The sequence below is a fragment of the Lissotriton helveticus genome, chromosome 12, assembly GCF_964261635.1.
Source record: "Lissotriton helveticus chromosome 12, aLisHel1.1, whole genome shotgun sequence".
Lineage (NCBI taxonomy): Eukaryota > Metazoa > Chordata > Amphibia > Caudata > Salamandridae > Lissotriton > Lissotriton helveticus.
Window position 1 is genome coordinate 788,130,849 of NC_136073.1, and position 72,089 is coordinate 788,202,937.

A 72,089-nucleotide genomic window follows, 5' to 3' on the forward strand; every position below is an offset into this window, starting at 1 on the left:
GTGAGAGTGAGGGTGAGTGAGGGGTTGAGGGTGAGTGAGGGTGAGGTGTTGAGGGTGAGTGAGGGTGAGGGTGAGTGAGGGTGAGGGGTTGAGGGTGAGTGAGGGTGAGGGGTTGAGGGTGAGTGAGGGTGAGGGTGAGTGAGGGTGAGGGTGGGTGAGGGTGAGGGGTTGAGGGTGAGTGAGGGTGAGGGGTTGAGGGTGAGGGGTTGAGGGTGAGTGTGGGTGAGGGGTTGAGGGTGAGTGAGGGTGAGTGAGGGTGAGGGTGAGGTGTTGAGGGGGAGGGGTCGAGGGTGAGGGTGAGTGAGGGTGAGGGGTTGAGGGTGAGTGAGGGTGAGGGGTTGAGGGTGAGTGAGGGTGAGGGGTTGAGGGTGAGTGAGGGTGAGGGGTTGAGGGTGAGTGAGGGTGAGGGGTTGAGGGTGAGTGAGGGTGAGTGGCGTCGGTGCGGTGAGAGGCGGATGTGTGGCGACACAACAACAAAGAAGCAGCGAAAACAAAGCAACATATGGCTGGGGAGTTGCAAAGACCGTAAATTAATTATAAAGGGAGGTGAGATAATGAGAGCACGTGCTCAGTCCCCTTGAAGGGGAGGGGGCAATGGCGGGCGCGAGGCAGAGACTGCAGAGTGATGCGAGGCTCCGGCGGGGTGGAGTGTGCCTTACTGGCACTATTGTCTGTTTAACACATGCCCATTGCACATCAAGTTACGCCCTTAAATTAATTTCACATTTTACCTTTCCTAACATTGATTTTTTTTTTAAACCAGAAGGAAAATGTATAATTGTAAAGTTGGCTGTCATCCTTTGCAACACTTATTGGCTTCTCAATGAGTTTGAAATGGAACTGCAGGCTTTTTTTAACCAAATTTTTCAGTGGAATATACATGTTTTAACTGAAATAACCTCTCTCAGAAACATAAATAAGCGCAACAGGATACCATCGTACCTAAAGAAAGACTCAAACTGCTAGATACAAGCGGCTGGACCCATCGTAAAAAGAGGAGCAATGGGAAGCAAAGTTCTGGCAGTTTGTGCAAGCACCGATGCCACAGCTGGTAACTGTGCTAGAGGCCGGCGCTTGAGATACCATTCAAAGAGTATAACTCTGTCATAAGCAGCGAGGATACTAGGGCAGCGACGCTCAAGTCTAAATTAAACTTGTTGTTGAATGGTCTGCAGCAGATTCTTTGAAGTCACAACAGGATAAGAACGCAAACTCCGAAAGTGACGGGTGGGAACTCCAAGCTGCTGACATCACTGAGGTGCAGGAAGAGGTTGAAAAGAAGAGGTCCGAATGAACTACAGACTTGGGTATAGGTCCCGTTTTCTATTTCATGGGCGCCTTACTACATGCGGAGGAAGATGAGGATAACTACGCTCATTAAACACTACTAACACTCGCTTCCGCCAATATCCTGCATATAGGTACTGTCCGTCTTTTAACTTGCACTTACCTGGGTGTGGGCGGCCTCCCGTCTGCTTGGGGCTCACGAAGCCAGATGTTTTCCAACAAGTGGTAAAAATCCACACTGTTTTTACAGCCTTACTCGCGCCGTACCGGCCAATATGGCCTTACCACAGCCCAACAGCACGCCATAGAGACATGCGCATGCGTGTAAGGGCTGGACGAAGCGGCAGGTGTGAAGTAGCCAACTCGCCAATAGACCTAACAAAAGACTGTGGGGTATACTATTAGCGGAACGACAATATTGAAGTGGTTATATTTTGATACAGACATAACTTCAAATGAAAATTGAGTTAAAGTAATATTATTTTAAGGAAAAATATACATATTTTATTATACGAGTAGAAATACTGCACTTTTCACGTTTGCAGTATACTTCGAATATGGAATCTAAACTGAGCCATTCATTATTTTTCTGAAGTCGCAATAAAAACAATACTGATAAATACAATGTTTGCTGATTTTCTTTAGTGATGGCGCCACTTGAAGGAGTAAAAAAAATGAAGGAAACTTACATCCAAAATGTTTCACCGTTTTCTACCGGGTTCCCAAAAACAAAACAAGTATTGTCCGTATTGCGGAAACCTGAATGAAGAATAAATGAATATTGTAACAAAATACAGAGAGAGTAAGAGGCAACGAGTAACGGCTTGAGGAGGTGAGGGAAGGGCTAAAGGCAACAATGTCACCGGGTGAAAAAAAAGCGAAAGAGAAAGCAGGGTAACCTGACCCAGGAGGGGGGAGGAGGGAGGAGAAATGCGTCTCGGCCGGAGCAGGGGGCGGAGCAGGGAGAGCGGGCTTTGAAATGTACTTCACACGGCCGGCCGGCCGGTCGTGAAACTGAAAGCATGGCCGGCCGGCCGTGAAAGCCTTTGATGCCGCAGGGGGTGGAGCGGCACCAGCTGGGAGAGTAGGCAAGGCAGGCGGCTGGGGGCATGTGCACGCGCTTTTAAGCTCAATGCGCATGCGCATTGAGCTTAAATTTCTCGTGCACTGCAAGGAATCGCCACGATTCCTTGCAAGTTGGATAAAGAGTGGATAAGCCACCATAGTCTCGCTTGCTCGATGCGCATGCGCATCGACAGGCGAGACCTAAAAAACTTCCAATAGTTCAGTGACAGAACCAGTGTAATGTTTAAAAGCACCTGGAAGCGAACTCGGGGCTGCTGTGTTTCAGGCAGGTAGGGCCGGACTGGGAACCAAAACCGGTCCTGGCAAAGTGCTCGGCCGGCCCCCGGTGGGGTGGGTGGTTAGGGGGTGAGGAGGTGGTTGGGGGAGGGGATTTGGGGGTGCGGCCGAGCTGGTTGCCAGGGCCGGTTTCGGACGATTTTGTTACAGGGGCCGATATCACAGCTATACTTCAAAAACAGCCCTGTAACAAAAACAGTCCCCCGGGGGTCCAAAACCTACCCCTGCCCTGGAAGCTCACTGGGGAAATGCCTGGTGCCCGCTACGGCCAGTCCGGCCCTGCAGGCAGGGTATGACTGGCCATAGCGGGCACCAGGTGATCAGATAGCCCCAGTCAGAGCTATTGTTTTCTAAACGCTATAATTGCATTTAATGTTCAAAGATTCGTATCTTGACTTGTGTATGTCAGATATTTCTCATTTTTATATCTTGTTTTATTAGATAAATATAAGCTATGTTTCTAAAATGGTGTGGAGTGCTTTTGTGGTGTTTTCACTTTGTTGCTTTGTGTTTACAAATACTTTACACATTCCCTCTTTAGTTTACCCTGACTGCTCTGTTCCAAGCTACCCGAGGGTGAGCACAGGTAAACTTAGTGTGTACTACACTTACCCTGACTAGAGTGTGGATCCCTACTTGGACAGGCTGCAAACCGCTGCCAACTAGATACCCTGTTGCTAACACTGGTGATCATCGGTGAGGATAGGATGTGTATTTTTTTGCATTACTTACAGTGATAAGTGTAAACTACTTTCATATCGCAGACCATTACATACCAGCATACTATTTCTCTTTGTCTCGTTGGCAACCTTTTCAGTTTTTGCAATCATATCTCATTCCCGAGAGCCATAGGTTGTGCCTGTAGATTCGGAGTTTGAGCAGGAGAGGTTGGAAACCTATTCAGTGCTTCAGTTCAAAAATTTTCTTCAGGGATTTAAAGTGTTCTTTTAAAGACCTCAATAAAATGGTGGGTCTGCAAAAGGTGCTGAGGGCCTGGTTAGCAGCCAGGGATGCAGCTGGGCACCCCGAGGATAAGAATGCTGCTGTGGAGGAAGTGGAACCAAGCTTGCATCTGGAATCGAAGACAGCGTTTACAACGCAGTCGTCGCATCGCAATTCCTTTACAACGCGATGCCATTGCAACGCAAGTCATTACATCAACTTGCTGTAGATGGCGCTCTAACATAAGGAATAATATAATTTACTATTCCAAAACCTTCCCTACTGTTGCGTAGGCTGAAGTTCGAATAGTAAATTATACTATTCCTAATGTTAGAGCGCCATCTACAGCAAATTGATGTAAGACTAGCGTTGTAATGGCATCGCGTTCTAACAACGCAGTCGTTGTAACAACCACATTGTAAAGGAACGCGATGTGATAGCATGCGTTGTGGCATGCTATATTCTCTGGAATGGCTAGAGGAGTCAGAAATGCCTGTGAGGCGGGGGGCCAGCTTGAATGGAGCAAGACCTCCCTCCAGAGCTAGCAGTAGTGCTTCATCTAAAAGCCTATCGGCAGCAGAGTTGAGAGACAGATGGGAAGAAAACGAAATTTCAGTTGGGGCTTGCAAAACTCAATGTGGATGTGGAAAAGCAGAAATTTACTGTGGATTAAAGGGCTGAGCTTGAAGGAGCTGGATATGAAAGCGAAGTCCAGCAGAGATGGTGGAGGCATTTCTTCAGTGCATTCAGAAGGAAAGGTTCATATACCCAAAAGTCTGGTGCTTGATTATGGAGGTGGAGACTACATGTATCAGTGGTTTCAGGTCTATAAAATTGCTTTGGAGATGCACAGGATTCCAGAGAGGAATTGGGGTGCAAGTTTATTGAAGCATTACAGAGGGGAGGGGTGAGACCCCCTATTGACCCTAGGAGTTGAGGACCAGACTAGGTACCCCGCCATGAATGAAGCCCAAGTCAGGAGATATGGTCTGATTCAAGAAAACTACAGGAACAAGTTTTGGGAAGGTGTGAAATGTGGTCCTCAGACTTGGGTAGAGTGTGTTGATTCTTTCTGCTGAGCACTAGATGGTTGAGTGAAGGGCAGTGAGGTAACAGACTATCAGGGGCTGTACAATTTTATTGCACGTGAGCACATGTTTAGTCTATTTTTTCCTGAGCTGCACTAGCACTTGGTAGATATAAGCTGATTGATCTAAGGGAAGCTTGCTAAGGAGGCAGACCTCCGGCTCGGCACCAGGGTCCAAAAGAAGTTGTATGTTGGAGACTTCACCAAGGGTGGGCAGGGTCCCCAAGAGAAGAATGAGGGGGTGACAAAAATAAAAGTAAGGAGTTCTTGAAATGCCCCAAAGAAGCTCCCAGGTTAAGGATTCCCAACCTCCTGTTGAGATGAATAGTTGGTTCCCTTCAGGTAACCCTGCAGGGAAGGGACGCCTGAAGTGTTTTGCCTGTAATCAGGAAGGGCACTTCAAGGGGGATCCAGAGTGTCCCGAGTGGGCACAACTCCCACCAGTGAGCAGTCACTGGGGATGGTGAGTGTAGAGCTTGGGGAGGTGTTGGCCCCAGCTTGTGGTGAGTGGCCAGCAGAGATGACCATAGTTTCCCTTAGGGGGTTTGGGAGGTGGGGAGAAAAAACAGTAAAAGCAGGCTGGAGACATCCTTGCATGGGAAAATACCAACGTTCAGAGGTTGCTGTGAATGATGATCCATCGCTTGACGCCGCCTGACCCCCGGGTTGTGGGCTTACAGGCCGTGTATGAGTAGCAACCGAACGAGAAATACACACTAACAATGGCAGTGCAAGGTGATTATAAATGTATGCTATATATCTTAGTTCTGCAATAAAAACGGTTTAAAAAAAATGACCATAGTTTCCCTTGGTGAGAGCAAGATGGTTTAGAGAAACCTCATGCCTGACAACACTAGGAAGTACGGGCAGTGGGTGACCATCAATAGGAGGAGGGTGGAGGCTCTCAGAGACACAGGACCCAGCATGACAACCATCAAGTGTAATCTGGTGTCTTCAGAGCAGGTAGTCCCGAATGTGGTCTACCAAGTAGTTGCTTTAGACAATAGTGAGCACCAAGGATGGTGGCTCAGATTCCCTTTGAATGGGGAGAGAGTGTCTCAGGTACCTGAAGGGTAGCTGTGAGTCCATCCATACCTGTGGATTGCTTTCTGAGCAAAGAACTGGAGCATACAATCCTGGAAGGAGGTGAAGCTCAGGTCGCACTTGGAGATGTTGGGATTGTCTGAGTGTATGTGCCTGGCCACATGGCCCATGGCAGCATGTGGGAGTGGTCAGAAGGACCTGGAGCCTGAAAGAGTGGCTTAGGTCTCTGCCGGGAAGAGAAAGGGCAAGGTGTGCGGGAAATCCAAGTTTCAACTTCCTACGGTCCGGGTGGATGCTGTACCAGCTGGTGATGCCTCTAGATCTCACCTGATTTATTGGGAGAATGGTCTCCTGTATGGTGAGCCTAAGGTTGCTGAGCCTGGAGTGACCCCTGTGCCTGTGGTACCACTCGCACGTCAGAGCTTCCTACTGGGTCTGGCCCATGATGTGCCTCTGGCAGGTCATTTGGGGCAGGACAAGATGTTTGACAGACTTGTCACCCACTTTTATTGGCCCCAAATGAGGAAGGCCTCAGATGTGTTCTGCAGGTCCTATCCTATTTACCAGGCGAGTGGCAAGACAGGGGGAAATGCAAGGCTCATCTCCAACTGTTTCCTGTTGTGAGCACCCCTTCGAGTAGGTGGACATTGACATTGTGGGGTCTCTGGATCCCAAGACAGCCATGGGCAACAGGTTTGTCCTGGTTTTGGTGGGCCATGGCCACCCGGTACTCAGAAGCTATCCCTCTGAGGACGCTGACTACACCCGCAGTGGCCAGGGCACTGTTTGGGATCTTTACCCATGTGGGTTTTCCCAAGGAGGTGGTATGTGACTGCTCTACAAATTTCATGTCCTTGTACATGAAGGCCATGTGGAAGGGATGTGGAGTTATCTATAAATTCTCCACATGTTACCACCCCCAGACCAATGGGTTGGCTGAAAACTTCAAGTGAACCTTGAAAGGCATGATTATGGGTCTCCCAGAGCCCATGAAGCATATGTGGGACATCCTCTTGTCATGCCTTCTGTTTGCTTACAGGGAGGTACCGCAGAAGGGGGTTGGCTTCAGCCCTTTTGAACTTCTGTAAGGGCACCCTGTGAGAGGACCTCTCAGTTTGGTGAAGGAGGGCCGGGAGCAAGTTCTCAAGAAGCCACCCGAGAATGTATTCAGTTACATGCTGGCCTTCAGAAACTAGACCGCCCACTTCCGGAAACATGCCCAGGAGAATCTGGAAGCTATCCAGGAGGACATGAAATGGTGGTACTCCCAGAATAACAGAAAAAGTAAAGTGTCCCTGACTCTTAGATTAGCGGGTTTGAGATAGCTAACTAAATATTTATGGACATGGTCTAGCTTTACAGAGATGAATCTCTATATCTTCATATGGATTGCTACAATCCAACAACAGGCAAAGTTGAATTACTGAGCTACAACTTGATTAAATTAAACACACAACTGAATGTAACAGTCAAACAATTTAGTCATGTTAAAAAAAACCTAGAATTTATTATTACCCTCCCAATTGGGTTACAATCTAAAAAAATCTATAACATCCATATAATTAAAAACACCACCTGACGTGGTCATACAATGAAAATATTATAAAACAGTCAAAGTTACAACAACAGTCGACGCAGCGTTTCGGTGCTTTATTTTCTTTTTGACACCTTCTTCAGGACCTTAAAACATTTGACTCCAGTATCTCTAAAAATAAATGAGAGCATTTTAGTGTTTGTTTTTGTTGTGTGGGTACAAATCATTTGCCTAGTTTTACACTACTTGTTAATTGTGCATCTTTAATCGTGCTAGACCTCTTGTCCAGGAAAACAAAGTTTTTTGGGTACTTAAAAAGCCATTATCTAGTACAAATATAGAGGTCCTACATGAGGTTCTCCTTTTAAGTAAAAACAAAACCTTTACATTGTTTTATTTTACTAAATGCATCACTTTTTCGCTTTTTGGTGCAGCTTGTGAGTCATACCTGTGTTCTTTAAAATAGATTAGTTTCAAATGGTTGCTACACGTACTATGAGTTGCTCAGGTATTTCATGTATCCTTGAGCTATATGAATCATAAACACAAAACCTCGATTTAGTCATTCGTCCGCATATATGTTACGTATTTAGAATTATCAGCAGTATCGATTACCTCTCATTAACGAGATATAGTCTTCTAGTTGCACGGAGGAGCCACCGTTGGTGGGGAAGGAACTTCTTATAGTCTTATTTCCTGAATATAAAAAAAATTGTTTTTATATACTAACATCTATGCAACCTTTTCATGTGTTCTCACTATTCTTCTATAGTATACTGACCTGTTTCTGAATATGGCCAATTCGTTAGTGGACACTGTTCATGTTAGTTTGATTACTTCTTATCATTTGTCCAAACGTTCTCCTTGTTAGGATTTATCACTCTACAATAGAAAATACCACAGTGGGTTTTATTGATAAATTCTGTGGTTCTGTTTAAGCATGTCTTTACTCTCTCTCTGCTGTATGGGAGAGTTCGGTAGGCGAGTACACTCAAAGTGTATAGAACAACGAACGTTTAAAGTGGTTACACAAGTTATACTGACCATTGGTGTCTATTCTCTGCTCTAGGTGTTTTTTACCCATTCTCTTTGTAATAGGCGCTAGCCTCACAATCCATTAGCGATTGATTTTTGTTAGCGTTTTAAGTACTTAAAAAGTTTAAACACCTGTGCCTATCACATAAAATCGCCGGTTGCGAACAGGGTGGGCACTCTTCGAATTTCCAGGAAGACGATAGCACGGAGGAGCAGGGAGGCCAAATTCTAAACACGAGGTGAGGCTCGGTCCAAGGACCTATGCGTAATAACATAACAAAAACCCATTTTAGGGTTGTCGTTTAAACTTTTTAAGTACTTAAAACGCTAACAAAATCAATCGCTAATGGATTGTGAGGCTCGCGCCTATTACAAAGAGAATGGGTAAAAAACTTTGTTTTCCTGGACAAGAGGTCTAGCACGATTAAAGATGCACAATTAACAAGTAGTGTAAAACTAGGCAAATGATTTGTACCCACACAACAAAAACAAACACTAAAATGCTCTCATTTATTTTTAGAGATACTGGAGTCAAATGTTTTAAGGTCCTGAAGAAGGTGTCAAAAAGAAAATAAAGCACCGAAACGCTGCGTCGACTGTTGTTGTAACTTTGACTGTTTTATAATATTTTCATTGTATGACCACGTCAGGTGGTGTTTTTAATTATATGGATGTTATAGATTTTTTTAGATTGTAACCCAATTGGGAGGGTAATAATAAATTCTATGGTTTTTTTAACATGACTAAATTGTTTGACTGTTACATTCAGTTGTGTGTTTAATTTAATCAAGTTGTAGCTCAGTAATTCAACTTTGCCTGTTGTTGGATTGTAGCAATCCATATGAAGATATAGAGATTCATCTCTGTAAAGCTAGACCATGTCCATAAATATTTAGTTAGCTATCTCAAACCCGCTAATCTAAGAGCCAGGGACACTTTACTTTTTCTGCTGTCAAGATCCCCCTCCCTGCCATAAATTACAGGGGAACCTCCAATTTGTTTGGTACTCCCAGAATACCTCTCTGGTTGAGTTTCAGCCTGGTCAAAAGAGGTGTGGGTGATGACTCCAATAGAGCCCCGTGCACTACACGACCGCTGGTCTGGCCCATTTTAGGTGAAGGAGTGCAAGAGTGACATTGCCTACCTGGTGGACTTGCTAACTACTAGGGACCCCTTACTGGTCCTACACGTGAACCACCTCAAACCACATTTTGAGAGGTCTGAGTTGACCATGATCTTGGTCATGGATGATGTGGAAGAGGAGAGTGAACCTCTCCCTGACCTCCTGTCGTCCAAAGAGCAGGATGGTTCAGTGGAAGGTGTAATCATCTCCCCAACACTGACCCTCGAACAGCAGAAAGACTGTTGCCAGGTGTTGGGACAGTTTGCTCCACTGTTTTCACTCACCGCAGGAGTCACCCATTGGTGCACCCATGACATTGACCCTGGGGATAGCCGTCCTGTTAAGCACACAACTTACAGGGTCTCTGACCAAGTAAGGAGCAGCATCATAGAGAAAGTCTCTAAGATGCTGGAATTATGGATTTTTGAGCCCTCAAACAGCCCTTGGTCCAGTGCCGTGCCCTGGTCCCCAGGGTAGCATTATCTGGTGTCACACCTGAACTCCGGCTCTGTGTTGACTACTGTGGGCTTAAGGTGGTCATGAAGACTGACGCACACCTTATTCCCCAAGCTGATGAGCTCATTGATTGGCTTGGAGCTGCCCAATTCCTCAGCACGTGTGACTTAATGCTGGGATACTGGCAGATTGCTTTGACTGAAGGGGCGCAAGAGCGGTTAGCGATCTCAATGCCAGAAGGGCACTTCCAGTTCAGTGTCATGTATTGTGGGTTGAAGAACGCCCCTGCCACCTTCTAGAGGTCAACCAGGTCCTGGCTGGGTAGGTGAACTTGAGTGCTACTGCAGTCTTAAGCTCCAGCTGGGAGGAACATTTGCACCACCTGGGAGAAGCTTTGAGGGCACTGCAAAGCGCAGGCCTCACTATCAAGGCCAGTGAGTGCCAGATAGGGCAGCAGAATGTGGTTTACTTGGAACACTAAGTAGGGGGCGGCAAGGTGCAGCCCGTGGAACAAAAGAGCGATACCAGTGGTGTAATAATAGCCCCTGCTTCCCCTGCCATGCGGGAGGGGCCTGAGCTCCAGGAGGCCCCCTCCGGCACTTTGCACGGGTGGCAGACCCCTGGACTGAGAGCTCCTGACTCTGTCCAGAAAGTGGGAGGCCCCCTCCATGTACTTTGCAGTGGACCCTCTTCAAGTTTTGTTACACTTTTGATTGATACCATTCTGGCTTGGGCACCTCCCAAGACCCAGACAGAGGTGAGGGCCCTCTTAGGTCTCACCGGTTACTACAGGAGATTTGACAAGGGATACAGCACCAATGTTGCCCCCTTGACAGAGCTCACTTCCAAGAAGCAGCCACGTCCGGTGATCTGGACAGAGGCGTGCCAGCCCACATTTGACACCATGAAGGAAGCCATGTGCACGGCAACTGTGCTCAAGGCTCCTGATTTCTCCAAGGAATTTGTGGTGCAGACTGATGCCTCAGAGCATGGCATGGGAGCTGTGCTTTCACAGCTAAATGAAGAGGGCCTAGATCAACCTGTAGCATTCATCAGTTGGAGGTTACTTTCCAGGGAACAGAGGTGAAGCACAATAGAATGGGAATGTTTTTCTGAGGTGTGGGCGCTGACGAAGCTGAGAACATACTTGTTTAGGACTCACTTCCGGGTTCAGACAGACCACAGGTCTCTCAGATGATTAATGCAGAATAGGGATGAGAATCCTAAACTGGTGAGGGTGGTATGGACTTTACGGTGAAACACCCTCCTGGAACAGATCACGCAAATGCTGATGGTCATTCCAGGTTTTTCTGCCTTAGTGGTGTGAATTCCCAAGAGGTTGAATAGTTCTCCCCCCTGTCTGCTGGGGGGGAACGTATTAGACCTGGCATCTTTTGGCTTGGTTTCCCCTGTCTTTTTGCTTCTGGCCTCCTGTTATTGATTGTGTGCTGGATTTCGTTTTGCTGGTTTTTGGACTCTGGGCACTTTACCACTGTTGACCGGTGCTAAAGTGCATGTGCTCTATGTCTAAAATGAAATAGCATTTGGTTTCTCCATGATTTACATATTTGATTTACTGGTAAGTCCCTAGTACAGTGCACTGTGTGTGCCCAGGGCCTGTAAATCGAATGCTACTAGTGGGCCTGCAGCACGGATTGTGTCACCCACATGAGCAGCCCTTCAAACTTGTAAATACATTTTTAAATGCCTGTGTTTACATCTGTTGACACATTAAAGCAAGACCTATTGGCTTTACCTTTGTTTGCCAGGCAAACGGGGACTTGATCGTACAAGATCTCCTATGACTTCAGGAGATCTTTAGGAGATCTCATAAACCTAAGAACCACACCACAAATAAAATTGCGCCATCATTTGCTAAGGCCTCATTTTTTTCTTTATGACTGGTTGTGAAGGATGATCCATTCTGTTAATGATGTTTTTCTGCATTTTGTCAATGTAAACCATTTTTGGTCAATTCTTTACAAATAGTGATATTATATGTTAGCACCTAGTAAAATTAATTAGCTTAGATCTGTCCAGCTAGACAAGAAAGGTGGTTCTGTCGGGAGTAGGACAATTTCTTTGCTGTACTGTATACCAAAATGTATTTGTATATATCCACATTAAACACACAACATCAATTATAGATTTAAAGGTTTTTGTTATTGTAAAAAACTTTGCATGTGTTCAACAATAGGTAAATGCCTGTCCGGGACAAATATGACGTAAAACCACATAGAACGTGAAATACTTAGCGACCTGTAGTGAGTGGTGATGACCGTGCTATACAGGGATAAGGAGGATGACAAATATTCATACAGATAAACAAAACATAGATTCTTGTGTGTCCATATTTGAAATCAATAATCACAACAGGCTAAAATAATTTCTTTCTTGTGTTGTGATTTTACATGGACAAATTGACATAATCAACATCGACGTTTTGACCCTAGAATGTAGTGCAGACTTAATTGCATCTGGAGCGGGTCTTCATCAGGACAAAGGAAAAGGACAGCCTGAAGGTACGGTGGAGACTAGAGATGTCTTCGGTAGCTCCTATGGCGGGGGTGTCAGCCGACACCCCAGCGCTGTAATTTGGGTCCGTGAAATCTTGTGTATTACTTGGGTAACTTCTTCACCAGCGGTGGAAGAGGGGTATGTGCCGCCTTAGCGATCACTTGTGGATACGATGAGGACGTCCAAATTCGTCTCGGTGCGGCGATGAGTGGCCCCCATTAAATTGTCCTACTCCCGACAGAACCACCTTTCTTGTCTAGCTTTAGAACCCAGGATCTGAGGGTCACTGGGTTTCACCATTATAACTAATAGATCTGTCCAGCAGCGGGCTGGGCAGGCTGGGCGTGGGGGATGTTGACAGATGACGGAATAGGGCAAATTAAATAAAGGAATAACTCCTATTCCGTCGACACCCCCCACAGCGCCCCGCCCCACCACACTTACCTACACTGGCCGCTGCTGCATCTGTCATTTGGTAATAAATAATTACTTTTAAAACCTAAACTCATACTTGACTCCAAAAAATGCTCTATGGAAATGGGTTTCCACCGGCTAGCGAAGAAAGATTTTTATGACTCAAACAGGTATGTAGGCAACTGAAAGGGCCTCCCCCTATTACACACAGTCAATGATAATTGTTTTGTGGCACACATAATGCAATGAGTTGTGGACTTACATGCTAAATATTGTTTTTGTGTTATATATATGTTATTTATGTCACCCTTGTACAGCACTTTGTCACATATCACTACCAGTCACCAATTGTACCGCACAGCCATTGGCTCATTCACCGTATGTGTTTCATGTCTCACACAGCCTTTTTATTGATTTGCATATATACAAAAACAAAGTAAAGAAATTAATTTGTTGGCATAAATTGGTTGCTTTTTCTTGGTGTGTTACTATGTTATATGACTAAAACATATTTCCTTTAATGTATTAAGTACCTGGTGCAAATCAGTTGATCTCCCCGACAGAACAATTGTCTTTCTTTAGCATTGCATTTTATCATGTCGTGAAACGTGTTCTTACATTTTGATACATTATACTCCTAATGTGCATTTTGAGCTATTTTGAACTTGTCGGAGGAGTGTAGCAGGTTTAAAATGTCAGTTATTTTGCAAATACACAGCATTGTGTTACACTGCTTTTCATACCCACTCATAGGGTTTGATTAACTTGTATGCCCAGACACACATTACAGATCTCTGTTTCTGCATAGGAGTGGCTATTGGCTATGCAATCTTTTCCTGTAGCTGATGGCCCAGCACCTTTAGTGCCTTCTTCTCTTGAATAGATAACTTCCCCTCTCTGTCTTTGCCTCCCACCCCTGTCCTCGCCCACCCATAAGCAATATAATTACAAGTATAGATTAGTGAGGAGGTAGGACCCAATAATTGCTACCCAATAATTGCTCATTAGATACAGAGTACAGGAGAGTCAATAGCCTCCTGTGTGACGCTGGTGAAATGTGTGAACAGGGAATAATTACAAAGAATGCAATATCCCTTGAATCCATTAACCATCCTTTCTGTGGCAAAGACACTCCCTCCCACCTCTTGTCACTGTTTCCTCTTTAGCCCCACCATCTCCTTACTCTGCGCTACCATTGCAATATTCTCCGTCCATTCTTTTCCGGCTTTTACCACTTATTTACCATATAACCTCTAGGGATGTATGACATTACAACGCATGCTTTTACATCGCATGCTTTTACAACGCGGTTTTTACATCGCATACCATTACAACGCATAGCGCTTTGGGGTGCTGGATAGTGAATAGTTTAATTTACTATTCCAACTCCAGTCCCCGTGGACACTAGGGAAGGTGTTGGATAGTAAATTAAATCTATTCCCTATCCTAGAGCGCCCCCCAGCGCAATGCGTTGTAATGGTTTGCGTTGTAAAAGTTGCGTCATAAAGGCACTGCGTGGTAAAAGTTGCGTTGTAAAGGATGTTTCCCAACCTCTAGAGCAGTGGTTGGTTTCCCAATTTTTAAGAACCATAGCTTAGTTTTTAGAGCAACAAACGTTTGCAGCCCACCTACTTTTAATGTAAATGAGGCAGGGTGATTTGTGACGGTAACTAAAGCATGGTGTGGTAGCGAATTGGCATTTACCGACAGCACATTTTCCATTGAAATGGCCACTAAATTTGCACAATCGTTCAGTTTCGCTGAAAAAACTATATAGCACACAAATGATATAGGGCCAGATGTAGGTAGCCCAATACCGGTCAGTAACGGCCGAAATTACCGAATTTCGGCCGTTACCGACCGGTATTGGGCATTTGAGATGTAGGGGCCAAATTTAAGAATTCTGTAATTTACCGAAACAGTAATTTAAGGAATCGTTAAATTACCGATTCCTTAAAATACCGATTTGGTAAATTAACAAATCCTTAATGTAGGGAGCACTCAAGTGAGTGCATTTCTGAGTTAAGGATTCGGTATTTACCTTCAACTAAAAGTTGGTGGTAAATATCGAAAACCTTTGAAAAAGCAAATTTGTGCTTTTCCAAAAGTGCCATGTGGCAGACATGTATGTGTGCCACATGTGCACCCATGCACTATTCAGGGGTGCAACAGGGTGTCAATGTGACACCCTGCCACCCTTGTAAGTCTTCTCCCTATTACCGATTCGGTATTTAACGAATCAGTAATTCCCATTCATTCCTATGGGCCCCCAGGCCCATAGGAATGAATGGGATTTACAGAATCGATAAATACCGAATCGGTATTTACTGAATTTTACCGATTCGGTAAAATTTACCGAATCAATACCTACATAGCATTTACCGATTCTGAAATACCGAATCGGTAAAATTCGGTATTTTTAGAATCTGTAAATTTGGATTACCTACATATGGCCCATAGTGTGTAAATCGGGTTTCTTTGAATATGTATCATTTGTGGAACACCAAGTAAGGGTCTTCATTTCTTTTGATCCTTTTAAAATCCCTGTTTACAGCACACTTTAGAATTTTTAAAAAGTGCTTAATTTTTGCTTCACTAACTGCTGAATACACACAGTTCATTTAAAGGTATTTCCATTTTGTTGTGTATTGCAAAAAACAACATCCCAAATTGTCACATTATTCACTTTAAAAACTCTTCTCACTTTGCAGTCAGAGTAAGGAAACTAAACATGAATCCCTGTATTAAAAGAATAAAGCAGCCTGACATTTGACCTCTGTCTTTGAATCACTAGCAAATGTGACAAGTTAAACACTGAATTTAAAGGCATCTATATTCATTGCTCGGACTTTCACGACTCATCAAAAATCAGCTCACACCCCACCAGTCGGTCGAGAACCACAGTTTAGGAAACACTGCTCTATGACAACGCTCTTCTCCACCTACGAATAGTACCTTACCACTCTAACATGTGTACCGTGTTCCATTGCCTCTAACATCACACTCCTCTCCACTTACTACCAACATGCTCCAAACCCGGCACTTTCTCTAGCACTTCACTTCACGACTGCCTCTCACCGCTCCTTTGCATCTTCTGGCACACTACATTAGCTCCAACATTCCACTCCACCCCCATAACTACTTCCAATCGCTCTTTCATCGCTCCCTGAACTATTCCTAACACTGCACTAGTCCCCTTCTACAATCATCATCATAGTGTTGTACACATAGCTATCCTTTTCACTCTACTCACCTTTCACGTCATACTACAAACCTACTAAGCCATCTGGAGAGCACCTTGTAGTCTTAATACGGGGTAGGAAAGTGCTATAAGAATACCACAATACAATATTATTAAGGCTTCTAGTTTTCAATTTTTACTGATTTTTACAAACAAATACTGACAGGAAACCGCTTGTTTCTCTGGGCCAGATGTATGTCCATTCAGTTTTGCGGGTTGCAAATTGCACTTTTTTGCGTATCATAATTTGCGACTCGCAAAATGGAATGTACTAATGTGACTTAGACATATTTTAACAGTTCCCAATAGGGTTGCAAAGGACATGCCTCATCAATATTAAAGAGGTAGGTCGTAATTTGCGACCCATTGGGAATGGCCAGCACTTACAGGAATGGTGGCCTGCTGGGATCAGCAGACCACCATGTCTGTGACTGCTTTTGAAATAAAGCAGTTTAAAAAAAATGCAGCGTGTTTTCCTTAAAGGAAAATGGGATACATTCCAAAAAGAAAAATTGAAGTTTCAGTTTCATTTTTTAAGAGTAGGCAGTGGACCGTGGGATCATTGCCTGCTCTTAAAAAAATATTTTTGCATACCTTCACAAAAATGAAGGGGTCTCCTGGGGACCCCTTCCTATTTGCGACTGGCTTACCACTTACTTGAAGTAGGTAGTAACTGCAATTGTTTTGCGGTTGCAAAATAATTGTACATACCAGTGTGGCTTGCTATTAGGAAGGAACGCACTTGGCATGCCCCTTCCCAAGAGCGACATGCAAGCAGGGGTGCCGAATGTATGTTCTTTTTCCGCAGGTTCTTATTCCGCAGGGAATCACAATGCGGTCGCTACCACGACCGCATTGTGATTCCGCATACCATTATTCCACAAGTCGGAACAACGACTTGCGGAGGGGGGGCGCTGGATGTTGGGGGGGCGCTGGATGTTGGATTAGTATAATTTACTATTCCAACTCCAGTCTGTGCTGATACTAGGGAAGGTGTTGGATTTTTAATCCAAAACCTCCCCCTCCTCGTCCGCAAGTCATTGTTCCGACTTGCGGAGTAATGGTATGCGAAATCACAACGCGGTCATGATTCCCTGCGGGGGAAAAAGATTTGTGGTAAACATTGTCTACCAGGGGTGCCTCCTCTGCAATGGCAGAGGAGCGTTGCCCCACTCCCTGAGCCAGCAGCCGAGAAATAAAACAAGATTGTTTTATTTTTCGGCTGCTGGCTGAGCCAGCGTGTGTGGGGATGGGCGGGCCTGTCCGGGGAATGGGAGGGGGCGGAGTGATGTGCACTTCATGTCTGTTTGGCCGTCCGTTTTCGTCCGTCCAAACAGACATGGCCAGTTAGGTTTCTTCAACCTGGCTGCATTGTACAGCCAGGTTAAAAAAACAGCAGACTCCCTGACCTGCGCGGAGCGTCAAAGCAACCTGCTCAGGCCAATCCCGGGCTGCTCTCATGCAGCATGAGCGGGTATTGGATGGGAGTCTGCTGCTGTCCCCGTGTCAATTGGGACAGGGAAGCATAGAAACTCCGAGGCGGGAGGAGGCAGAAGCAGCATGAGGTACGTTTTTTTATTCATTTTTTCTCCACGCTGCCCCGCGCCTCCCTCTCCCCCGAGAGCTCCCCCCTCCGCCTGCTCCCTCCACCTGCCCCACCACTGTCCATATGTATTGGCTGCCACTGCTCATAAACCCTATTTGGCGAGTCAGTAATAGGTTACCGACTTGCGAAATAGGATTAGTACATTCCACAACCCTGTTTAGCGGTCACAAATGGCCTGTTTTACCGTTTGTGACCTCAAAAAAGGGTCGTACATCTGACCCACTGTATTTAGTTTTCAATGTGGAAAAATATAATGCACTATCTTACATTTGTTATGCATAACCTCTGTGCATACACTCACTCTCCTTCCCTCACTATTCACAGTGAAATAAAGACTAAAAACAATCTGAGTACCTGTATGTATTTATTTATTTTTAAAAATTCAAAAACATCGGAAACATGTATTTTGATGAGCTCTTTTTCAGGCAGTGCAGACTGATAGCATGGAATATGTAAAACTATCAGCAGATGCACCTGTTTGTAAATGCGGGTTGATTAAGAGCTACCCCCTTAACAAAAATTAATATAATATAGGTTTAACAATATTATAATACATATGTATTGTTGTGTTGTGCATGTGTACCTTATAAAACACCTTATATGCATTCATGTACATTTTTTCTACACTTGAATGTGGAAAAAACTAATTGCCTTTGTTCAGAAACAAAAATATCTGTGTATAGATACATATAAAATGAGAAAGAATAAATATAGACAACACAGATGGAAAAGTCAAAGAATTAAATGCCATGAACCCGGCAGCCCTAATTATGTGTTCTAGTTGTCTTTTTTAATTGCAGCTTAGAACTCAGGGATATTTTCGTATTTGGTTTATAATTAAATCTATAGATTGTTGAGTGTTTGAAACCCAATAATTGCTAGACAGAACTACAGCAGAGCACATTCAATAATTGGGCTCCTGTGTGAGTGGGCAGAATTGCTCCAAGATGAAAAAACAATTTCTCTTCCCTTCTTTCAGCAATTACACGATAACTTCTTTAAATTCACTGCCATCTACTACTGTTTCCAATTCAGTCGTTCCACTTCTGCATTCCAGTGCTTAGTCTAAAGAAAATAAATAAATAAGTGTCCGACTCTGGCGCCACCTGGTCTTCTTTTATTCCTCTCTCTTCCACCCCCTTCCACTTCCTGTCTCTACCACACTCTGCAGGTTATTTTTCATTATTGTGTCCTCCATCTGTCACTGTTTTTCCACATCTCTCTTCCTGATTTCTATCTCTGGGTGAAAGGCTACCGTACAAATCTAAGGGCCTGATTTTGAAGGATGTATGTCGTTACAACGCATGCTTTTTCCACGCATGCCTTTACAATGCAGGTGTTACAACGCAAGTCGTTACAACGACTTGCGTTGGGGGGCGCTGGATAGTGGAATAGTTTAATTTACTATTCCAACTCCAGTCCCCGTGGATAGTAGGGAAGGTTTTGGATAGTAAATTAAACTATTCCCTATCCTACAGCGCCCTCCAGCGCAAGTCGTTGTAACGACTTGCGTTGTAATACCTGCGTTGTAAAGGTACTGCGTGGAAAAAGTTTCGTTGTAAAGGATGTTTCCCGATTTTGAAATTGGGTTCGAGACCCCCATCCCACAGCGGCAGTGGTCGGCGGCATCTCGACTGCCGCGCTAGAATGTTGTTGCGGGGCTGGCGGTGTTGCGGCGGTGGTGCAACAGCGGTGGCATGGTTCGGCTTATAGAGAGATCCTGAAGCACATGCCGCTGCGGTTCAACGCTACTTGCATGTATGCGCACTGTGGCTATGCACCACGTTGTGCATTGCTCACAGTGCGCGCACAACAGTGCAGGCATATGTGGGCACAAGATAGGTCCTCAGCCACAATTCCCAATGGCTGAATCGCCTTTTTGTGGCCCGTTCCCTGCCTTTCCGCCGACCTTTTCATAGCGGGGTCCCAGCCAAGAAAAGGTCAGAGGAAAGGCAGGTCTTAATGACCACGGCGGTGCTGATGCGGCACTGGCTCCATTTACTGCTGTTGTCCACACAGCTGCAGCCGCAGGAGCTCAGCTCTTGGTCGACGCGGCGGTCCGGGGGCGGTCAAACTGTGGTGTCACCGCCCACATTGTGATCTGGTGGTCGGTCCGCCAGGTATGCAGGCGGTCAGTCCGCCAAAAAGCGACTGCAGTCCCAGGGCTGCCAAAGTCTAAATCAGGCCCTTCAACCCGTTGTCCGTTACCTGCAACCACGGTACAAATTAAGCACTGCATCAGTCTTCCCTCTAGTTATGCCTGGAGCTGGAGTAACCATAGCCAAGTAGACTCTGTGGCCTGCACCACCACTGGATAGGTGAGGTTTAGACATAAGTCCCAGTACCATTGATTCTGGGACATGTACAGTTCCAGCGCCACTGGTTTTGGGGCATGAGTAACCACAGCACAGCTGACCTCTATACATGAAGAGCCCCAGTGTTTTTAGAGCATACATAACCACAGCAGGGTTAAGCTTGAGACATGCCCAGCCACCGTACAGTTAATCCTGAGATGATACACTGACAAAATAACAACACCCAAAATATCCGCATTAAAAAATATAATGACCAAACTATCGATATCAAAACTAGCTATATCCTATACTTAAAATGGTAAGTACAAAAATATTAGAAAAAATATCGATATCATAAATATAGTTGTATATATATATCTATAAAATAAATTAATACATATGAAATATATTAAAGAATAAAATGTATTTAAAAAATAAATACATTAGATGTAATATACATTTTAACAAATATTACAAATAAACAGCTTAAATAAGTTAAACAACTATATAATAATTAATATATATATATATATATATATATATATCACTTAAAAAACACTTATTAAAATAATAATTTTAATGTATTTGATACTTTTAAAATTATACAAAACTTTAACAAATAAATACATATATATACATGTACCAATAACAGAAAATATATTTAAAAGAAACATTCTATTATAAATAAAAAAATTTAACTATTTAAAAATCTTTAAACTTAAATTTTCCACTCCAGTGAGTGCAACAGTAGGGAAAGTGTTGAATAGCGGAGGGGTAAAAATTACCATTCCCACTCCAGTGAGTGCAACAGTAGGGGAAGTGTTGGATAGCGGAGGGATAACATTTACTATTCTCACTCCAGTCAGTGCAACAGTAGGGAAAGTGGGAAAGTGTTGGATAGGGGAGGGGTAAAAAATACTATTCCACTCCAATGAGTGCAACAGTAGTGAAAGTGTTGGATAGCGGAGGGGTAAAAATTAAAACACATACAATTTAATTAACTTCCCACCCTTTACACCTATAATCCCCACAACCCACACCTAAAATGAAATTGTAAAAAATGTTATTACACAATTAAAAAACGTTTTCAATTAAATAACTAATTGTAAATAAAGTCAAAATAATTTGCTCCCAACCCTTCACCCCTATAAACCCAACCCCCCCACACACACAAAAATAATTAAATAATCAAACTAAATAATTAATTAATATTAATTATCAACTAATCATTCATTAATCAAAAATAAATTACTCCCCACCCTTTACTCCTAAAACCCCCACAACCCGCAACTAAAATTACACAATTTCCATATTTAATTGCCAATTAATTATGATTAATTAACAATTATTATTAATTAATTAAAAACTAAATTACTTCCCACCCTTTACCCCTGTAAACCCCATAACCAGCACCTAAAATTACTTCCCACCCGTTACCCCTAAAAACCCCACAACCCACAACTGAAATTAATTGCACAATGACCATAATTAATTGTCAATTCATTAGTTAACATTAGCAAATAATTATTATTTAAAAAATAATTACTTCCTATTCTTTTCTCCTATAAACCCCACAGCCTGCACCTAAAATGTACTCCAAAATATTAAAAACGCAATTAACATGATAAAATCTCAATTAAAAAATATTAATAAATAAAGATAGTTATTAATTTATTATAAATAAATTACTTCCCACCGTATCCCCCTATAAACCCATAACCAACTACAGAACTAAAAAATGCTAAACTTAATTAAAATAAAATTATTAACTACTAAAAATTGTAAGACATATTCAAAAACAAACAATACTTATACAAAAAAGACATCACATACATTTTAAATATATACTAAAATACATAACACTAATAAAAAATCGGTATTTTAAACAACTATATTTTTACAAACAATATTAATGACTTCTATATTTTTTAAATCGATATTTCTTACCTTAAAGTCGATATTCTTGATCACGATATTCTTGCTGTCGCTATTTCTGTGTCACGATATTTAAAACTCGATATTAGTGTAAGTCGACATTTCCAACTGGATATTTTGACTGGCTACCTCCTGAGATATACATAACCACAGTATGGTTGAGTTTTAGACATGCAGAGCCCAGGGCCGGACTGGCTACCGGGCAGTTGTGTGTGCTGCCGAGCAGGGGGATGATTCCGTTGATGGGGACCTGTGTGTGCAAAACGAAATTCGTTTTGCTTTTTTTATTTCAAAGCGCACGCAGGTCCGCAGGTCCCCATCAACGAAGTAAGCCCACACCACAGAGAAATCATCTCCCTGCTCGGCAGCACACACAACTGCCCGGTAGCCAGTCCGGCCCTGGCAGAGCCGCAGTGCTTTTAGAACATATGTAACCACAGCAGAGTTCAGCTTGAGACATGCCCAGCCACCGCACAGTTAATCCTGAGATACACATAACCACAGCAGAATGAGCTTTAGACATGAAGATCCATAGGGCCTTATTTATGAAGGCCTTGCACCGCCGGTGCGTCACTTTTAACATGGGAAAAAGTGACGCACCGGCGGCGCAAGGCCTTCATAAATAAGGCCCATGGTACTTTTAATTTTGGCGCATGCGCAGACTTGAGTTTTAGGCATGCCTAGTCACAGTGCAGTAAATCCTGAGATAGGCATAGCCACAACACACATGAGTGTTAGACTTGCATAGTCACAGGGATGTTGATTTTAAGATACATATTTCACCAAACAGTTTATTGTTGTGGGACATGCTTAACACTTGAGCAGCTCAGATTAGGACATTTGTAGCCCTACGACAACTGAATTTGTAACGTATACAACCACAATACAGCTGGGTTTGGGGCACACATAGCAAAAACACTGCTGAGTTTGGGTCAAGCTCAGTTACATCACATTACACCAGAACCGAGTTTGAGCCATCAAAGTCCCATAACAGATTAGTTTAGGACATGCGTGACAGTTTCTAATTTCCTACAAGTTTGTTTTCAATCATTAATTTAGGGTCCAGTTTTGCACTGAAATCTCTGCCTGCACCTCAATGTGACTTTACAATTGCCTATTTCCCTAATCACTAATATCAGAAATGTTTCTGAAAGTTTTTGCTTCACGTGGGTAAATACTTGTTAGAGCCAGTGTGCTGCGCTGTTAAATTATCAGAGAGCTTGAGCCCTAAGGTGACAGAAATAGACCTTCACTGATATTTCCTTTCTGTTGTGGGATTTACTTTATCGCAGTAATTCACCCCCTTTTATTTCTTCTATTTCCTTTTTTCACCAGGTTTGTAAATGTTTCAAAATAACAAGTTACTTACCTTTGGTAAGGATGTATCTGGTAGAGACATAGACTAGTTGTAGATTCCTTACTTAGAATTTCCCCCAGGCAACAGTTTGCATCCAGAGATTATTCTTCAGCAGTACCCATGCGCGTCGGTAGGCGGTGACGTTCGGCTCCACGTCCGTTATCAGTGTCGTGCACACTGGAAATAACGGTGCTGGACCTATATAGACACCGCCCAGGTGTGCTGATATCAGTTCTTAATACGACTTTTTCAATGCCAGAAGTACAGAGCCATGAAAGACACTGACTACTAGTGTGTCAAAACTAGGGCCCTTTAGGGGGAGTCCCTGTGAGAAGTTGGCCTGATATATAGTGCTCACTATTCTAGTGATCACTTTGTATCATACCAAACAACCCTTATTGATGATTGGTTGTAAGTCAACCTGATAGACCAGCTATCCTAGTAGCATGGACACGAGCAGTCTTTAGGCTAAACGCTAGAGGGTGTGTTAAGCCAGCTGTTTTACCATCACATTTACCCCTTGAACACCAAGTGAAAGGACACCACACAAGTTGTTATGAAAATAAAGTATATTTATTTATAACAAGACTACCCTGAACTCTTTATGAGTCAGGGAGCTAAGCACAATACAAAACTCTTAAGAAAATACTTCAAGTTGCACAATTTACACAAATGCCCGAGGGGCACGAAAAACCATATACTACAAAAATGGAATGCGAAATACTAGCAGGTAAGTAACAAGATCCAGAGGCTTCAGGATCGCTAGGACTACACTACTGAACCTTCAGATTACAAGCAAGAGGCCTAGGGAGATCGGGTGCAGAGTGTGCACTCTCACGCGGGATGCGGGACAAAGTCTATGAATGCTAGATTTCGTAAAGTTACAGTTATCGGACGAATCCGACTAGTTAGTCTGAAAACGAAAAAGGATCTGTACACTTAGATAGTGAACCTGTGCTGGAGCACCGAAATACTCAAGTTACCTAGCCCAGGGGCTGCGGCTGCATAGGGTTCAAAAGACGCCGGGAATCCTCGTTACAGTCTATGGAGCCTGAAAGAAGAAGTTGCTGGCAGGCGACCAGTGATGAAGTTCGATGGGATCCAAGCCTGGATCGGAGTTGAAGATGACCTGCAAGCAGAGGGGACTCAGTTCTTGATCACTAGCCAGTGATCAGATGGGCACCAAGATGGCACCGGAATAAAGTCACCTCGACCAGGTGGGTGGGCGACGCTGGGCTCTGCAGTCTCTCGGACCAGGAGGCGTTGTCGGCCACCAGGATGGAGGTGCGAGCTGTCCCACGAAGGTGTCTGCTGTCGGCGCTGCTGAAACCAGGATTGGAGCAACAAGCCTTGGCAAAGGCAAGCCCACGCGGTGGACTCAAGATGGCGTCTGGAGTGGACCAGGAGGGTCCGGGGTGCTCCTCTGTTGAAGGGGAGCTAGGGCCAGTCTGGAGCAACCAGACCAGCAATGGAAGTGTCGTGGTTCGTCGTCAGGAGGGCCATAAGCCAGCAGGCAAGTAGCCGGACATCGCGGTGAGCAGCAAAGAGCAGAAGGGCCCCACGCAGATCTCGTGGATGCTGGGAGGCTGAACTTCGGTGCTGGAGCTGCTCAGGGTTAGGGTTTCTCAAACCCCAAAGCACTCACTCGAGGATCCCTCGGCGGTCGTGCTGGATAAGTGTCGTGCAGGTCTTGATGATGGCCGGTCCCTCAGGTCTTGTCACACCCACGAATCTCAGCTGAGCTGTAGAGGCAGGTAGAGGTCAGAGATGGCGGGGAATCCGGGTCTCGTCGAGCTGGGCAGTCTTGATCCGGAGGATGGACTTACAGCAAACCGCATGCGCTTAGATGGTGCCCGCTGGTGCAGGGTGGCTACTCCTTAGCCACAAGGGAGAGTCTTCAGAAATGTTCAAGAGTTCTTTCGTGGAAAGTAGTCAAGATTCAGAATTATCTAATTTGGGAAGGGGGCCTGCTCCTACCTTTATCCTAAGAAAAGGGGCTGGCACGCGACTAGGTCCTGCCCATGGGTGGGACCAGGAGGGGGGTGGTTACACCCCTCTCCTTTGTCCGGTCTCTCCCCAGCTCAGGGGCTGGTGTGCCCCTGGAACTGGTTTGAGCCGGCATATGCACAGTGAGCACCGGGGTGCCACTTGCAGTCACCTTCCTCTCAGCCCTGCCTACCTGGGATACACAAAATCCTGTCTGGGATGGTGCTGGCACCGCCCCTGACAGGAAACCCTTTGTCCAGGCCTCCCTCGCTGGAAGGACTCCCAGCAGCAGGAGGGCAGACTTGTGTCTCGGTGGCAGCATCCATTTTGTGGAGCTGAGGCTGTGTTCAACTTTAACTGGGGTTACAGCTACCAACATGTCTTCTCCCTCTAGAGGGGTGGAATGCTACCCCCGTCGCCAGAACTGGCGAGGGGGTAGTATTCCAAAGCGTATGACACCTTGCACGTCATGTTTAGATATTGTCAGACCAAAGTTACCATAACCGCGAGGATTATAAGGCACTTAAGAGTATATGGTCTGACGCTATCATGGAAACGGCTAAGGGATAGATCCCGAAGGCCGCAGACATGCTCAGCTCATGCCAGAGCACTATCTCACATGATTCCAAGCACTCTGCCTCCAGGATTGTTAAGGCCTGCCATAGGAGTGACTGATAGGAGATCTGTGTGCCCATTTTAGGTTTAGATATAGGTATACTATATCTAAAGCAAGGGGTGATTACACCACCTTGCCCCAGCTGTCAAGCAGCCAGTTGTGTCTGTTTTGGATGGCCATCCAGGGGTGGCATAATACATGCTGCAGCCCCTGGTAGGCCCTGTGTGCACCTATGCCCTGGGTACCTAAGGTACACTGTACAGGGGCTGATAAGGTGACTCAGTATCCAATTAGGTATGTACCTAGGGTACATGGAATCCATTTTACAGAGAGAGCAGTGGGCCTGGGGTCCTGAATAGCAGGGCCCCAGGTCAACTAAGTCAGAAAACCAGCAAAACACCAGGCAAAAAGTTGGGGGCAACCATAGTCAGGGATCTACCTTCCTACATAACCCCCCCCCCCAAACGAAAGGAGATAAGGCTATCCTTGACCAGGTAAGCCTATATTGCCTAAGTGCCTATATAAGGAAGTACCAGCACTGGCATGGTTACCCCCTATCTCATGGTCCACTAAGCAATCCCTCACCCTAAGGGTATCTGAGGGTCTCCACCATAGGGAATCTCTACCTGTGGTGTGCTTTGGCAAAGTAAAAGGCTGGTGCTGAGATGGAGTACTGAAGTGAGGTTCCACTAATTTTGGGCTCAGCTTCCTCCAACCATTATCCACCATAGAGGCCTTTCTTTCCAAGACTGAGTTGTGTTGAGCTCTCAGGGTCAACCTCTGGCTACCTAAAGCTGGAGGCTGGGTCCCTCTGTTTGGCTTACTGGAGGGACAGGTCAGGTTTGGGGCCCTTAGGTCCAAGGTTTGGCTGTGCCCAACAGTGTCCATCTGGGGGAGGTCCCTAGTTAATTTTAAGGGGGATCCCTCAGGAGTTTGTTTTATTTTCACTTGGCTAGGACTACTAGCTTCAGTGCCCTTAATCTGCTGATTGGGGAATTCTCAACACTGGCCTCCCTGACCTCTACAGCCCTGGGCTGACTGAGGCAGGGTAGAGAGGGGCAGGTTACCTGCTCCAGACTGGGTCCCACCTTGGAAGGGTCCACTGGCATCAGAGGCTCTGCCAGGCTAGGCCTGACTACCTCTGGGGCAGTTTCTTCACAAGGGGTCAGATCAGTTCCCTGAGGAGGCTGATCCTTTCCTGAAGTCTGGTGGGAGGGAGATTTCTCTTCCTCCTCAATGCTCTCTGTCTGAGTGGAGTGATCCATAGTTTCAGGCTTCACAACACTATTATCTGTCTGAGTTTGAGCTGTGGCCATCACAACTCTCCCAACCTTTTCAGGAGGGGACTCAGTTTGGGTATGGGCTGTTACCATCACAGCTTTGCCAACCTGTTCTGGGAAGGAATTTTTCTGAGATTGGGCTGTGACTGCCACAGCCCTCCTGACCTGTTCGGGGAGGACATCTTGGACTGGGGCTGTGGCTATCGCTGCCCCACTAACCTTACCATGGAGGTTTACCATTCTAAAATGGGTTTCTTGCTCTACCTCAGCCCAGGCTGAGATCTCTAAATCATTCCCCAGTAGGCAATCTACAGGCAAGTTTGATGACACTGCCACTCTCTTGGGGCCAGTGACATCTCCCCAGCTGAGATTTACCACTGCCATGGGATGATCTCTCTGCACTCCATCAATATTGGTCACCTGGTATGTGGCTCCAGGTAAAAGTTGCCTTGAGGGGACTAGGCTCTCAGTCACCATGGTGATGCTAGCCCCTGTATCTCTATAGGCCTCCACTTTTATACCATTGATGAGGGGCTCCTGTCTGTACTTGCTCAAAGTGTTGGGACAAGCAGTGAAGTTGGCAAACCCCATGCCATTTTCACAGACAAGAGTATCTAAGTCAGGGGGCCTGGTTAGGCCAGAGTCCCCAGGAACTCCCAAAGTAAATGCACCCAAATTCTTTGGGGCACTCCCACCACCTGGGGGATTACTACTAGTAGTAACAGGTGGCTTGGAAGGGTTACTTGGGGGTATGTTCTCCTTATTGTTGTTGGCCCTTGGGCAACTGATGTCAGTTTTGTAATGGCCTACCTGTTTGCAGGTATGACAATAAGGTTTCTTTTGGGTATTGGAAGGATTCTGGGACCCACCCCCTTCAGAGGATTTTTGGGGCCCTGATGTGGTTTGATCTGAAGATGTATCCCCACCCTTCTCTTGAGGCTTGGTTGATTCCTTCTTTTGGTCACCACATTGGTTCTTAGGCCTAACCCTGGTTCTGACCCATTTGTCTGCCCTCTTACCCAATTCCTGTGGAGAGGTCAGATCAGAGTCTACCAGGTGCTGGTGTAATAACTGGTTCTGACAATTATTTAAGACTTGCTCTCTCATAATTAGATTATACAATCCTTTGAAATCAGTAACCTTACTTCCCAGTAGCCAGCCTTCAAAAGCCTTAGTGGCACAATCAACAAAGTCAGTCCAATCCTGAGACTGAGTTTTCTGGGTGTCCCTGAACATCAACCTGTACTGTTCAGTGGTTAAGCCAAACCCATCAATCAGTGTGTTCTTCAGGACTTGGTAATTGTTAGCATCCTCAGCTCTAGTAGTGAGGAGCTTATCTCTACCTTTACCTTCAAAGGAGAGCCACAATATAGCTGCCCACTGACTCTGGGGGATGCACTGGACAGTGCCGGCCCTCTCCAAAGCAGCCATCCATTTGTGGATGTCATCCCCTTGTTTAAAGGGGGGCACTATCTTACTCAGGTGTTTAGTGTCTAAACTCCTTTCTTTATCTCTAGGGATATTGCTGCCACCAGTGGGGACTACCCCACTCAACTGTTGCTCTCTAGCAAAGGCAAGCTTCTCTTTGGCCAGGGCAAGTTCTTCCCTCTGGATCCTTAGATGAGCCTGTTTCATCCTTGCTTCATGTTCTCTTCTCTGAGGGGAATTCATTCTCCTTTGGGAAGAGGCATGAGAGTGCATAGATCTATTGGAGTCCCTAGAATGAGATCTATCTCTTCTAACTCCAAAGTTAGGCCTCATTAGGGTCAGTACTGGGGGTCCCCCAGTTCCTTCCCTAAGTAGGTCTAAGTTGGCCCTAGTTAGCCTGCTGACTAGCCCAGGACCTTTGTCTGCCTCATCCCCAGAAGTAGCCTCTTCATCCTCCTCCTCTGCATCTACTATGTCATGGAGGTCTGGATCACCAAGGGCACCTTCTAAGGCTGGCATGCTCCCATCTGTCTGAGAAGCTTTCCTAGCATCATAAGTCTCTAAGAGACCTAACAGAAAGGGAGTGGTGGGGCTAGACCCCTGTTTCAATTTCCTGGAGGTACACAATTGTCTCATCTCCTGGAAACTGAGAGCTGCATATCTTGAGATGACCTGTGGAGGGTCACTAGCCACTAGGGGAGTCTCTGAAGACTCTCCATGGGTAGACATGCTTCTAGTGTGGTGTAAGTGATGCACCTACCTACACTATGGGGTTACCTACTGATCCCTTGCTAGAGTTGTAGTTTAGGGTGTGCTAAGCCCTATTACACTACACCAGCTGGTTCAGTAGAACTCAGAGTATCCTAAGTTAAGTTATATGTACCTATGTACCTATGTGATCTTTCAAATGATATTCTTAGGATACGTGTGTGGTAAAACAACAGCAAGCTCAAATCCCAACCGCTGCTCACCAATGTGAGAAGTTGGCCTGATATATAGTGCTCACTATTCTAGTGATCACTTTGTATCATACCAAACAACCCTTATTGATGATTGGTTGTAAGTCAACCTGATAGACCAGCTATCCTAGTAGCATGGACACGAGCAGTCTTTAGGCTAAACTCTAGAGGGCGTGTTAAGCCAGCTGTTTTACCATCACATTTACCCCTTGAACACCAAGTGAAAGGACACCACACAAGTTGTTATGAAAATAAAGTATATTTATTTATAACAAGACTACCCTGAACTCTTTATGAGTCAGGAAGCTAAGCACAATACAAAACTCTTAAGAAAATACTTCAAGTTGCACAATTTACACAAATGCCCGAGGGGCACGAAAAACCATATACTACAAAAATGGAATGCGAAATACTAGCAGGTAAGTAACAAGATCCAGAGGCTTCAGGATCGCTAGGACTACACTACTGAACCTTCAGATTACAAGCAAGAGGGGGAGAGGGGTTGGCCTAACGGCTAAGGCGCTCGACCTCGGACCTGGGGAACTTGGTTCGAGTCTCGGTAACGACGCCAAAAACCCCCTGTGATTCTGGGCAAATCACTTAATCTCCCCGTGCCTAAAATGAAAGTGTGTTCTCATGTAATGTAACTGGTGCTATGTAAAGCGCTCTGATAACTGATTCGGTTTGGTTCTAGTTCGCGCTATATAAAACTGCAAAAAAAGAAAAAAAACAACAAAAAAAAAAGAGGCCTACGGAGATCGGGTGCAGAGTGTGCACTCTCACGCGGGATGCAGGACAAAGTCTATGGATGCTAGATTTCATAAAGTTACAGTTATCGGACGAATCTGACTAGTTAGGCTGAAAACGAAAAAGGATCTGGACACTTAGATAGTGAACCTGTGCTGGAGCACCGAAATACTCAAGTTACCTAGCCCAGGGGCTGCGGCTGCATAGGGTTCAAAAGACGTCGGGAATCCTCGTTACAGTCTATGGAGCCTGAAAGAAGAAGTTGCTGGCAGGCGACCAGTGATGAAGTTCGATGGGATCCAAGCCTGGATCGGAGTTGAAGATGACCTGTAAGCAGAGGGGACTCAGTTCTTGATCACTAGCCAGTGATCAGATGGGCACCAGGATGGCACCGGATGAAGTCACCTCGACCAGGTGAGTGGGCGACGCTGGGCTCTGCAGTCTCTCGGACCAGGAGGCATTGTCGGCGACCAGGATGGAGGTGCGAGCTGTCCCACGAAGGTGTCTGCTGTCGGCGCTGCTGAAACCAGGATTGGAGCAACAAGCCTTGGCAAAGGCAAGCCCACGCGGTGGACTCAAGATGGCGTCTGGAGTGGATCAGGAGGGTCCGGGGTGCTCCTCTGTTGAAGGGGAGCTAGGGCCAGTCTGGAGCAACCAGACCAGCAATGGAAGTGTCATGGTTTGTCGTCAGGAGGGCCACAAGCCAGCAGGCAAGTAGCCGGACAACGCGGTGAGCAGCAAAGAGCAGAAGGGCCCCACGCAGATCTCGTGGATGCTGGGAGGCTGAACTTCGGTGCTGGAGCTGCTCAGGGTTAGGGCTTCTCAAACCCCAAAGCACTCACTCGAGGATCCCTCGGCGGTCGTGCTGGATAAGCGTCGTGCAGGTCTTGATGATGGCCGGTCCCTCAGGTCTCGTCACACCCACGAATCTCAGCTGAGCTGTAGAGGCAGGTAGAGGTCAGAGATGGCAGGGAATCCGGGTCTCGTCGAGCTGGGCAGTCTTGATCCGGAGGATGGACTTACAGCAAACCGTATGCGCTTAGATGGTGCCCGCTGGTGCAGGGTGGCTACTCCTTAGCCACAAGGGAGAGTCTTCAGAAATGTTCAAGAGTTCTTTCGTGGAAAGTAGTCAAGATTCAGAATTATCTAATTTGGGAAGGGGGCCTGCTCCTACCTTTATCCTAAGAAAAGGGGCTGGCACGCGACTAGGTCCTGCCCATGGGTGGGACCAGGAGGAGGGTGGTTACACCCCTCTCCTTTGTCCGGTCTCTCCCCAGCTCAGGGGCTGGTGTGCCCCTGGAACTGGTTTGAGCCGGCATATGCACAGTGAGCACCGGGGTGCCACTTGCAGTCACCTTCCTCTCAGTCCTGCCTACCTGGGATACACAAAATCCTGTCTGGGATGGTGCTGGCACCGCCCCTGACAGGAAACCCTTTGTCCAGGCCTCCCTCGCTGGAAGGACTCCCAGCAGCAGGAGGGCAGACTTGTGTCTCGGTGGCAGCATCCATTTTGTGGAGCTGAGGCTGTGTTCAACTTTAACCGGGGTTACAGCTACCAACATGTCTTCTCCCTCTAGAGGGGTGGAATGCTACCCCCGTCGCCAGAACTGGCGAGGGGGTAGTATTCCAAAGCGTATGAGACCTTACACGACATGTTTAGATATTGTCAGACCAAAGTTACCATAACCGCGAGGATTATAAGGCACTTAAGAGTATATGGTCTGACGCTATCATGGAAACGGCTAAGGGATAGATCCCGAAGGCCGCAGACATGCTCAGCTCATGCCAGAGCACTATCTCACATGATTCCAAGCACTCTGCCTCCAGGATTGTTAAGGCCTGCCATAGGAGTGACTGATAGGAGATCTGTGTGCCCATTTTAGGTTTAGATATAGGTATACTATATCTAAAGCAAGGGGTGATTACACCACCTTGCCCCAGCTGTCAAGCAGCCAGTTGTGTCTGTTTTGGATGGCCATCCAGGGGTGGCATAATACATGCTGCAGCCCCTGGTAGGCCCTGTGTGCACCTATGCCCTGGGTACCTAAGGTACACTGTACAGGGGCTGATAAGGTGACTCAGTATCCAATTAGGTATGTACCTAGGGTACATGGAATCCATTTTACAGAGAGAGCAGTGGGCCTGGGGTCCTGAATAGCAGGGCCCCAGGTCAACTAAGTCAGAAAACCAGCAAAACACCAGGCAAAAAGTTGGGGGCAACCATAGTCAGGGATCTACCTTCCTACAGTCCCTATCCATAGAAATCAGTTCGCAGAGCGGGTAGGATGGTTTGGGCAGTAAGGAATCTACAAATAGTATATGTCTCTACCATAAACATCATTACCAAAGGTAAGTAACTTGTTCACCTGATAGAGACAAGTAGTTGTAGATTCCTTACCTTAGAATAAATACCCCATCAATACCAACCCCGGAGGAAGGTCTGCAAACCAAGATCACACGATGAAGTCCTGGGGGACTGAACTGGCAAAGTACCCATCCTTCTGGACTTGGCTGTCCAGGCAGTAGTGTATGGCAAACTTGTGAGGGATGCCAATGTTGCTGCCTGACAGATATCCAGGACTGGGACTCCACGTGCTAATCCAGTGGTTGCCACTGTTGCTCTAGTAGGCTCTCCTCCTTTTTAGAAGGATGCGGGGTGGGCAAAAGGTGGGCAGAGTAATGGATTGTACTTCTCAAAAAGACGTGACCACCTTAGGAAGACACTAACCTCTTGTTCGAAGTACCACTTTATCTAGATGAACAGACAGATAGGGAGGCTTGGAAGACAGAGCCTGGAGCTTGCTAACTCTGTGAGCAGAGGTGATGGCAATAAGGGAAGCAGTCTTAAGAGTTAGAAGTCTGAGAGGGCAGCTATGAAGAGGCTCAAAGGGAGCACACATAAGAAAAGTCAAGACCAAATATAAATCCCAATGGGACATTATGAAAGGAGACGGAGGATAGAAGTGAGTAAGGCCCTCAAGGAATCTGTTGACAATTGGAGACTTGAATAAAGAAGGCTGCTCTGGAAGTCTCAGAAAGGCACACATAACTGAAAGATAACCCTTAAGGGAGCCCAGAGCAGAACCCTGCTGGGCCATAGAAAGTATATGCAAGAGAACCTCCGAAAGTGGATGAATAGCCTTTGCTGTGCACCATGCCACAAATTTGTTCCACCTACAGGCATATACCGTTTTAGTGGAGGAACGCCTGGCTGGCAAGGTGACATCACAGACTTGTGGTGGAAGATCGAAAGCTGTCAACTGTCACCGCTCAATATCTATGCAAGGAGGTTGAGGCTGGACAGGTTTGGGTGAAGAATCGTCCCCTGCTGTTGTGACAGAAGATCCTCCCGAAGGGGCAGTCTGATCGCAGGATCGATGGCCATGCTCAAAAGGTGGGAATACCAGATTCTTCGTGCCCAATCCAGAGCCACAAGAATGATTTAAGCCCGATCTTGCTTGATCTTCTTTTTTTTTTTTTTCCTTTTTATCAAAGATATGTTTATTAATTTTTTGTAAACAACTCATGGCACAGTCCGCCCATGTTCCCACGCAGGGGCGACCTGATCATAGGCATGCAGTCAAACGAGCGAGAAGGAACCCCAAGATCTAGGCTCACGTACCCCGGTCCCAATGTACAGGTCTATTTACAGGTTACAGTTTCGAAGAATAACGGGTACTCCCGTAAGCCTTTCTCAGCATGAATGTCAGTAGCAGTGCAATTGGCTCCAACGTCCCTGAGGACGAGCTTGTGCTCAAATGGGTCCATCAGTGGGTAAAGTCCAGTGCTCGTAAGTGAATAGTGATCGCCCCCTGAGGCTCAAAAAAAAAAAAAAAGGAAGATAGGTGAAAAGAAACATTGATAGCAACCATGAGGCAAACAATTAAACAGAACTCCCCCCCCCCCTCAAGTAACCCCACCTCCCCCCTCCCCCCCGGTCGTGGCGTTTGTCCAAAAATGATGTCGCAAAAATGGGATTACTTAGAGTTGAAACAGATGTAAAGCCCGTACTGTGGGCGGACAGACCGCTGAGGGTAATCCGCGAGACAGGAAGGTGACTAATGGACCCCACCGGAATTCAAAGTTCTTGAAATCCTCTCTAAAGATGTCTGACATGCGCTCCATACTGAGAAGCCTCCAGAGACGGGAGTGCCACAGGGACATCGCCGGTGCCTCTCTCTTCTTCCACGCAGCTGCGATCGTAATTTTAGCCGCCCCTATACAGAGCCACATGATCCTCTTGTCCGCCCTGGTTTGGTGCTCCAGCATAGGGTCTCGGACACCCAACAGAGTCTCAGCCATGGAGATCGGTATAGGGTAACCCAGTAAATCCTTCATCTGCACTAGGATTTCTTCCCAGAAGGGTTTAATAGAGGGACAGTCCCACCAAATATGTTGAAAGTCTCCCAGGAGACCACACCCCTGCCAGCACCTATCCGATGTTCCCGGGAAGATTCAAGCTAGTTTAGATGGGTAGAGATACCAATCCATCATTGTCTTTAAGTGTGCTTCCCTTAAATCTGCAGATTGATTAAATTTGAAAATATCTGACCATAGATGAGACCACTCCTCGTCGGTAATGTCCCGTTGGGCCAACCCCTCCCACATTGTCATGTATCGTGGTCGGGGGGATGGTGATGTGGATAGCAGGAGTTTATATAGGAAGGAAATGGCCCCTTTCATACTTGAGGATTTAACTAGGAAGGATTCAAACTTGGTGAGGGATCGAGTCGCCCCATCGCGCACCTGGGGACCAAGGGCCCAGTGTAGCATCTGAGTATAGTGGAACCGTTCAGAGTCTTCTATCCCATAATCTCTCTTGCAATTGTCAAATGTGAGGGGTTCGTAATTGTGGAACAGGTGGGTCAAGGCCAAACAACCTCCCTCCCTCCAGGTGTCAAATGGTCCTTCTTGGAGTGCAGGGGGGAAAGCCAAGTTGAAGTGGATAGGGGTAAAGGGCGAGGGAAAGGAAGACCAGCCATCTAGAGTCGCCACAGAGTCCCAGACTTTCAAAGTGGTGGGTGTAGGGGTGCTAAGGTAGGTGTTCTTGGGCCTATCATGTTTCTCACGCCAGATGAGGTCCCAGATCGTCCTTCCCGCCACACTACGGTCCATATGGAGCCAGTGCTTCTCGGATTCTTTTTGCGACCATTCAACAAGTATTCTAAGTTGGGCTGCTTTGTAGTAAAGTTGCATGTCCGGAAGGCCAGCTCCACCCTCCCTCTGGGGACGTCGGAGCATGTGGAAAGAGAAACGCACACGCCCTCCCTGCCAAATAAAGCGTAGGATCATTGCCTTCACCCTTCCAAAGAATTCTTTGTCCATCTCTATAGGAAGTGACTGGAACAAGTACAACAATTTTGGAAGGAGGGTCATCTTTACAGCATGAATGCGCCCCACCCAAGAGAGGAAAAGCGGCTTCCACCTCGTGAGCTCCGCTTGGATGTGAGTCAGAATAGGAGGGAAGTTGGCCTCGTACAGTTTCTCCACTCTTGGTGTAAGCTGGACTCCCATGTATTGAATCTAGGAGGACGCACATGCTAGGGGTGATAGTGTCTTAAGGTGACAGGCCTCTGCCGGGGAGAGAGTAAGATTGAGTATGTAAGATTTTGTCAGGTTGACTTTGAAGCCAGCCACCTTTTCGAAGCGGCCAAGTTCTGTCCGTAGGTGCGGGAGAGACGTTCCTGGGTTGGAAAGGGACAAGAGGACGTCATCCGCGAAGAGTGATATTTTATGGGATTCGCCTGTGAATGGTAGGCCCTCAATTCCCAGGTTTTCCCTGATGGCGATAGCTAAAGGTTCTATACTAAGGGGATAAGGGGCACCCCTGTCTAGTACCGCGGGAATGATAGAAGGGAGCAGACTGGATGCCATTAACCGAGACCCTAGATCTCGGGAGCTTATAATTGGCTTGAAGCATTTGTATAAATTTGGAGGAGAAGCCAAACGCATTAAGCGTAGCCAAAAGAAACTTCCAATCAACACGATCGAAAGCTTTTTCCGCGTCGAGTCCGATCAGGATAGCAGGGATCTTAAATTTGGTAGCCTTCTCAATTAGGTGAATGATACACCGGGTGTTGTCGTGCGTTTGGCGTCCCGCAATAAAGCCTGATTGGTCAGGGTGGATAATGAGCGGCATCAGGCCGTTTAGTCGTTTTGCTAGGATCGAAGAGTAGAGCTTGGCGTCGATGTTTAAAAGGGTGATAGGCCTGTAGGAGGCGCAAAGCGCGGAGTCCTTCCCCGCATTAGGGATCACCGATATCACCGCTTCGGCCATAGAGCTCGCCGTGTTGCCTTCCGAGGCCATCTGGTTAAACAGCCGGACCAAGTGGTGACTGAGGTCGGCTGCAAAAGTTTTATAAAAAAGCGCAGTGTATTTATCTGTGCCCGGAGCCTTGTGGGGTTTTAAGGCTTTGATAGCGGAGAGCACCTCTTCCAGTGTGATCGGGGCCGTCAGTTCATCATTCCAGGCCGGGGAGACCTGTGGAATAGGCAAGCGTTGGAGAAAATCTTGCTGCGCGCCGGGGTCTAAAGCGTCTGCAGAATACAACGCTTTGTAAAAGTCCCCGAACAGATTCGCGTTGTCCTCATCTCTGTGGCAAAGCACCCCCGAGTGGTCCTGGACACCGCCTATGTAATCCCGCTCCCGTTTGTCTCGCAGCTGCCTTGCAAGGTGTTTCCCTATTTTGTTGCCTTGAGTGTAAGAGAGGTTGCGCAGCTTAAGGAGAGTGAATTCAGCTCGGTTATTATAAATAGCCCGTAGCTTGCCTCTGATGGCTGTGAGATGACGGAGTGTTTGTCTGGTGGGTGCAAGTTTGTGGGAACGTTCGACTGCTGCCAATTCCTCCTCCAAAGTTTCCCTATCTTTTGCTCTTTGCTTATTGAGGGCGGAGTTCAGTGCTATGCACTTACCCCGAAGCACAGCCTTAAGGGCGTCCCAGGTATTATATTCAGAGGTGTCCTCCGGTTTATTATGCTCATAGAAATCCTTGATAGTCTCCCGTAGGAGAGTGCACAATTCCTTATCTCGAGTCAGGGCTGCTGGGAAGTACCACCGAGCCGGTGAAGGGGCGTTGCCAAGCCAGGACATGCAAATTGAGTACAAGCTGTGGTCTGATACAGAGATGGGGAAGATCTTAGCCTCCCTAAGGCTGCCCTGTAGAGACTGGCTGGCGAAGATATAATCCAGTCTAGAGTAGGAATGATGTACGTGGGAGAAAAAGGAGTAGTCTTTGGTGTGTGGATAGAGGGCGCGCCAGGTGTCCAGCAGGCCCATATTTTGGATAAGCCCCTGAGTGTCTGGATGGAAAGAGCTCAGGCCAGAGCGGTTAATGTGTGTGCTATCAAGCGAGGGGTGCCAAACCAAATTGAAGTCACCTAGGAGAATTAAAGGGCCTTCAGCAAAGTCCGTCACCTTACCCAGGAGTGTGTGTAGGAAGTCTTTCTGCCCGCTGTTGGGGGCGTAAAGCGTCACAAAGGTGCATAGTTTCCCTTTCAGTCACCCCTTGACCATCAGCCAGCGGCCATCCTTGTCAGTTAGTATACCCAGGGGTTGAAAGTGAGTGGAAGAACGGAATAGGAGTGCCACCCCCCTGTGCTTGGAAGGAGCGGAGGACTTATAGACAAGCGGGTACAATTTATGTTTTAGGCGAAAGTCCTCCGCTTTCATGAGATGGGTTTCCTGTAGTGCGATTATGTCTATGTGGTGGTCTAGGATGTACTTCCACACTTTCTGCCTCTTCTGGGGAGAATTGAGCCCTTTAACATTCCAAGTACCTATTGTTATCGTCATTGCAAAATGGAACTTAGGGCGCCTATACGGAAGAGGGTATTCAGGTTCCCAGTCAGACACAACGTGGTGTGTCTCTCCCTATCATTGCTCGGGGGCCAATCTGACGCCAACCCCGAAGCTGTGTCTGTTCCCCCCTCGTGTTGCAGTTAAAGGTACCGTTACATCCCATCCAGTCTGTCTTCCCCCTACCACCCCGCCCATCTGAATCAACCAGCAAAAGTAAAAATGGACCGCCACCACCAGTTGTCCCCCCCCTCCCCAGAACTGTTAACAAAATAAACAACCATAACAAAAAATGTGAGAACTTGAGTAGTCGCCGCGCAGGGTAAACCACCCCACCCATAGACTGGTGGGGACTACGGGTCCTGGGATCCGGACCGCGCGGCACTTCAACAGTAGTAATAGAAAGTCATTGGAACTAAAAGTCACTTACAGTTCATCTCTGACCACCCAGCGTTAGTCAACCGCCTGAGCGGGGAGGACCTCAGCAGTCGAAGCAGGGTAGACTCGCCCCCCCAGCCAGGGGGAGCCGGCCCCTATCTCCGCGGCGTCTCCCCAGGGTAGAAAATGAAGTACTTGCTCGCCGGGCAGCTCCATCAGCGGTTTTTCTTATTCGTGTTCTGCGACCAAGGCGAGGTGGAAGCCGTACCACCCGGTGGGGTCTCCGTTGCGCCCGGCGCTGGGTCTCCCTCCTCCGCCGGCAAACCCAGTAGGCGTAGACCTTCTCCCAGGGCAGTGAGGTGGTGTCGTTTGTTGTGCATTTCGAAGCTGAGCCCAAAGGGATAGGTCCACCTATATTTGATTCCGTCGTCCTGGAGCTTAGATGTGACAGGGCGCAGAGTTTGTCTTCTCGCCAGGGTCGATGGTGCGATGTCTTGGAAGACGGAGCAGGTAAACTTCTGGAAGGAGACAGATTCCTTGGCCCTTGCTGCCTGCAAGACCTTTTCTTTCACTTTATACGAGTGGAATTTCGCCAGGACATCCCGAGGCCGCCGCCGATCACCTTTCGGGGGAGGGCCCACTCTGTGCACCCTGTCAAGCTTTATTTTGAGCACCGTGGGGTGTAGGATTTCCGCGAAGAGGCCCTCCACGAATGCCTCCAGGTCAGGCCCCTCCGCGCCCTCCTCCAGGTCTTTGATGCGGATATTTTCCTGCCTTGCGCGATTCTCCAAGTCTTCGGTCTTCAGTTGTGTTTGCAGGAGCTGGTCTTTCAGAGACCGGATGTCGTCTTGGCATTCCCCCAGCGCTTGCTTATGCGTTTGATGATTGGCCTCCAAGTCAAGCACTCGTGTACCCACTGAGTCCACATCACGTTGAAGCGTGGCCATGCACTCCGTGATGTCTGAACGCAGTTGGTCAATGGATGATTTCATGTCCTGACTCAGTTCCTTCCGCAATTCTGACTTGAAATCTTTAAACATAGACTGGAGGCCTTTTCTGTAGAGCCCCGAAGAGCTGGCCTGGCGTCAGCTGAGATGAAAAAATCTGAGACCCTGCCAGTTCCTTTATTTGTGCCTTTCTTCGGAGGCATAGGGGGTAGGGTCACTCTCCTCGTCGCTCCCACGTGTGCCAGAGTAGATTCTCGTGCTCCTCAGCTTGCACAGTGAGAGAGGGCAGCAGCCGACAGCTCTTCTGTAGCTATATAGCACTTTCCGGTAGGCCCGTCGCTCTCTGTCTAGAGGATGCCTCCCTGTTTTTGCAAGTCGTCAGGCTGTGTGGTTCGTTGCTGCCATTGTTTCCCGGCACGGGCCCTATCGGCGTCGCTCCCCCCTCTGGTCTCGTCGTCAAACAGGGTTGGGGCCACTAGATGACTTCAGCGCTGCCCATTTGCGCTCACCACAGTCATTAGATATGAAGTGCAGGGGCGCCGCAGAGCCCCACGAGGCTGTTGCTCGGTCAGGACGTCCCAGCGGCCGCCATCTTGGGGTCAGGCAACCAGGGTGCCGTCTCCGTGCACCCGACAGTCTACTAGCCGGCACTCGGACATCAGAGGGGGCCTATGGCTCCAGATAGCACCGCAGGGCCGTCGCTCACCTCCCGACACTTGCAGCTTGAAGCCGGTGTTCCCGGCGGCCGACCCGATTCACTCGTCAGCCGCCATTTTGTGAGCAGGGTCCGGCGCCAAACAGGAGGAGCGGAATGTGGAGCCCCAGGGCCCCTACGATCGCAGGAGAGGCAGATTGAGGCTCCCCAGACGGTCCGCCCTAAGCCGCGCTTCCAAGACGCCTACTGGAAAGCCCGCCGAGCGCCTGCGCGGACCGGGAGCCGAAGCAGGTCACGTCTGCTCAGCCCTCTTGCCTGGCCACGCCCCTCTGCTTGATCTTTTTGAGCACTCTGGGCAGAAGTGGTATAGGTGGAAAGGCGTAGAGGAGGCCAAATCTCCACTCATGGCGAAAAGTGCAGCCGAGGGAGTGCCGCCTTGGAAACTCCAACAAGCAATACTGCTGACATTGTGTGTTGTCTTCGGGGGCGAATAAATCTAACCATGGCTCTCCCCACAGCTGAAAGAGACCCTGCTCCACCTCCGGATGGAGATGCCGTTCGTGATTGACCAGGTACCGATGGCTGAGTTTGTCTGCCCTGGTGTCCAGAGAACCACCAGGGATATGTCCTGATGATCCAGCCATGTCCAGAGGCGGAGAGGCTTCTGACATGGCAGTGGTGTTGTCAGTGAACACCTCCACCACTTTCCCTTTGGGAGAGGGAAGGAAGGCCTTCAGTACCACTCTTATTGCCCGGAGCTCCAAAAGGTTGATATGGGGACCAGACTCCGCTCCAGACCATACGCCTCTCCCAGGTGGCCGCCCCATCCCAGGAATGACACATCTGCCACCACCGTGAGATCTGGTTGGGGAAGGGAGAGTGATTTGCCTCTGGCTTAGTATATGGTTGTAGGAGAGTAGGGTCTGCTATCCAATGGTCACCCCAAATTTTTGCTTTTTGCTTCACTGGTTTTCGACTACTGAGGCTGTGGGCCTGCTGATCAGACCCCCAGCCTGCTGTTCTCTCACTAAATTAATGATACATGTGCTATAGGCACATACCACAATTGGAAATGGACTCCTTGTCAGCCCCTGTATAATGCACTATAGGTGCCCAGGGCATAGGGGCCACCAAGGCCTACCAGTGGCTGCAGCATATCTTTTGCCACCCCTGGCTGATTCTTAAATTGACACAACTGGCTGATCACTCAGCTGGGGTAAGGTGGTGTAATCACCCCTTACTTAGATATAGTTTACCTATATCTAAACCTATATCTGGACACATATAAACCTGTGAGCCACTCCTATGGAAGGCCTCATCAATCCTGGCGGCAGAGTGCGTGGTTTAATGTGAGATGGAGCTCTAGCATGAGCTGAGCCTGTCTGCAGCTGTCGGGAACAACTCCCTAAGCTGTTTCAGGATAATGCCATACCATATACTCTTAAGTGCATTATAATCCTCGCGGTTATATAGCAACTTTGGTTTGGCTTTATCAAAACATGTCGTGTAAGGTGTCATACGATTTGGAATACTATCCCCTCGCCAGTTCTGGCGACAGGGATAGCATTCCACCCCTCTAGAGGGGTAAGACATGTTACTTTACTTAAATGCGGTTAATTTCTAAAAGGACCTTGGATCCACAAAATGGATGCCTCTGCCACAGACACGAGTCTGACACCCTGAAGCTGACCGAAACTCAGCCAAAGGGGCCTGGACAAAGGGTTTCCTGTCGCAGGGAGGTGTTACACCCCCCCAGACAGGAGATAGTGGATTGTAGCAGGGAGGTTTGAAAGAAACCAGACACTGCATGGGGAGCACAAGGCTGCCCCTTGCATAATCCGGCCAAACCGGTTCTGGGGCACTCAAGCCCTCGTGCCAGGGCGGCCTGGATCAAAGGAAGGGGGTGTATCCACCCACTTCCTGGGTCCCACCCATAGGAGGGGACCTAGCAGGTAATCCAGCCCCCAAAATTAGTATAAGACTGGGAGCAGTGCCAATGCACTTCAGATTATCCTGATGAAACATAAGAAACGAAACTCTGGACCCTTCGACATCCTACTCAACGTAGAAGACTGAAGAATCTCCCTTGTGGTCAAGGAGTGACCACCCTTGCAAACAGGCACCATCCAGCCCTCGACGTCTGCTTTGTTGCAGTTCCCGCCGGAACTCGAGCAACAGAGATTGACGAGATCAAGCTTGCCTGCCTTTTAACAGCCGGATCCACAGTCCCTGCAGAGCTGAGACCCGTGGAGGCGACCGGAAGCGTGGGACACGCCATCTTGAAAAGACCACGAGACGCTGACCGTGCAGCCCACGAGTGACCCTCGAAGCTGTACACTGGGGTTTGAGAAGCCCCAACCCTGAGCCACTCTTGCACCAAAGTTCAGCCCTCTACACTCGACGAGTGCTGCGTGGGGCCCTTCTGCTTCTTTTGGCTCAACGCGTTGGCCCGGTCACTTGCCAGCCGGCTTGTAGCCCCTGTGCCGACGAAACTTGAAATTCGACTTGCGATTCTGGTTGCTCCAGATTTGCACCCGCTCCCCTGAAAAGGAGCCCCCACTCTGACCCTCCTGGTTCGAGTGAGAAGCAATCTCCCGGTTCCGCGTGGATTACTTTTGCCAAGTGTTGTTTGCTCCAATCTTGAAGCCGACAGCGCCAACGGCGAGAGCCTGCGTGGGACAGATCGTGACCCGCTCCTGGACTTCGTAGATGCCCCAGAGCCCACGTGACAGCGGAGAGAAGCTCCTCGACAACCACCTGATTGCGCCCGACATTGCCTGGTTCCATCCTGGTTCCACCCTGGTCACTGCTGAGTGACCCAGACTCTGTCCCCTCTGCTTTCAGGTACTTTTCGACTTCGATCCACTCTTGGATCCCACCGGACACTTCTCCTTCACAGCGCCTGCAGCCTCTTCAGCTCCAAGCACCAAGAACCAGCGTGACGAAACCCGACACTACTTCGACCCTGTGCACCCGCTTCCTGTGGGTGAGGTAACCTTGCAACGCCGGTGTTCCCACACTGGTACACACCTCTAGGGTCTGTGTCTTAAGTTTTGTTCCTCTAGGTTCAGCGGAAGTGTCCTTAAACTTTAACTTTGTAACTTTTACGCACCATTGGTTAACATTGATGCATGCGTGCACTTTCTGCACTGCACCCAAATCCCGCGGGCTTTTCCCGACTTCAGCATTACTTGTCCCGACTGCTCCCAGCGATTCCCTAGGCCCTAGGCCTAACCACTGTTCGATTGGTATCTCTTATACCACTTGTTTAGTATATGGTCTGAGTGGCCCCTCGCCCTCATCCATATTTGTGCAACTTTGTATGTTATACTGTGCTTTTGATTTAACGCTTGTGCCCCTTTATTCATAAAGAATACTGTGGATTGTTTTTAGTAATAAATACATATATTTTTATAATATATACTTGTGTGGTGTCCTTTCATTTGATATTACAGGATTGTATGTGGTAAAACAGCTCGCTTAACACGACCTCTTAAGTTAAGCCTTTAGGCTGCTTAGTCCATGCTACCCCTAGGATAGCTTGTCTAATAAGGTTGACTTACAACCAGACACCATAAGGGATTGTTTGGTCTGATAACAGGTGGTTCCAGAATTGGAAACATCATCTATCAGGCCAACTTCTCACATTGGTGAGCAGCGGTGCGGATTTGAGCTTGCTGTTTGTTTTACCATTGCAATCTTTTTATCAAATTGAAAGATCACATCAAGTACCTTAGGTACATATAAATCAAAAGCTTAGCATATTAAGTTCTACTGAACTTAGTAGTTGTAGGGTAAAGGGATTAGCACACCCTGACTACAACTCACTAGCAAGGTACAGTAGGAAAACACTTAGTGTAGGTAGGTGCATCACTTACACCACACTAGAGTCATGTCTGACACAGGAAAAGCCTCAGGGTCTGCTCCTGTGACAGTTGACCTTACCCAGGCAACTTCCAGCTATGACAAGCTAACCCACAAAGACTTGGTTGCCTTGTGCATCTCAAGAGGGTTAAAAAGGGGCAGAAGTCCCACCAGTCCTTCCCTGATAGCCATTCTAGAACAGGATGACTTAGAAAAGGCGAATGCAGTTCCCTTAGAGTCAGGAGATGGAGTGAACCCCCCTGTAACTGATACCACTCCAGAGGAAGAAGAAGAGGAGGAAGAGGAGGAGGACGGTTCAGACTTAGAAGAACCTGAAGATCAGGAACTAGGGGTTAACCAGGTTGTAGTTGCCAGACTTAACCAGGCTAACTTAAACCTACTTGGGAATGGAGAGGGCCAGCACCTCCCCAGATCCCACCAGAGCATTCTCCCAGGCAACAGAAGAGTGAGATTTCCCCCAGGGGACTCTCATATTTCTAGTGCCTCAAGAGAATCTCAGAGAGGTATGACTGCCTCTCAGAAGATAGAGCATAGGGCCAGAATGAGGGCTGTCAAACTCCAAATAGAGAGGGAGGAGGTAGCCTTGGCTCAAGCTAGACTTGCCTTGGCAAGAGAACAGAAATTGTGTGGCTTAGATGCCACTGGTGGCAGCAATATTCCTAGAGAAAAAGACAGGAGCTATGATAATAGAAACCTGACAAAAATTGTGGCCCCCTACAAGGAAGGGGATGACATCCACAAATGGATGACTGCTCTTGAGAGAGCCTGCATGGTACAGCAGGTTCCTCAGGATCAGTGGGCTGCAATTTTATGGTACTCCTTTTCAGAGAAAGGGAGGGACAGGCTCCTCACAGTTAGACCTGAGGATGCCAAAAACTACTCTGTCTTGAAGAGTGCTCTTATTGAAGGGTTTGGCCTAACCATTGAGCAATACAGGTTGTTGTTCACAGACACCCAAAAAGCACAGACTCAAGACTGGACTGATTTTGTAGATTGTGCCACTAAGGCTCTGGAGGGTTGGTTGCAGGGAAGTAAAGTTTCAGACTATACAGGATTGTACAATCTTATCATGAGAGAACAGATCCTTAATAACTGTACAAACCAGCTGTTGCATCAATACCTTATTGACTCTGATCTGACCTCTCCCCAAGAATTGGGAAAGAAGGCGGACAAATGGGTCAGAACAAGGATTAAGCAGAAACCCCAGAACCAAGGTGGTGACCAGAAGAAAACAGACCAGAAGGGTGGAAATCAGAAAGATAAAGAAAAGGACCAGAAGTCTTCAGGCCCCCAAACTAGTAATAAGGAGGGTGGTTCCCAAAATGGAAACAAGAAAAAGAAGAATAATGGCCCAAAGAAGCCTTGGTGTAATACCTGCAAATCAGTTTCACACTGGGGCAGTGAATGCACCAAGACAAATCCAGTCCCCACCACTGCAGCTCCTAAAGCACCTGCACCCCCTAGTTCAGTAAGCAGTGGTGGAACACAGCCAAAGGGTGTAGTAGGGTTAAACCTGGGTACTGAAGTAGGATCTGGCCTAGTCAGAATCCCTACTCAGGCAGTTCTCCTATATGATGTGGACCTAGCTTTGTCCACTACAGTGAGTCCCAGTAACCTGGGCAAATATAGGCAGACGCCTTTAATCAATGAGAAACTGGCTCAGGCCTACACGGACACATGTGCCAGTGTCACAATGGTGACACCTGACTTTGTGGACCCTGGACAGATTGTACTAGGTGAAAGTTACCTAGTGACCAATGCAAGCAACTCCACTACTTCCCATAGTGTGGCAGTTGTGAACTTCTCCTGGGGAGGGGTAGATGGCCTAAAGAAAGTTGTTGTGAGTGCAGACCTCCCAGTAGACTGTCTGTTAGGCAATGATCTTGAAAGCTCAGTTTGGTCAGAAGTGGAGTACAGGACTCATGCAGAAATGCTAGAGATTTCAGCACATGTCCTTGCAGTGACAAGGACTCAGGCTAAGAAGTGCCTTCCTGAACCAGTGGTGGATCTTGGAACAATAGACCAACCACAACCCAAGAGAAGGAGCAAGAGAGGAAAGGCTGAGCCTTCCACCTTGCCCCAGGTTGAGGATCAGGTTTCACAGGAAACTGATTCTGCAGTCCAAGAGGAGACTGTCTCTGATGAGCTTGAACCTGACCAGGTTGAGTTTCTGGGGACAGGGGGACCCTCCAGGGCAGACCTGAGGCAGGCTCAATTAGATTGCCCTTCCCTTGAACCCCTCGGACAGCAGGCTGCTGCTGAGGCTGCTGGGGATGCCCAAGGTACCCATACTGTGTATTGGGATGATGGACTCCTTTATTCAGAGGCTAGAGACCCCAAGCCTGGTACAACCAGGAGGTTGGTCATACCTTTGAAGTTTAGGGGTTTCCTTCTTACCTTGGCCCATGATATTCCCCTTGCAGGACACTTAGGCCAGAACAAGACGTGGGACAGGCTTGTTTCACACTTTCACTGGCCTCATATGTCAGAAAATGTCAAGGAGTTTTGTCGCTCCTGTGTCACTTGCCAAGCCAGTGGTAAGTCAGGTGGCACAACAAAGGCCCCCCTCATACCACTACCTGTGGTGGGGGTACCCTTTGAAAGAGTTGGAATAGATATTGTGGGTCCCATGGATCCTCAAACAGCATCTGGGAACAGATTTATACTGGTGGTAGTGGATCATGCCACCAGGTATCCAGAAGCTATTCCCCTGAGGACCACCACAGCACCTGTGGTGGCAAAAGCCCTCATTGCAGTTTTCTCCAGAGTGGGCTTTCCAAAGGAGGTATTGTCAGACAGAGGTACTAACTTCATGTCTAGCTATTTAAAAGCAATGTGGAAGGAGTGCGGAGTAAACTACAAGTTTACCACACCCTATCACCCACAGTGCAATGGGCTTGTGGAGAGATTCAACAAGACCCTCAAGGGAATGATAAAAGGATTACCAGAGAAGCTTAGGCGGAAATGGGACATTCTTTTACCCTGCTTGCTCTTTGCTTACAGAGAGGTCCCACAGAAGGGGGTTGGCTACAGCCCTTTTGAACTTTTGTTTGGCCACCCTGTGAGGGGTCCATTATGTTTGGTGAAGGAAGGATGGGAGTTACCTCTCAAAAAGCCTAAGCTAGATGTAGTGGACTATGTACTTGGTCTCCGCTCCAGGATGGCTGAGTATATGGAGAGAGCATCCAAAAACCTGGAGGCCAGTCAAGAATTACAGAAAGCTTGGCATGACCAAAAGGCTGTTCTGGTTGAGTTCCAGCCAGGACAGAAGGTGTGGGTGCTGGAGCCAGTGGCCCCAGCAGCACTCCAGGACAAATGGACTGGACCCTACCCTATCATTGAGAAAAAGGGAGAAGTCACCTACGTGGTTGACTTTGGAACCCCTAGGAGCCCCCACAGGGTGCTCCATGTGAATCGTTTGAAAGCATTTGTGGACAGGGAGGACATGAGCTTGCTCATGGCCACAGATGGGGAACAGGAGGAAGAGAGTGACCCTCTCCCAGATCTGCTTTCTCAAAACCCTGATGATGGTTCAGTTGATGGAGTAGCCTTGGCAGGCAGCCTCACTGACCAGCAACAGATGGACTGCAGACAAGTTTTGCAGGCCCACAGGCATTTGTTTTCACTCACACCCAGCCAGACTAACTGGTGCACCCACGAGGTGGACACTGGTGACAGTCTGCCTGTCAAGAATAAGATCCACAGGCAACCTGATCATGTCAGGGATTGCATCAAGGCTGAGGTGCAAAAGATGTTGGAACTTGGAGTGATTGAGCCATCAGAGAGCCCATGGGCCAGCCCAGTAGTCCTTGTGCCAAAACCTCATACCCAAGATGGAAAGAGAGAAATGAGGTTTTGTGTGGACTACAGAGGTCTCAATGCTGTCACTAGGACAGATGCACATCCCATTCCAAGAGCAGATGAGCTCATTGACAGATTGGCTTCTGCCAAGTTTCTGAGCACATTTGATTTGACAGCTGGCTACTGGCAAATCAGACTAGCTGAGGAGTCAAAAGCCAAGACAGCATTCTCTACCCCCAGTACACATGATCAGTTTGTGGTGATGCCCTTTGGTTTGAAGAATGCACCTGCCACCTTCCAAAGGTTGGTGAATCAAGTCCTTGCTGGGTTGGATGACTTTTGTGCAGCATATCTAGATGATATTGCTGTCTTTAGCTCCACCTGGGAGGATCACCTGATCCACCTGAAGAAGGTTTTGGAGGCCCTGCAAAAGGCAGGCCTGACTATCAAGGCTACTACGTGCCAGATAGGGCAGAGTAAGGTTGTGTACCTGGGCCACCTAGTAGGTGGGGGTCAGGTTCAACCACTGGAGAGCAAAATCCAGACCATACATGTTAGACGGGGACCCTGAGGGTCGGCCGGATACCGAGGGAGAGATCCCCGAGGGGGACCGTCTCCGGCGATCGTACAGACAAGTACCCTCCCTCCCCACAAACAGGCACCACACCAAGTCGAGTTCAAGGCTTTATATACGGTTCTTAAGGCAAGGATATCAACGATACAGGATAACTTGGACCCGGGGGTCCTCTCACTTCTAGTCTCTGTAGGGAAAGGGGGTAGCGGGACAGGCTTGGTACCGGATCGGTACAGGTAGTGGTAACAGGCGAGCTCACAATCCTCGAGCTGGAGGGTCTGTGGATCGGGCCGCGGCAGCGCCAGCAGGCCAAGGTGATAGTCTCATAAAGCAGAGGGCCGCGGCAGCGCCAGCAGGCCAAGTCGATGGTTTCACGAGGCAGAGGGCCGCGGCAGCGCCAGCAGGCCAAGACGATGGTTTCACGAGGCAGAGGGCCGCGGCAGCACCAGCAGGCCAAGACGATGGTTTCACGAGGCAGAGGGCCGCGGCAGCGCCAGCAGGCCAAGACGATGGTTTCACGAGGCAGAGGGCCGCGGCAGCGCCAGCAGGCCAAGACGATGGTTTCACGAGGCAGAGGGCCGCGGCAGCGCCAGCAGGCCAAGACGATGGTTTCACGAGGCAGAAGGCCGCGGCAGCGCCAGCAGGCCAAGTCACGGATGAGTTCTTCTCGGGTCTCTCGACTCCAGGATACAACTGGCTTCCTGGTCTGGCCCTGCCCCAGTTATAGGTCTGGTCCCCTTTGATGTCCGGACCCTCGCGCCTGGGGGCCGGGAGGTCCGGGATGAGGGAGTCCAGACACCCAGCAGGGGGGTGGAGCCAGCGCCCAGGCGGCCGGGGGTGATCGACACCTGGCGGAGGAGAGCCGTTGACGATTCCTTCTCCCATTGACTCGCCAAGTGGTCACTCTGCCTCCTGGGGGAGGTTGGTGCCTCGATGTCGGGGCCGGTCGGGCCCAGGGTGAGGGTCGAGTTGAGGCCACGCGGCCTCGTGCTGCAGTGCCCCAAGATGGCGGCTGGGCCGAGGCCGTGGTGTGGATGGTGACCCGGGCCAGCTGGGTCCGGAGCTGGTGTCTTGTGGTGGAGGAATTTGCAGTGTACTTCGGGTGGTCGTCAGGGACTCTGGCTGGGGATGCAGGGGGAGCCAGGGTCCAGGTCCCATTGCGGGGAGGGGGGGCAGCCCGACCATGCGGCCTGTCCAACATGCGTCCCCCCCAGCTGAAGGCGGGGAGAGTCAGCCATCTTCCTGGGGACTCTCCTCGCTGAGGCGGAAAAAGCGTGACAGGCCGTCGGCGTTGGCGTGGTCCTGGCCTGGACGATGTTCCACCGTGAAGTCCATCCCCTGCAGGGAGATGGACCAGCGCAACAGCTTCGGGTTTTCCCCCCGCATTTGCATCAGCCATTGCAGGGGTCGGTGGTCTGTTTGCACCCGGAAGTGGGTGCCGAAGAGGTATGGCCGGAGCTTCTTGAGTGCCCAGACTACGGCGAAGGCCTCTCTCTCAATGGTGCTCCAGCGCTGTTCTCGGGGCAAGAGGCGTCTGCTGATGAAGACCACCGGATGGTCGACCCCTTCGGCGTTGAGTTGGGAGAGGACGGCCCCCACACCATGATCGGAGGCGTCCGTCTGCACAATGAATTCCCGGCTGTAGTCGGGAGCCTGGAGCACGGGGGCCGTGCACATGGCGGTCTTTAGCTTTTCGAAGGCCGATTGGCAGGCCGGGGTCCAGTTGACGGTTTTGGGGCTCTTTTTGGAGGTGAGCTCCGTGAGGGGCCCCACGATGCTGCCATAGTCCTTCACGAACCGCCGGTAGTATCCGGTGAGCCCCAGGAAGGCTCGGACCTCCGTTTGGATCGTAGGGGGTTGCCAGGCCTGGATGGCAGCGATCTTGAGTTGGAGAGGGGCCACCAGCCCGCTTCCCACTTGGTGTCCCAGGTAGGTCACGGACCCTTGGCCAACTTGGCACTTGCTGGCCTTGATGGTGAGCCCGGCTTGCTGGAGGGCGTGTAGAACCTCCCGCAGGTGGCGGAGGTGGTCGGTCCACTGGTGGCTGTACACAGCAATGTCGTCCAGGTAGGCGGCGCTGAAGTCTTCCAGGCCCGCCAGTACCTGGTTTACCAGCCGTTGGAACGTTGCCGGGGCGTTTTTCATGCCGAAGGGCATGACTTTAAAGTGGTAGTGCCCGTCTGGGGTAGAGAAGGCGGATCGTTCTTGGGCCCTAGGGGTGAGGCCGATCTGCCAGTAACCCGCTGTTAGGTCGAAGATGCTCAGGTAGCGGGCGGCCCCCATCCGGTCAATTAGCTCGTCTGCCCGGGGGATGGGATGAGCGTCGGTCCGGGTAACTGCATTCAGCCCTCGATAGTCCACGCAGAACCGGAGCTCAGGGGCAACGCCCGGGGCAGCTGCCTTGGGAACCAGGACGACCGGGCTCGCCCAGGGACTGTCTGAGGGCTCGATCACTCCTAGGGTCAGCATCTTGGACACCTCGGTCTGGATGCAGGCTCGTACCCGGTCTGGTACGCGGTATGCTCGGTGTCGAATAGGAGGGCTGTCCCCGGTGTCCACATCGTGGAGGCACCAGGGGGTGACTCTGGGGGTGAGGGAGAACAGGGAGGCGAACTGCCTCAGGAGCGTTTGGCAGTCTTGGCGTTGCTCCGGGGACAGGGCCTCGGAGAGCTGGACCCCTTCCACTGAGCCATCCTGCTCGAGGGCCCTCAGTAAGTCCGGAAGGGGTTCGGAGTCTTCTTCTGTCCCAGTATCGGTAGCCATCAGGAGGCTGAGTTCGGATCGCACAAAATGGGGTTTGAGCCTGTTGGCATGGAGGACCCGTAGGGGGTTCCGGGCAGTCTCCATGTCGATTAAATAGGTGACGGGCCCCTTGCGTTCGATTACCTTGAAGGGCCCGGACCATCTGTCTTGGAGGGCACAGGGCTCAACCGGGGACATCACCCAGACCTGTTGTCCAGGTTCGAACTCAATGGAGGACGTGTGCTGATCGTACCACCTCTTCATGTCCTCCTGACTGGCCTCGAGGTTGGCTTTGGCGGTGTCTCGGAACCGCCGGGTCTGGTTGCGGAGAGCCAGGAGATACCGGTAGATGTCCGGGGGAGTTTTCTGGGGAGGCTGCTCCCAACCTTCCTTGACTAGGCTGAGGGGGCCCCGGACGGGGTGCCCGTACAGTAGTTCAAAGGGGCTGAAGCCGAGGGACTTCTGCGGGACCTCCCGATAGGCAAACAGGAGGCATGGAAGCAGTACGTCCCACTGGCGTCGAAGGGGTTCTTCTAGACCCATAATCATCCCCTTGAGGGTGCGGTTGAATCTCTCGACCAGTCCGTTTCCTTGCGGGTGATAGGGGGTCGTGAATTTGTAGGTGACCCCGCATTGCTGCCAGAGGGACTTCATATATCTGGAGATAAAGTTCGTGCCCCTGTCACTGACGACCTCCCGGGGGAACCCCACCCGGGAGAAGATCCCCATCAGGGCCCGGCCCACCACGGGGGCCGTCACAGTCCGAAGAGGGATGGCCTCGGGATAGCGGGTGGCGTGGTCTACAAGGACCAGGATGAACCGGTGTCCTTGGGCTGTTCGAGGGTCGAGGGGCCCCACAATGTCTATTCCCACTCGTTCAAACGGGGTGGTGACGACAGGAAAGGGTTGTAATGGTGCTTTGATTTTTCGGCCACTTTTTCCGCTGGCCTGGCAGGTGGGGCAGGCCTTGCAGTGGTTGGTGACATCCTTCCGCATGTGGGGCCAGAAAAAATGGGTCACCAGGCGGTCGTAGGTTTTATCCTGCCCCAGGTGTCCGGCAAGGGGGACATCGTGGGCTAAGTTCAGGAGGAAGTCTCGGAAGCGAAGGGGCACCACCAGCACCCGACTGGCCCCTAGTTCTGCAATTTTCTGCTCGCTGTAGAGCAGGTCTTGGTCCCAGTAGATCCAGTGGGCCCCCGAGGTATCCCCGGTGCTCTGGGCCAGGGCTTGCTGCCGGAGTCCTTCGAGAGAGGGACATGTTTTCTGTTCGGCCCGGAATTGTTCCTGCGTGGGGCCTCCCTCCTGCCGCCATTGTGCCAGGTCAGGGACGTCCCGAAGCTGGTCGGGTCCTTCTTCGGTTTGGGTCAAGGGAATGGCTTCTGGGGCGGCCTCCTCTGGGATGAGCGCGGGAGGAGGTTCTGGCCACTCGGGCTCTTCTGGGCTGGGGACCGCGCGGGCGGTCATGGACCGGGTCGTGACGCAGACCCATTCGGGGAGGCCAAGCAACCCCAGGTGCTCCCTCCGTTCGACAGCTGCCCAGGGAGAGCTTTCAAGGTCGTTTCCTAGGAGGCAGTCCACGGGGGCATCATCGCGGACAGTTACTTTTAACATCCCTGTTACTCCTCCCCACTCGAAGGGGACGCAGGCCATGTGGCATAGGCTTTCGGAGTTGTCGGCTGATCGAACAGGGCAAAGAATGTTCGGCAAGATTTGGTCTGGAGTGACGAGGTGGCGTCGGACCGCCGTTACACTGGCCCCGGTGTCGCGGAGGGCTTCCGCCCGGCGACCATTGATGTTAACCCATTGACCGTACTTCTGTGTGTTGGCGGGAAGGGGGGCCCGCGGAATCATGTCTCTCTCCCCTAAGCAGACCAGTGCCATGGCGGCGGGTGCCCATTCCGAGGGATCGGTCTCGTACTCCTCTTGGTCTTCCGGGATTATTTCTTCCCCTAGGGCCGCCGCTGCAACTTGGCGGGGAGTCGTGTTCGGATTCTTTGGGCAGTTGGGATCACTGGCGTAGTGGCCGGGTCGCTGGCACCTGTGGCACGTAATGTTGGCCCGGAAACCGGCCCGGACGGCAGGGCTTCCCCGGCCAACCGGGGTCGAGGGGTTTCTGGGGGGTGACGAGGGGCCGGGGTCTCTCCCCCGACCCTGACTTCCTCCTCCCCCTCGGGGGCGATACGATCTGGATACTTCGCTGGGTGCGCTCCGGCCAACTCGGGTGCTTTCCCACCGGTCGGCTTCGGCGGCGAGTTGTCGAGGGTCGGTTAGCTTGCTGTCCAGGAGGTGTTGCCGGAGCTCCACGAAGCAGTTGTTCGACAGGTGTTCCCATACGATAAGGTCAAAGAGTTGTTCGTAGGTGGTTACTTTGTTGCCCTTGATCCACCCCTCGAAGGCTCGGCTGAAAAAGTTCACGTACTCCACCCAAGTTGTACCCGGAATCCGTTTGCAGTCGCGGAACCGTTGGCGGTACATCTCAGGTGTGAGCCCGTATCGAGTGAGGAGGGCGGCCTTCATGTGGTCGTAGGAGGTCATTAGCTGGTCCGGGAGTTGCAGCAGGGCGTCCCGCCCTTCGTTGACAAACCTCCCCCATAATCCGGCTCCCCAATCGCTTCGGGGAATCCGGTGGGAGGTCATTGCCACCTCATAGGCTTTAAACCACTGCTGGATATCATCGTTCTTGTGGTATTCCCGGATGACATCTTTGGGGATGTGAACCTTGGGCTCGGTCGAGGCAGATGGGGTCGGTCGTTCGGGGAGCCCGAGGTCTTTATTCTGTTTCTGAATCTCCAGTGCTTTGAGATTGCGCTCATGTTCGTACTCTAGTCTCTTTTCCTCTAGCTCCCTCTGTCTTTGCTTGTCTTCCCGCTCTTCCCTGAGCCGTAAGTGTTCCAGGGTTATTTTTTGTTCTGCCAGCTTGAGTTCCCCATCCAAGCGAAGTCGGGCAAGTTCTAGTTCGTGGAGTCTGGTTTTTTCTCTTTCTCGGATCTCTTCCAGGGAGAGATCCGCTCTTTCTTTAGCTGGTGCGGGGCTCGTTTCGGTTGTTTGTGTTCGGGGTACGGCCGTACCCGTTTCTGCCCAAGCTTCTAGGGCTCGTTTGAAGTCTTCCTTTGTGCTAAGACCTGTGGTTGGAAGTCCAAGTTCTATGCAATATTGCTTCAGTTCCCGGTGGTTGTAGTCTTCCAATTTTTCCATCTGAAATTTTTCCGTTGTTCCGCTCTCTATTGACATGGTTGTTGTGTGTGGTGGGGCGAGTGACTTTCTGTACGATTATGCGTAGGTTCGGATCCCGTCGCTGGCCACCAATGTTAGACGGGGACCCTGAGGGTCGGCCGGATACCGAGGGAGAGATCCCCGAGGGGGACCGTCTCCGGCGATCGTACAGACAAGTACCCTCCCTCCCCACAAACAGGCACCACACCAAGTCGAGTTCAAGGCTTTATATACGGTTCTTAAGGCAAGGATATCAACGATACAGGATAACTTGGACCCGGGGGTCCTCTCACTTCTAGTCTCTGTAGGGAAAGGGGGTAGCGGGACAGGCTTGGTACCGGATCGGTACAGGTAGTGGTAACAGGCGAGCTCACAATCCTCGAGCTGGAGGGTCTGTGGATCGGGCCGCGGCAGCGCCAGCAGGCCAAGGTGATAGTCTCATAAAGCAGAGGGCCGCGGCAGCGCCAGCAGGCCAAGTCGATGGTTTCACGAGGCAGAGGGCCGCGGCAGCGCCAGCAGGCCAAGACGATGGTTTCACGAGGCAGAGGGCCGCGGCAGCGCCAGCAGGCCAAGACGATGGTTTCACGAGGCAGAGGGCCGCGGCAGCGCCAGCAGGCCAAGACGATGGTTTCACGAGGCAGAGGGCCGCGGCAGCGCCAGCAGGCCAAGACGATGGTTTCACGAGGCAGAGGGCCGCGGCAGCGCCAGCAGGCCAAGACGATGGTTTCACGAGGCAGAAGGCCGCGGCAGCGCCAGCAGGCCAAGTCACGGATGAGTTCTTCTCGGGTCTCTCGACTCCAGGATACAACTGGCTTCCTGGTCTGGCCATGCCCCAGTTATAGGTCTGGTCCCCTTTGATGTCCGGACCCTCGCGCCTGGGGGCCGGGAGGTCCGGGATGAGGGAGTCCAGACACCCAGCAGGGGGGTGGAGCCAGCGCCCAGGCGGCCGGGGGTGATCGACACCTGGCGGAGGAGAGCCGTTGACGATTCCTTCTCCCATTGACTCGCCAAGTGGTCACTCTGCCTCCTGGGGGGAGGTTGGTGCCTCGATGTCGGGGCCGGTCGGGCCCAGGGTGAGGGTCGAGTTGAGGCCACGCGGCCTCGTGCTGCAGTGCCCCAAGATGGCGGCTGGGCCGAGGCCGTGGTGTGGATGGTGACCCGGGCCAGCTGGGTCCGGAGCTGGTGTCTTGTGGTGGAGGAATTTGCAGTGTACTTCGGGTGGTCGTCAGGGACTCTGGCTGGGGATGCAGGGGGAGCCAGGGTCCAGGTCCCATTGCGGGGAGGGGGGGCAGCCCGACCATGCGGCCTGTCCAACAATACAGGACTGGGCTCCTCCAGTTACCCAGACACAAGTTAGAGCCTTCTTGGGCCTGACTGGGTATTACAGAAAGTTTGTGAAAAACTATGGGTCCATTGTGACACCATTAAATGACTTGACATCCAAGAAGATGCCAAAAAAGGTTCAGTGGACAGTTAGCTGTCAGAAGGCATTTGATGACCTGAAGAAGGCCATGTGCTCTGCACCTATCCTGAAGAGTCCTGACTACTCCAAACAGTTCATTGTACAGACAGATGCTTCTGAGTTGGGGGTGGGAGCTGTGCTTTCACAACTTAATCAAGATGGTCAAGACCAGCCCATTGCTTTTATTAGCAGAAGGCTGACCCCCAGGGAGAAACGTTGGTCAGCCATTGAGAGGGAGGCCTTTGCTGTGGTTTGGGCCCTGAAGAAGTTGAGGTCCTACTTGTTTGGAACTCACTTCCTAGTTCAGACAGACCATAAGCCCCTCTTGTGGCTCAATCAGATGAAGGGTGAAAATCCCAAACTGCTCAGGTGGTCCATTTCCCTACAGGGGATGGACTTTACAGTGGAGCACCGCCCAGGGACTGACCATGGTAATGCAGATGGTCTCTCCAGGTACTTCCACTTAGAACATGAAGACTTATATGGTCAAGGTTAGTTTAATGTCCCTGCGTTTGGGGGGGGGGGTTGTGTAGGAGAGTAGGGTCTGCTATCCTATGGTCACCCCAAATTTTTGCTTTTTGCTTCACTGGTTTTCGACTACTGAGGCTGTGGGCCTGCTGATCAGACCCCCAGCCTGCTGTTCTCTCACTAAATTAATGATACATGTGCTATAGGCACGTACCACAATTGGAAATGGACTCCTTGTCAGCCCCTGTATAATGCACTATAGGTGCCCAGGGCATAGGGGCCACCAAGGCCTACCAGGGGCTGCAGCATATCTTTTGCCACCCCTGGCTGGTTCTTAAATTGACACAACTGGCTGATCACTCAGCTGGGGTAAGGTGGTGTAATCACCCCTTACTTAGATATAGTATACCTATATCTAAACCTATATCTGGACACATATAAACCTGTGAGCCACTCCTATGGAAGGCCTCATCAATCCTGGTGGCAGAGTGCGTGGTTTAATGTGAGATGGAGCTCTAGCATGAGCTGAGCCTGTCTGCAGCTGTCGGGAACAACTCCCTAAGCTGTTTCAGGATAATGCCATACCATATACTCTTAAGTGCATTATAATCCTCGCGGTTATATAGCAACTTTGGTTTGGCTTTATCAAAACATGTCGTGTAAGGTGTCATACGATTTGGAATACTATCCCCTCGCCAGTTCTGGCAACAAGGATAGCATTCCACCCCTCTAGAGGGGTAAGACATGTTACTTTACTTAAATGCGGTTAATTTCTAAAAGGACCTTGGATCCACAAAATGGATGCCTCTGCCACAGACACGAGTCTGACCCCCTGAAGCTGACCGAAACTCAGCCAAAGGGGCCTGGACAAAGGGTTTCCTGTCACAGGGAGGTGTTACACCCCCCCAGACAGGAGATAGTGGATTGTAGCAAGGAGGTTTGAAAGAAACCAGACACTGCATGGGGAGCACAAGGCTGCCCCTTGCATAATCCGGCCAAACCGGTTCTGGGGCACTCCAGCCCTCGTGCCAGGGCGGCCTGGATCAAAGGAAGGGGGTGTATCCACCCACTTCCTGGGTCCCACCCATAGGAGGGGACCTAGCAGGTAATCCAGCCCCCAAAATTAGTATAAGACTGGGAGCAGTGCCAATGCACTTCAGATTATCCTGATGAAACATAAGAAACGAAACTCTGGACCCTTCAACATCCTACTCAACGTAGAAGACTGAAGAATCTCCCTTGTGGTCAAGGAGTGACCACCCTGTGCAAACAGGCACCATCCAGCCCTCGACGTCTGCTTTGTTGCAGTTCCCGCCGGAACTCGAGCAACAGAGATCGACGAGATCAAGCTTGCCTGCCTTCTAACAGCCCGATCCACAGTCCCTGCAGAGCTGAGACCCATGGAGGCGACCGGAAGCGTGGAGCACGCCATCTTGAAAAGACCACGAGACGCTGACCGTGCAGCCCACGAGTGACCCTCGAAGCTGTACACCGGGGTTTGAGAAGCCCCAACCCTGAGCCACTCTTGCACCAAAGTTCAGCCCTCCACACTCGACGAGTGCTGCGTGGGGCCCTTCTGCTTCTTTTGGCTCAACGCGTTGGCCCGGTCACTTGCCAGCCGGCTTGTGGCCCCTGTGCCGACGAAACTTGAAATTCGACTTGCGATTCTGGTTGCTCCAGATTTGCACCCGCTCCCCTGAAAAGGAGCCCCCACTCTGACCCTCCTGGTTCGAGTGAGAAGCAATCTCCCGGTTCCGCGTGCATTGCTTTTGCCAAGTTATTTGCTCCAATCTTGAAGCCGACAGCGCCGACGGCGAGAGCCTGCGTGGGACAGATCGTGACCCGCTCCTGGACTTCGTAGATGCCCCAGAGCCCACGTGACAGCGGAGAGAAGCTCCTCGACAACCACCTGATTGCGCCCGACATTGCCTGGTTCCATCCTGGTTCCACCCTGGTCACTGCTGAGTGACCCAGACTCTGTCCCCTCTGCTTTCAGGTACTTTTCGACTTCGATCCACTCTTGGATCCCACCGGACACTTCTCCTTCACAGCGCCTGCAGCCTCTTCAGCTCCAAGCACCAAGAACCAGCGTGACGAAACCCGACACTACTTCGACCCTGTGCACCCGCTTCCTGTGGGTGAGGTAACCTTGCAACGCCGGTGTTCCCACACTGGTACACACCTCTAGGGTCTGTGTCTTAAGTTTTGTTCCTCTAGGTTCAGCGGAAGTGTCCTTAAACTTTAACTTTGTAACTTTTACGCACCATTGGTTAACATTGATGCATGCGTGCACTTTCTGCACTGCACCCGAATCCCGCAGGCTTTTCCCGACTTCAGCATTGCTTGTCCCGACTGCTCCCAGCGATTCCCTAGGCCCTAGGCCTAACCACTGTTCGATTGGTATCTCTTATACCACTTGTTTAGTATATGGTCTGAGTGGCCCCTCGCCCTCATCCATATTTGTGCAACTTTGTATGTTATACTGTGCTTTTGATTTAACGCTTGTGCCCCTTTATTCATAAAGAATACTGGGGATTGTTTTTAGTAAGAAATACATATATTTTTATAATATATACTTGTGTGGTGTCCTTTCATTTGATATTACAGGATTGTATGTGGTAAAACAGCTCGCTTAACACGACCTCTTAAGTTAAGCCTTTAGGCTGCTTAGTCTATGCTACCCCTAGGATAGCTTGTCTAATAAGGTTGACTTACAACCAGACACCATAAGGGATTGTTTGGTCTGATAACAGGTGGTTCCAGAATTGGAAACATCATCTATAAGGCCAACTTCTCACAATGGTGCACACTTATCTAAGTGAAGCACCTTGCATTAATCCAGGCACCCCTGATTTTAGTGGTCTTAGACAACCATAAAAAGCTCTCTAAATAGTAGCTGTGGAGAGCAGCCTCCAGGGTTATCCAGAAGGAGTGTTAAGCATCTTGCTTTATCAGCTCTAATCATGTAGTGTAGGTTAAACGAAAAAGAACCACAAAGTGTATATATAAAAATATGTCTATTTATTACGCAACACTCCCTAAAACATTGGTATATCTCCTACCTGGAAATATAAACAAAAATGCACAATAATACTGCATTTGCAAATAGGTAAGTAAGTACAATACACAGTGGTCTCCAGAGGAAGACAAAACCATATACTAAAAAAGTGGATTGTGAACTGTAACTAAAGTCGGGACTTGGACCAGGAGACACTGTGGAGTTTAAGACACGAAGAACCAACCAAGGTAAGTATCCAGGAACCCCACGGAGGTTGTGTGCAGAGTGGAAACACAATGTGTTCTCTATTAACAGGAAAGCCGCGGTTGCAGTTTTGAAGAAGAAGGACCATTCCAGTGAACCCTGAAGAAACTATGTAGAAGACAGAAGGTTGGAGAGTCACCCCACCCATGGATACCCCAGAAACTAGGATACCTACACCAGGGAAACCAGGTGCATAGGTGCAAAGTGAAGCCGGTAACCGCCTTAGACCACAATGGAGGACTTCAAGAAAGACGCCCTTGGCGAAGAAGGTGCAAGAGTCCTGTAGAATCCAAAGGTGGATTCTTGAAGAGAAGAACCTGCAAGCCAAGGGGACAGAGTCTATGCTACTCGACGGTGACCAGGAGGCATGGAAGACCAATGCTCACCGATTTCGGAAGATTCAGTAGTGATAACGGTGACCTTGTCGCTGCAGCTGTGAGGACCAGGCAGCGCTGATGAAGACCAGGAGCTGTCACGAGCTGTCCCATAACAAACGTCGAGAACCAGGGGATCGGTGTCCCGCAGGAGCACCAACAAGTCTTGGCAGCTACAACAGACATGGAAATTGAAGAAGGAGCAAGGTTGATGGCAAAGTCCAAGGGACTCACCACAAGCAGGAGTGTCAGAGCAGGTCCGAGCAAGCAGGGGAGCCCACTGAAGCAGGAGAATATCCTCAAGAGGACCCATAAGCCGAAAGCACAGGAGTCGCAAGAGTACCTCGAGCAGCTCACCAAAGATGAAGGCCCATGGTGCAGAGGATGTGGTGAGGACGCTGATCTTGGCAAGACAAGATGCTGGAGGCTCGAGCGTCTTGTAGCCCGAAGATATCAGGAGTGCAGAGCCAACAAGCCGTGGCAATGGCAAACTCGACACGGTGCACAGGGGTTCCATCCCAGCAGTTCCGACAAGGGATACTGGCCTCAAAATTGCAGAGAGGACAGGTCAGGCCTTGAGGGAGTTGCAGAACCACCACCTGTGTTGCTGAGACTTCCGAAGTCCATGGGACGTCAGGAGCAGCATACCAGTCAAGCTTCTTTGAGGCACCTGCAGCTGCAGGGGAGTGACTCTTTCCCCCGAGGGAGATTACTTTGGGTGCCCTTGATGCCCACAGGTCTGTTGAAGATCCTGGATGAAGCAAAGCCACAGATGATTAAGAAGACTTGTGGAACAGCGAGACCAGGAGCAGCAAGAGTCTTCCATTATGCAGTCTCTGTTCCAGGAAGTCCGTCGAAGTCCAAGTGTCCCTGAGGTCGAAGAGTGAAGTGGTTTCAGGCTTGAGTCTTGACCCACGATGACTCTGAGAACCCACCCACAGGTAAGCCCTTACATATCCTAGGAAATGTGTTAGGATGACTCAGGGGTCCCTCCAAAAGGAGGGTCCGGACAGGGGGGAGGCTACTCCTATGTCCTTTGTCCAGTTTTTTGTCTTTTGTCCAATTTAGTGCCAGAGCTGGAGCCAAGAGCTTCCTGAACTGGCTCAAACTGGAGTATGCAAAGAGGGCACCAAGTGTGCCCTTCAAAGCAGTCTTGTGGTGCTGGCAAGCCCTCCCACACCCCAGCCCAGTACACCAAGTCCTGTCTGGTACGGTGGTCACAGCTCCCTCTGACAGGAAATCTATTGTTCTACCCTACCCTGCTCGAGCTCAGCTCAGCAGTAGGAGGCCAGGATCGTGTCTGCAGTCAGCAGCAGCACTAGGTTGCTAGCAGACCGTGGAAGGCTCTTACCAAGAGTACTGGGGGCTACCCGGAGGAGCCCCCCAGTGCATGGAATCATGCCTCCAACATCGGTAACGGTATTGGGGTATGATTTCAACATGTTTGATACCAAACCTGCCCAGGTTCTACACCTTTGTTATATAGTTAGCCATTGCGTAATGACGGATGGCCACTATATGTATCAAAATGGCTGGCCGCACTTACATGCCTAGGGAATCGACTCTGGGGTTTGAAGGGGTGTCCTGCTCATGCAGGGGTGCCCACACACTTAAAACCTATAAGTCACCCCTAAGGCAGGCCTTTCAATCCTGAAGGCGGGGTGCTGGGTTATAAGTGTAGTGGCCTCAGATATAAGGAAACTTATATCTGTCGTAAGTGGTGCTAGAACCTGCTTACACAGGCTGCAATGGCAGGCCTGTAGTCATAGTTTGAGTGGTCTCTCATGGGTGGCATAAGATATGCAGCAGCCCATGGGAGACACCTAGTGTCCCTATGCCCTGGGTATCTCAGTACAATATACTAGGGAATTATAGGGGTACACCAGTAGCTAATTGTGGAGGTACTAAAGTACTTACCATGCCAATTTAGGGAGGAAGCACAGTAACTGGGGTCCTGATTAGCAGAAACCTAGTCAGACTAGTCAAAAAAACACACTGACACAAGCAAAAAGTGGGGGTAACCATGCTAGAAGGATCCTACCTTCTTACATAGCCCTCCCCCACCAAATGAAAGGAGATAAGGATAACCTTGCCCATATGAGCCTTTATTTCATAAGTGGTTAATAAAAGCACTCTATTTCAGTAGTGGTTGTAGAGTAGCTTTAATGATCAACCATCAACAAGCAGAAGTTACAGCAAACTGTATTCACAGCAATTGGAATGTAATCATTCTAATAGCGATGTCACTGTCCATGACACTCTTAAAGATACAGCAACATAACACATCCCCTATACATTATAAAAGAACAAATTGAATACTGATGAAGACACAAAACAACATAAAAGGAAAAAAGATCAAAGAGTAACAGTGAACATTAATGCATCACATAATCATTGAACTTCTTGGGAAGTTGTAAAGACCTCCTAGGAGTATTCCTCTGGTAACTGGTGGAAGGAGGAACATTGGGAATACATGGAAGTTTGGGACCATCACAGTAATGATTTCTGACATCATTGCATTTGGCCAGTTTAGACATGTTCCAAGTGCAACCATTGTCTAAGGTGATAACATTTTTCTTAATGGAAAAAATGGTGAAAGGACCAATAAAGTTCGAAACACCCTTGTGACCAAATTTCGTTTTTTTCACGAGAACACTGTCACCCACATTCCATTTCCTGTGTTTGACAACCATTCTAGTATCATAGCATTGTTTGTATTTCTGCTGATAATTTGTCAACACAGCCCTCCTTCTCACTGCCCTTTCCACACTGTCCTCAACCATCTTCTCCGGAAGCCAAGTAGGATTTAGCTTTGAACAAGCTAATCTACCTCTCAAAGCCTCAAAAGGAGACCTTTGCATAACAGCATTGAGAGTCGTGCGATGTGCCCACCACGTCTCCCTTAAAACACTGCTGAATGAAGTCTTGGACTCTAAAGCCCTCTGTGCACAACTTTTCACAACCCTATTCATCCTCTCCATGAGACCATTTGCTTGAGGAGAGTAAAGAGCTGTCTTCTGATGAATAATACCGAGACTTTTCAAGAAACTGTCCATCTCACTGGAAGTAAATTGTACCCCATTATCAGTGAGTAGAAACTTGGGAACACCCTCAGACCCAAACACATCTTTTAAGAATTCAATCACAGTTCTTGAGTTAACCACACTCATGCATTTGGACACTACCCACTTCGAAGTGTAGTCAACCAATAAAACAACATATCTCTGATGTGAGGGCATAAGCTCAAAAGGACCGGCGATGTCTAGGCCTAACTTGGTCCAAACAGCAACCGGAACTTCCACAGGTGACAACGGAGAGTGACTGGTGGTACGTGACTTGTCATTGACAGCACACAAATGACAATCTTTAACCACGGTTTCCACCATGCGATCCATTCCAGGCCACCAATATCTTTCCCTAATGCGAGCCTTCGTCAAATTTCTTCCCAAATGCCCCTCATGAGCCAGGTTGACAACCCTCTCTCTCAATTCACTTGGAGGCACAACTCTATCACCCCTCATTAAATTTCCTTGGAAAAAAGTTAAATCATCCCTCACGGACCAAAAGGGTTTCAACACACTCTCAAGAGTATCATAATCCGGCCAACCACTCCTGATAACATTCCTTAGTAATAGAAAAACAACATCACCATCAACCTTGCGTGACCATTCCTCCTCGGAGATGCTAGACTCCAAAACCCAATTTATACTCATAGTAACCTCTGTGACACAATCTCTATCTATGGGAAGACGTGATAAGCAATCAGCAGGTTTATTGTTCAACCCCGGAATATACTGCACAGAAAGTTGAACTCTTGCAAACCTTCACTCCATCTTTTTAACCTTGGTGTCATATGATCACTTTGATGACATGAAAAAATCTGAACTAGAGGACAATGATCCGATTTAACCACAAATGGTATCCCCCACAAGTAAAATTTGAAGTGACGTATAGACCAATATACTGCCAATGCTTCTCTTTCAATGCAAGAATAATTATGCTCAGCTTCCTTTAAAGCTCTTGAAGCGAACGCAACAACAACTTCTTCACCATTAACAACTTGGGAAAGCACAGCACCTAACCCTTTAAGGCTGGCATCGGTAGTCAATATAGTTTGGAGTTTGGAGTCAAAATGACCCAAAGTTGGCATTTCACCAATCTCTTTCTTAACCAAAACAAAAGCTTTCTCGCAATCACTAGACCAGGAAAAATGTACACCTATTTTCAAAAGAGACCTAATGGGCTCAACGAGACTAGCAAAACCCTTAACAAATTTGGAATAAAATTCCGCCATCCCTAAAAATGATTTGACCTGATCCTTATCCACTGGAGTAGGTGCCTTAACAATACTCTCAGCTAGTTCTAATTTGGGCTGAATTCCGTTCCCCGAGATAACGTGTCCCAAATACGTGACAGACTCCAAGCCAATACGACACTTTTCCTTTTTTACTGTAAGTCCACTCTCGTTTAACTTATCTAACACAGATCTTAATACCTTGTCATGCTCACATATGTCTACACCATAAATCAAAATATCGTCCTGAAAGAACATTACATTGGAGAGACTGCCCAAAACCATTTCCATCACTCTTTGGAAACATGCGGCTGCTGAAGCTAAACCAAACGGCATTCTTAAAAAACGGTAAGCACCCAGAGGTGTAACAAACGATGTCAGGTGCCTGCAATCTTTATGTAGCACAACTTGATGGTAAGCAGAAGAGAGATCAAGAACACTAAATATCTTTGCTCCCTTTAGAATGCTGATGCTCTCTGCTATGTTAGGCAAAGGCTGACGGTCTACCCAGATCTATTCATTCAAACCGCGAAGATCCACACACATCCTAATCGATTTCCCACCATCCTTGGGTGCTAGAACTACTGGACTCAACCACTCTGATGACTCAATCTCCTCAATCACTCCTAAGTTTAACAATTTCTCAATTTCAAGTCTAAGCGGCTCCAGCATCATGTTAGGTACTTTCCTGACTTTGTGCACACACGGTCTGGCAGATTTCTAAAGGATGATTTTATGTTCAAATCCTTTCAGACACCCCAATTTGTCAGAAAAGACGTTAGGATAATCATCAAAATATTTACTAGACTCACACACAAGATCTCTCTGGGGGTGAAGATGACTGGAAAGAAAATCTTCCATCAGCATGACTTGATCTTTAGGATCCTCAGCTCCCGGATTAAGAATAATCCCTAAATCATGCTGATGCCGCCATCCCAGTAGATTATCACCTCTGACAGCTACATAAACTTTCCCAGATATACATTTACCTCTGAAAGAAATGTTGGCCACAATATATCCTAAGATCTCTATTTTTGACTTATTGTAGCTAAGAGGAGAGATATCAGGGGGTAACAATTGAACATTTTCCAACCCAACCACTTCATCCCAAATCTTATTGCCAATTAACGTAAATGGAGACCCAGAGTCCGCCATGAGTTTAAATACAAATTTGTCAATCTTCACATCACAGAATGGCATAAAAATATGTTCTGTGTCGACCATTGGATCATTAACATTGGAAACCACTAGTGTACGTACAATATCGGAAGTTGGCTCACTAACTTCTCTCTTTTTTCCAGATCTACATACTCGTGCATAGTGTCCTTTGATACCACAGTTATTGCAGATGCTGTCTCTAGCGAAACACTGGGGAAAATTAGAAGTGTGAGAGAAACTCCCACATCTGAAGCAACGCATCTTCTGGTTACTAACAGAACGTTGTTGGCGAGGATCACGTTCCTTAGAGAAGGTAGATTCTTTGGTCAAAGACGAACGATTATCAAGAGTGTTTTTCTGGGCAAACGTCTTTTGGATAGGTTTGCCCTTAGAACTTACACTAACTTTAGCCACATCTTCGTGATATTCGGCAAACAGAGCTTCCTCTTCTAACATATGTACAGAATCAGAGGTTTTCTTTTTATCATCACAGACAGTGTGACTATCATCTTCTTTATTCTTTCTTATCTCTTTAACCCATGTAGAGGTGTTTTCCATACCTTCTACAATGTCTAAAGCTTCTTTCAATGTGGGATTTTTGGATAATAATTTCTCTTGCACCCTAGAGCTGTTCGTGCATCGAACAAGTTGATCTCTAACAAGAGACTCAGAAAGATCACCAAAATCACAAGTGCGTGAAAGAGTCTTCAAAGCAGCAACATATGTTCCAACACGTTCACGAGAACCTTGAACACGAGTAAAAAACCTATGTCGTTCCAAAACAACATTTATCCTTGGACCAAAATACTGTTCTAACATAGTCATAGACATTTCAAAAATATCTGCAGGTTCACCATCAGCTCCACCCACAGGTATACTGTCCATACTATCATACGTATGTCTACCTTCAACACCCAAATTGTGTAACAAAATAGCTTGTTTTCTGACTGCTGAAAATTTCTCTCCCCCAATAGCAATCAAATAAGAATCAAACAAATTCCTCCATCTTTTCCAAGGAAGAATGGGTTCACCTTCCTCTGAAAGAAAAGGAGGTGGTTGTGACATGCTAGAAGTAGTAGCCATTATAAAGATAAGTAAGTTCTAATATCTAAGTTATGAAAGGTGAATACAATACCTATGTGCAGAACAACAGGCAGTTCCAAACATAGAATTTCTGAATAGCACAGCTGCTGACTAAATAATAAGAGAGAAAATGTGCTGTTGTGCAGAGAGTATGAAAAGATGCAATGATAGCTAGAAAACTAAGTTATTGCACATATCTATAGAATGTTCAAATTCCAACTAAGTAGTAAATCAAAAAGTCAGAATGGTCAGTCTAAATTAACTAAGCAATGTAAAGCAGTGCTGTGCACATCAGCGTAAGTAGTCCAAACCTTAAAATAAATTGATGTGCAGCTGTGCACATCAGCGAGAAAAACGATGATCAATATGCAGATAGTGAAGATAAATGAACGATGCTTCCAATTCAATGTGCTGTTATATGCATGAGCGCTGAAAATTGTATTGCAAATTGAAGAAAAACGAAGCAGAATTTACTGATGCACAGCCGTGTGCATTGGCGTTGAATCAGTTGTCAAGGAAACAGGACAACAATGGCTGCCAGCGCGATGACGAGCAACGTCGTGCGTGAGCGTCAGAACGTTGTATGAAGACGTGAGGCTCTTCGTCGAGGAGGCGTCAGCAGAGAACACAGGGATCAAGCGCGCAGACAAGAAGGCTACTGGCAATGTTCCACACGAGACAGATTTGAAGGTAAACACATGCGCGAAAATTGTCAAGTTGCTCGCGATGTTGCACGCGATGTTGCTCGCGAGCTTTAGAAAGAAACAGACTACACACAACGGTGTGTTAGTTTCAATGGATAAAATACCAGGGAACATACATACGATTTTCTGGATTCCCTTCCTCTTACACGCGAGTGTGGAGTGTGAAGTCAGATGGCCAAAAGATTTTCACACTGTAGAAGACAAAATGAAAGTCAAGAAGTCCAAAAATTAAAGAAAATATACAGATCCAATAGTCCAAGATAAGTCAATCCAATGGGAGAAGTGCAGGATATCCAAATACCATGGTGTGTTCAGGATAAGCAATTCCAAACTGTCCAGACAAATCCAAAGTCGATGAAAGAAAGTCCAAATAAGTAATCCAAGTGTAGGGGAGTTGATGGTTGAAAGTACCTGTCCCCAATCAGGCCTTGACCCTCGTCGCCAGTAATAAAAGCACTCTATTTCAGTAGTGGTTGTAGAGTAGCTTTAATGATCAACCATCAACAAGCAGAAGTTACAGCAAACTGTATTCACAGCAATTGGAATGTAATCATTCTAATAGTGATGTCACTGTCCATGACACTCTTAAAGATACAGCAACATAACAGTGGCCAAACAAGGAAGGTTCTGCACTAGCATGGATACTCTCTGTTTTATGGTCCACGAGAAGTTCCCCCCTGTAGCTGCTTGGATCCTCTCAAAGGTTTGGGGTGTCTACCTGTCAACTGTTTAATCCAAGAGAGAGGCTGGTGGGGTGTCTGACAAGGGATGCAAGGCCCTAACAGGGTTGACCTCAACTTCCTCAGAGCACTGGCCACAACAGAGGCCTTCCTCTCCATGGCTGACTTGTACTTATCCCTAGGAGTCAACCTTTCTCTGACTACAGCTTGTGGTTGATCCTGTTATGCTGGAACAATGTGGGACCAGTGAAGGTGTGGGACAGCCTTGTACTAAATCTTGCTTATCCCAACAGAGCACTTGTACCTGGGGCAGGTGAAAGCTGACAGCACTTGTACCTGGGGCAGGTGAAAGCTGAGAGAGCTTGTACCTGGGCAGGTGAAAGTTGACAGTGCTTGTACCTGTGACATGTGAAAGCTGACAGCGCTTGTACCTGTGACATATGAAATCTGACAGCACTTGTACCTGGGGCAGGTGAAAGCTGACAGCACTTGTACCTGGGGCAGGTGAAAGCTGATAGCGCTTGTACCTGGGGCAGGTGAAAGCTGACAGCACTGGTACCTGGGGCGGGTGAAAGCTGAGAGAGCTTGTACCTGGGGCAGGTGAAAGTTGACAGTGCTTGTACCTGTGACATGTGAAAGCTGACAGCGCTTGTACCTGTGACATATGAAATCTGACAGCACTTGTACCTGGGGCAGGTGAAAGCTGACAGCACTTGTACCTGGGGCAGGTGAAAGCTGATAGCGTTTGTACCTGGGGCAGGTGAAAGCTGACAGCACTTGTACCTGGGGCAGGCGAAAGGTGAAAGCTGACAGCACTTGTACCTGGGGCAGGTGAAAGCTGACAGCGCTTGTACCTGGGGCAGGCGAAAGGTGAAAGCTAAAAAAACAAAAAAAAACAGAGGTGGTGATGGACGGAGCGTTGATAATACAAACACTCACCCCCAGTCAACTGATCTGGGTTTAATCCATCACCGTTCTTTAGCACACTCCGCCACCCCAGTTCAGACATGGCCATATGCAAATCCGTCTGACCCTGTGCCTCATGGGAACAGTCCAGCCCGAACTGCCAAGGTGAAAGCTGACAGCGCTTGTACCTGGGGCAGGTGAAAGCTGACAGCACTTGTACCTGGGGCAGGTGAAAGCTGACAGCACTTGTACCTGGGGCAGGTGAAAGCTGACAGCACTTGTACCTGGGGCAGGTGAAAGCTGACCAATTCTGTTACTCTGGTATGTCAAAGTTGACAATCCTGTTACTGGGGCATGTGAAAGCTGACACCACCTTTCGCTGATGCATGCAAGGGATGCCTTTAAACTGACAACTACAAAATAAAGCTAATATATTCAGTGAAGTGAACACTCCACCTCTGAACTAAAGTCAACATAAACTAGGGTCTGTTTGAGCTCTTCCAACTATAATCTTCAAACTAATAGCTATTAAACCCCTTGTTTGTCAGTACTTATGCTCCTAAAAAACACACGTCATATTGAGGGTAACTAAATCCAACTAAACCATAAGAATCAATATGCTGTGCTCACCTAAAAATTACAACCTATAATGCTAACCTGGGGATCTGGCGACATTCATAAACCATTCCTCTTGTGGTTTGGAAAAAGGTCTGTAGAACCGCTGGTTAGTATCAGTCGCGGCCGATACCTGGTAGCAGCAGTGGGGCTACCTGGTCCCAGCACTTCTCTCATGCTGAGAGTAATAGCATGAGAGAAGGGCTGGCATTGCGTGGCGTCTGAGAGCCTGTGCTCATGGGAATTGCAGTGCTGGGACGGGAACAGAGGAGCAGCTAGGTGCCGCGCTGGAGCAGAAGATCGTGTCGGCCGGCAGGAAAGGTACGTTTATATTTTATATTATTATCGCCCCCCACCTACCTCGGAGTGGCGGCAGCCACCGCTGATAGTTAGGAACGTGTTTCCATAGGAAATGCATTTTTTGTTTTGCTAATAATTTTGGCACCGTTTGACAAATCTTCATGAAACATTCCAAAAATAGTGGTCTTTTTGCGTTGTTTGTGCATGCAAAGTTTCGGGATTCCCAAAATGTGTTTTCTCCATTCATTTTTCCATAGGAACTTTAGAGAGAGCTACAGATCAACAGTGACGGATTAACACCAAATTTGGCAGAAAGCTAGATCTTGGTCCAGAAAGTTTGCTTTTTTTGTGATTTGCTGTAAATCCGCTTGGTAGTTGTTGAGCAATTAAGGCTCACAATCTTTGTATGTTTCATGCTGTGGAGGATCTGCAGGCCTGACAGATCTCAAGCTGGGAACTGATTGGCTGCCAGGCCCGGACTGGCCATAGCGGGCACCGGGCAATCCACCGGTGTGCCGCACGGGTGGTGGCCGGTTTTGGGCCCCTGGGGGCTGTTTTTGTTACAGGGCCGTTTTTGCAGCATAGCTGCAAAATCGGCCCTCTAACAAAATCGGCCGAAAACCGGGGGGGGCTGGCCAAGCACTTTGCCGGGCCGGTTTTGTTTCCCAGTCCGGCCCTGTTGGCTGCTACCACACCAACAAGAATTTGGCGGCAGCCATCTTAGTACACAATCTCAGTGCTGAGTCCTCATAAAAACGTTTTAAAAAACACTGGGAGGCAACTAGGCCTGGTGCTGAGGTCCCAGAGTAACCCCATCTGGGCCCCAAAACTTTTTTTTAAAACGTTTGGGTGCAAATTTGCAGAGGATCTGCGGTGAAAGAAAACAAATGTGTGGACTCCCATGCTAGGTGGGCCAGTGTCTGAGAGACGGGTCATTTCATTATATAGGAGAGGGGGGCACCATACCCGAGCCTATAAGATACCCTATGAACGATCTGTTAATAAAGCAGTGCGGGTGAGCGTCTTACCTTCCTCAGCCTAAAAACGGCCCCAGAGACCTCATCCCCCAGGGCTCCAGAAAGAATTAAGGGGAGGGGGTACTTGGCCCCCTCCCTGAGCCTCTAAGAGGTGCCAGAGACCCCATCTCCCAGGACCAAAATCTTAATAGGGAGAGGGCTCCCCCACCGGGGCCAACACCTTGCAAATGGGGAGTGCAGGCCCCTCCCAGAGCCACTGAATGGCCCCGGGGGCCCTAGCAACCCGGCCCTGGCTCAGGGATCGTGTCACAGGGTGCCCAATCCCCAGGGCACCATCTTTTTTCCCGCCTAAGAGTACAGCCAAGGAAAGTGTAATGTGATTCCACCTGGCGGAAGCACAAAACGTTCTCCCTGCCCACGCTCTCAGACGAGATTGCTCCCACCTGGCGGGAGCAAAGGAAAACTCCTCCCTTGGGGTGGGAACAATGCTGGCTCCCGCTGCACTCAAGATGGGTGCGGGTAGGGGAGCCGGTGGGGCTGCACGCCTCTCCCAGCAGCCACCAATGGTGCCCCGGGTGTGCACCGTGGCACCCCTTAATATAAATAACAATTAACGGCTACTGAGCGACCATGTAAAACACTTGCAGGAATTTGGCGAGCGGTGCCCCTGGGGTGCCCCCTGCCGCACACAAAGAAAAAAAAACTGTGAGTGTCCTGGGTGGGCCAGGAATCCCAGGAAGATAAAAACAATTGAAAAAAGTGAATAATAAATGAGTGACCTGAGCCACTCATTTATTAATCACTGCTCCTATTAGGGAGCACCCCATATTGCCCTGCAAGGGCTATTTTTATTTATATATTTTTTATCTTGGTGAAGTCCCTAGAAGTTTGGGCACCACCAAACCTTTTTTGTTGTGGGTGCTGCAGGGAGTTCTGCAGCAACCCAGCAACATTACAAAAGAAACACAGAATCCATGACCCCAGGTGAACTTACCAAATGTTTTAAAGCACTCCTAGCTGGAACTCCATGCTCTTCAGCTGGAAGGCACAGCCCTCTTGTGGTTGTTTTTATGACTGCATTTTCCGGGCTGAAAAATGTTAAAAGAAAAATGTTTGTTTTATTTCGTTTGTTAAAAAAAAGGCCTCTGACTATTTATTTTGAAATTTTCCACCCACAAAATGTAATAATAAAAACTATGTAAAAAAAAGACACACACATTTTTTAATTAAAACTTTACAATTATTTTCATAGCAATCAATGTTAATAAAAATTGTACTGTGTGACTTATTGAAATATACATTTGAAAAAAAAAATATCGATGATTTTTGGAGAAAGATGACAGATCTCCTTTATATATATATTTATAGGCTCACCACTTGATAAAGCCAATAGGCTCACTTTTTATAGTTTAGTGTTGTGATAGGCCGTGCGATGCGTAGGGTTTAATGCTCAGTGGCCAAAACCTGTGACCAACCCCATGCAAAGTACATGAGGTTGGCTGCCTGTGAGAGTTAGACGCAGGGCCTGGCCGCAAACCAGGCCCTGCTGTCAAACCCTCGCCGTGC